At 24.7% G+C, this 72089-nt stretch overlaps 6 protein-coding genes across 6 annotated transcripts; 1 reads left to right on the plus strand and 5 right to left on the minus strand.

The window, feature by feature from the left end:
- Window positions 1-21984: 21984 nt before the first annotated feature.
- Window positions 21985-26818, plus strand: LOC129605434 (dual specificity protein kinase splA). Its single transcript, XM_055515207.1, has 4 exons — window positions 21985-23117; window positions 23200-25482; window positions 26395-26546; window positions 26645-26818. The coding sequence occupies exons 1-4, from the start codon at window positions 22145-22147 to the stop codon at window positions 26756-26758; spliced, it is 3522 nt and encodes a 1173-aa protein (XP_055371182.1). The 5' UTR covers window positions 21985-22144; the 3' UTR covers window positions 26759-26818.
- A 1767-nt stretch (window positions 26819-28585) lies between these two features.
- Window positions 28586-35204, minus strand: LOC129605221 (monocarboxylate transporter 5-like). The gene is made up of 6 exons (XM_055514839.1): window positions 35170-35204; window positions 34018-34248; window positions 33779-33905; window positions 30490-30633; window positions 29233-30426; window positions 28586-29126 (listed from the first exon to the last, which is right to left on the minus strand). Exons 2-6 carry the CDS (start codon window positions 34138-34140, stop codon window positions 28981-28983), a joined length of 1734 nt encoding a protein of 577 aa, XP_055370814.1. The 5' UTR covers window positions 34141-34248; window positions 35170-35204; the 3' UTR covers window positions 28586-28980.
- Window positions 35205-37849: 2645 nt separating this feature from the next.
- On the minus strand, window positions 37850-42273 carry LOC129605222 (monocarboxylate transporter 9-like). The gene is made up of 5 exons (XM_055514840.1): window positions 41660-42273; window positions 39861-39990; window positions 39501-39771; window positions 38241-39443; window positions 37850-38150 (listed from the first exon to the last, which is right to left on the minus strand). Exons 2-5 carry the CDS (start codon window positions 39975-39977, stop codon window positions 38014-38016), a joined length of 1728 nt encoding a protein of 575 aa, XP_055370815.1. The 5' UTR covers window positions 39978-39990; window positions 41660-42273; the 3' UTR covers window positions 37850-38013.
- A 1317-nt stretch (window positions 42274-43590) lies between these two features.
- On the minus strand, window positions 43591-60493 carry LOC129605167 (uncharacterized). Its single transcript, XM_055514751.1, has 8 exons — window positions 60120-60493; window positions 56616-56827; window positions 55529-55799; window positions 54394-55434; window positions 54133-54267; window positions 45071-45367; window positions 43992-45008; window positions 43591-43932 (listed from the first exon to the last, which is right to left on the minus strand). Exons 2-8 carry the CDS (start codon window positions 56721-56723, stop codon window positions 43718-43720), a joined length of 3084 nt encoding a protein of 1027 aa, XP_055370726.1. The 5' UTR covers window positions 56724-56827; window positions 60120-60493; the 3' UTR covers window positions 43591-43717.
- Window positions 60494-61856: 1363 nt separating this feature from the next.
- Window positions 61857-65333, minus strand: LOC129605168 (monocarboxylate transporter 12-like). The gene is made up of 5 exons (XM_055514752.1): window positions 65144-65333; window positions 64729-64999; window positions 63310-63609; window positions 62710-63114; window positions 61857-62074 (listed from the first exon to the last, which is right to left on the minus strand). The coding sequence occupies exons 1-5, from the start codon at window positions 65300-65302 to the stop codon at window positions 61881-61883; spliced, it is 1329 nt and encodes a 442-aa protein (XP_055370727.1). The 5' UTR covers window positions 65303-65333; the 3' UTR covers window positions 61857-61880.
- A 4478-nt stretch (window positions 65334-69811) lies between these two features.
- Window positions 69812-71966, minus strand: LOC129605580 (monocarboxylate transporter 13-like). Its single transcript, XM_055515439.1, has 5 exons — window positions 71736-71966; window positions 71548-71674; window positions 71114-71257; window positions 70169-71050; window positions 69812-70104 (listed from the first exon to the last, which is right to left on the minus strand). The coding sequence occupies exons 1-5, from the start codon at window positions 71844-71846 to the stop codon at window positions 69983-69985; spliced, it is 1386 nt and encodes a 461-aa protein (XP_055371414.1). The 5' UTR covers window positions 71847-71966; the 3' UTR covers window positions 69812-69982.
- Between the last annotated feature and the right edge of the window lie 123 nt (window positions 71967-72089).

Below are 72089 nucleotides of genomic sequence, written 5' to 3' on the forward strand. Positions count from 1 at the left end.
GTTTTTAAATAAATTTGTTATTTTTACATTGATACACATTATTTACTACCATTACTTTTGATTGTATAACTGATATTTTAGATTGCATAAGCCAGTACGAGTAACTACAGTGATAAAATTGTTTTCTAAACTTCGTTTATCTATACCTTTGTTTTTCAAAAAAAAAAAGCTAAAGCGATTCAAGTGTCTTCCTGAATACCAATGCGTGCGTACTCCATACATAAAAGTTGGTTTTTTGCTCTATATGCGTAGTACACACGCACGTATAACAGTATTTATACCCGTACATAGTAGATTTAACGAATTAACCTGTGTAAACTTAAAAAAAAAAATTTATACATAATTTTCATATGATTTTCCCTTTATTATTTTACTTGAATGCGAACATTTTTTTAAATTAAATTTAATGGTCATTTAAATAGACAGTGGAAAAAAGCAGAAAAAGTTTTGAATATTCAAGGTGACAAAATTGTTTTGGCGGACCAAAATTTTAAAATATAAGTTAGAGTTCAAATAAAGGTTAGACAATCAGACATTGTAAAAAAAAAAGTATTAAAGATTAACAACAGCAAGCATTTTTCACCTCCTAATGAAGTTAACATCTTTGTATTATAAATCCATATTTCTGTTCACAATTTGGTCTCGCAGAAAATATTATGTTAACATGAGAAAAAAATCCCATATGTTCTAAACTAAGTTTGGAAAACTTCGGTAAGAGGTTTGACTTTTAGAACGAGATGCTAAATCTCCATTGCCCTTTGAAAATATTGATAATGGGAATTGATTGGACGATTACACGTGGTGTATGTAAACCACCTCGTCCAAATCCGTCCTGCTTATTTTGCCTCATGTGAGTAATCTGGTCTTGCCCAGGATCTGACACTCGCGGATAGTGAAAAAGAATTTCATCTTGTCCATCTGCCGGTAGCTGCAACATGTTACATTGAAGGGCAACCACAGCCTAGTCATATGCTCCCGCAACCAGTAATTATATTACATGTTCTTGGATTTTTCGAACTGTTTCTTAACTGTCTTGAGTTTCCTTCTACTGATATTATTGTAAATAGACGGATTGTTCCTTGATCAAGGCATATTTTTTACAAATCACTACGAAAATGTGCTAAAGATATACATAGATACATTTTATTCAATGATAACTTAATTTGCAAGTGAAGAAAACGAAAGTTTTTTAATTGTGAAAAATTTCACTTTCCACAGTAAATAGAAAATTGAAACAAAAAAAAAGAAGAAGACAGAAATAGTGTGTTGAGAATGACGGAATATTTTTTTGCTTTATTTTTCAAGGGAGTTCTTTATGATTTTTCTTTTACAGTTCCCTCGCGGTTTACAATATGCACACTGTACAGTGACCATTGTTTTTGTTGTCACTTGTTTTATTTAAATTGTAATTATTCGTTTTTGTTTTTATTTTTTATAACTTTAATGGTTAATTTGATTTTAAAAGCTTTGTTTAAGTTTTTAAATAAGTATTTTTACTTTTTAATTTTCGATGGACATCTTGTGATAAAATTTTTATGATGGGATTTTGATCAATACTAGATAACGAACGTTAGAGATCGATGAACTTCTCTTTAATAAAGGCAAACATATCGTAAATTAACAAAATAACAGTAAAAAAAGAAATTAAACAAAAATTTGGTTTGATTTGAAATTTCTTTACGCTCTTAAGAAATTTAAACTTAATTAAAATTTATTTTTCTTGATATTGAGCTCACACCCCAAGTTCTTAATACTTTTTTTAGGTGTGTATTATGATTTTCTTACAAGCTATGATCCTTTAGTAAACCCTTTATATTTTTTGGTAAGAGAAAATAACTGCCTGATCCAAACATTATTGCACATCTAACACTAATTCCCTTGAATTTTATTATATAAAAATATATAATTAATAAATTTCTTATTTATTTTATGAAATATAAAAAATTAACATATAATAATATACTAGAATTAATAATTCTATCTTAATAAAATTGAACGTTACAATGTGTGCGAGTTAATAATATACGAGTTGCAACCTAGTCCGAATTTTCACATGAAATATTTCATCTATAAATATTTACTTGTCAAAAGAGTATTATTGACTTGGACAACTTTAGGATAATCAAAACGAATAGCAGAATCATCTTAATCATATAATGCCAAAATTGTCTCACAAAAAGGCTTCCTGAATGTAGAAACCGCCTATACTAGGAGTAGAGGGATTAGATAAAAGTTCGCAAGAAAAATCTTAATGGTTTTTGATCATGAAAATAATTCAACAAAGGTAACGACCTTTGTAAAATATTTTTTTTTCTCATTTCATGTAAACCTTCTATTTTTGATTTTACCAATACTGATAAATTTAGGACTTGCATATGACAATTAAGTTAATATTGAAATTTAAGTAGAAATTTTACGAATCTATTTTCCGGGTTTATATAATTGACAACTCATACTAAAATTTCTAATTAAATTAAATCTGTATTATGCCTTTAAAATCTCGTATTCTCTTCACAATATTTTCACGCCTTTCACCACAAATATCACAAACGAAATTAAAAAATTTTTATACAAACTTATTTTTTGAAGAATTTTGTGCATTCGTGTATACATCACATTATCTTCAGACTGAAGAAAAATAAATGCATGCGTTAGTCGATCGGATGTGTGATGATGTAAGCCTTGTGTTTATTTTGTTACGAATTTGTTTTTTTTTTTTCAAATGAAATAAAAATTTCTCTTTAATTCTAATTTTCCGCACAAACTCGCACTTTTTTTAATTTATTAAAAAAATATTTTTGAAGTTAAAACAAATTGTAAAACTTGTGTAAATTAATAAATATTAATAGTATGTTACTTGTAAAATGGTATTTTTAAATAATAAGGTTGAGAAAAATAGTTTTCGGATGGCAGAGGAAATATTAAATGAAGCAAATAAAAGATTTAAAAATGGGATGGGCGTGAAGATAAAAACTAAAGTACGTGTTGGAGTAGTTATGGTTTCAAACACTATGTAAAGACTTAGATATTTTCTGATGTAAAATGTCCATTATCTTTCGTGCTACAATTTTTAATATGTGTGTACTTATTAGAGATTTATAGCTTTTTATTTCACAGACCACAGTAAACTTTTCAAAGTTTGATATGTCTGAAATATGTATTTTAGATATTTATTGAAATGTCTTCATTTTAATGTATGGTAGTTTACGCAAATTCAAAGAAAATTTTATGTCGTTGAATGAATAAGTGATAATATCATGCTAATTACAAGATATGTTCAATTAATGAATGCAAATATACTTATCAAATTTAATTACATATCAAATTTCATTTGAAATTAAATTCATTTGAAATTATCTGAAAAACTATGTAATTTACTTATATCTTATTTTTTAAGAAGTAAATATTATTTACTATTTACATAACTATTGAGACACGTGCTTAATAAAACAAGTTTTCCGATTATTCTCTCAAATTAATACAATATCAGAGAATCTTTAATGCAAACACAATTTACACGAAAAATTCCCCTTTCTTATACTAATTCTCAATTTGTAAGAAATAACAAAAGAGAGTCAAGTTGCCGATTTGCCAAAATTCATTAAAAATTTTTTAATAAAAGCTAAAAACTGGAGTATAGTTGCATGATAACAGATGCTTCAATTTTATTTCGAATAGTTTGTTTATGCAGAAACAAACTATTCGTGGAATATGCAGAATGTTTTTATGTTTTTCTTAAATTTTATCCCTGTATAGATTAATATTTTTTCTGAATTATGATAATATTGCTATTAAACAATTAAAATACGTATCCACAATAATAAGAATTGTATGGAAACAATCAAGAAAACTCTTAGGATACAATCGAAAACATTTTTTATGAAAATTGTGGATTTATTTCAATATTGTTATCCGTAAAATTTTCACCACTTATCTAATTATTCCAGAACTATGACGGAGCTGCTCTCAAAAGTTCAATGGTAGTTACACAAGTCGGCGTTTCGACATCCCATTCAAAGTAAATGAAATTCTGGCATTGACTATTAAACACGATTTACAGAAATTTGGTAAGTCAGAAAAACTAGTTTCTAGTGGTCGCAAGATAATGTTTTAACCTTTTAAAAATTTCAGTACTGAGAAAATACATGCATTTTCAAAACGCGATGTTACATAGTTTTATTTTACTTTTAATGGTAATTTGACCAAGCATATAGTAAGAAAACTCTTTTTTTTTTTATTGACTTATGGCAACCTTTTTTTAATGATAAAAATTTCTTCTTTGCCTGAATATTTTTCGTGCAGTTTGATTTAATTTTTTTTCTGATTTTATTTTCATTTATTTCGGTATGAGTATAAAACTTTGGATAGAATTCAAACATCATTCATGCTGTAATGCAACGAAAAAAAATGAAAAAGAGAAATGATGAAAAATATTGTACTCTCTCAAAAAAAAAAAAAACAGACATTTATCTTATTTAACACAATACCATGCCATTACCATTTTAAATTTAACATTGTGTTTCGTTTCTTTTTCAAAAACAACTATTTTGAAAATTTTTAATCATTCGCGTTGACTACCTTTTCTGTTGTGGTCACAAATTCGGATTTTCAACGATCGTGTTTATATTTCTTATGAAGAAAAGCGAAAGTTAAAATAAGGATATTTTTGGATTTCTTCAAACACAAATCATAGAAAATTGAATTCGAAAAAAAAAATGTTGTGAATAAGAAAAACTGAGTAACTGAATTTTTAATTTTAGTTTTAAATTAAATATAATTGAAAAAAATATTAAAAATTAAGTAAAATTAAAGTAGAAGTGCTACAATTTTTTAATATTAGTGTTAAAAATTAATTAATTAATTGGTGTTTTAAATAAATTATAATAAATTTTGAAATTTTATATACAAAAATTTATATCTTTAAAGGATAATCGATAAAAAATATTACATAAAAGGATTATTACACAATTTTCATTCAATTCCATGTAGCTTTCTCAAATACATACAATTTTAAGGATTAATACCTCATATACTAAAGGATAATTTTTTTATTTTCATATGAATCTTAAAATTTTTGGATAAATTTGATAGTTATTGGTATAAAAATTATTAAAAGGTAAGATAAAAATTCGAGTTTAAGAATATATACTGTCCTTAAAGGGTAAAGATATTTTGCCAGATATTTGTTGCATACTAAATCGATTTAATTTCCAATTTTTGCAATTTCAAAGGAAGAATTTTAAAGTGAGGTTGAATAGTGAGACACTAAATTAAAAAATATCCCGGAAAATGTTAATTTTGTTGTAATCCAATTTTTTTTTTTTTGAATATTAGAAAAAATGTAACTTGTCTTTATTTATGAAAATTTTTATTCTAATTGTATGTCATGCAGTGAAGGACTTTTTAATATTACATAGAAAGTTGTAAAATTTTAAATAAAAAGAAACTCATTTTTTATTGTTGCTCAAATAATAACAAAACTATAATGTTATTTTTCCTAGAAAGGATCCTTATAAAATTAGTTCTTGCAGGTATAGAAAATTATGTATATGTATTCCAAAAATAGGATGTTTCTAGAGATAAAAGGAAGTAATGAAAATAGTTAAATAAAGGTCAAAGATGCAATAAAAAGATTGCCATTATAGTTTGTTAAAAAAATTTCACTAGGTGAACCAAATTCTTAGATGATAAGAACACAAATATTACATACGGTTTTGTTAAGAAATTTTGGATTAAATCGTTGTTAGTATTTATTTCAATTTAAAGCTGTTGGGAATAATTAGCAATATAAAATCATGGAAATGTCTAGAATTTGATTGAATTTTCGAATCCAATACGATTTTATACCATTCAACGTATAAATGGGATCCAAGAGTAAAAAATTAACAAGTTGAATATCATTAATCTACTTGTTAATTTCCTAAAAGCACATAAAGTAAAACAGGGCTTTTTAAAAGAAGTTTTCGTTAGAAAAATTATCAGTTAATCACTTCATTTATCTAGCTAATGCAATTTAAAAATCTATACCAATATCGATATCGTGGAACTAAATCGTTTTAAGTTATTAACTAACAGGAAAACATTATAAGTACTAAATAGGTACTAATAGTGCCATAACTAGCTTTTCTACTATACGTGTTACTGTACCTATTTATGCTATTATTGCATTTTATTTACTAACTCTTTTCAGTTTACTTCTCCGCAGTTCCAAAAATGATACTCCTGAATATCAATTCTAATGGATAGTAATAATTATTAGTTGCCTATTTTGCTTAATGGTTTTAAGTTTTATTTTACTAAAAAAAAATAAGGTTTTCAAATTTTATAGTTTTTAAAATTTTCATTCCTTTTTAATTTTAAATGAGATTGCAGTTTTAGTTATTAAGCTATATAACAGCAGATATTCTTCATAAATTTTTAAACTCCGATTTCACAAAATTAGAAAATTCAAGAAAATGTTCATGATGTTTCTACGTACATAGTGTTATGACAAATATAAAATCTTCTACATGTATATTAGTTTGTATTTATATACATTCATTTATATTTCATCCATCTTCGTGGTGTTAAGCATTTCTTCTGTAGATAAATTAATATATAAATTCCACTTTTACTTTTAAGATTCTTTCTTGATGTAAAAATTTCTTTTAAAAACCTGAAAAAAAATAGAAACTAAGAAAAGAAAAAACCAGTTAAAAACATTCCATCCTAGACAGGAATTATGAATTTGTCTATCATATGAATATAAGTATATACAAATATAAGCGCATCATATACAATATTATAATAATGGTAACCATAATAACCACACAATCATCAGCTTACCATTATATACAATCATATATAATTAATACTTGTTATATCCACTATTAAAAAAATAATGCATTGAAACAAAAACAAAATCGAAACTTATTTCAAATGCGCTAGCACTTATATACTCAGCGTATTAAGATGCATTTTCGAATCGAAAATTTCTTCAGTTTTCATGAGAACATTAAACAATTCAAATATAATTACTACATACTTGAAGCATCCCATATTATTATAATTTATATTTAATTAAAAAAATGTTATTGTCGGTTTTACTTACATAAACGACAAAAAAATTCCACAATGTAGAATTTAACAGAAAACAGAATAGTAACAGAAAAATATTTATCAAAAATAACAAAATTCACAGCTATTAAACATTGCCAATCAAATTTAATTATAATTCTCCAAATGAACGGGATGCAACTTATTCCAAACCATAGTTTATCGAGTCATAAACCTATACAAGTACAGCTGAATTTCCAGCGCCAACAATTATGTGCTGAGAGTAAACTTATGGGTTTAGACATATTTTTCACCACATCAAGTATATGGTGAAAAATAAAGGCTGACATTCTGTCAAATTTATATAGTCAGTTAATATGGCCGTTTTGGCTGCTTTTTACTCAAAAGGTTCTCGGAAAACTTGCAGAAAGATATACTTTTCTTCTTTTCTATGCGAATAGTCGGCTTCTCAGAGAGCCAGGTCACTTACATTGGACGAAAAGGATACAATTGAGTTAGAACTTAGGTGATGCCGTGCTAAAAAGACTATCAGGAATTCGGACGACATTCTTAAAAAAGACAAAATGGTTTATCCGATTTACAATTAAAATCAAAGTTTTTATTGTCCTGACGAAAAAATTTAACTACGAGTAGCCGTTGTTTTTGGAATTTAATCAAAATTAAGTGTACAGATCAATTAACATTAAATCGCCTGCTTAAACAAAACTGTTTTATTTTACACTTACAAAATTTCAACTTAACGTTCTCAATTCACATATTTTTACTCTAAATCCATGTGCACACGACAAGCATACACATATAAAAGTGTTGATTTGGATAAAATCAAATATTAATAGAAGAGGATTTGAAATTATTTGAAAAGGAATAAAATATAATATAGACAAAAGTATAGGTTGGTACATTTGTGTAAGACAGTGTAAGAGGAAAGGAAAACAAAATATAGTGTTAAATAAGGATAGCATTAGTAATGTGGTATTTTATCACTTTATGGTTTTTTTTTATCTTCTTGAGCCGTCTACATTTCTATATAATGTGGTATCAGTGAAAGTATAAGATGATTTTTCATTGTTACTGCAGGCATATTTCGTAAGGTTGTTTTCTTTCTTTCTCAAGAAAAAAAAAATTTTTTAAAAAATCACACTGTTTTCAAATAAAAATGAATTGGTATACAGAGACGCCTAAATTGAACTAATATCAATGAAATTGTGATTCTTATGATTAAAACAAAAGTGATTTTATAAAATCGATATTTAAAAGTTGACATAATAAAAATATAAAATTACTAAAATCAAAAGAAAGCAAAAAAAAAGCAAAGATAGAATCTTGAAGTAATACGAGTGGAAAAATGTGGTTCTCTTATAATATTATGTGAAAAATTAATTTTTTTATTCATTTTGATTTCTGCATTTTATGCGAATTCATTTAGTAAAGGTTCATATCAAATTTAAAAAATAATTTGAACTATTGTATGGGTACACGATTTGATTTGTTGCGGGAGGGTTATTGATAATACTTTGATTATGCAAGTGTAGTATGATATTTTGTAATATTTTGATTTTAAATTAAATTTTCTTTAAATATTGAATATTTTTGTTTTAATTTTGATAATTTATAATAGTTTCTAACATATTAATTTGAACTCAACTGTTTTGAAAAAGTAGGGCTTATATTAAGCTGGATATTTATATATTTGTCTGAATACACAAATTGCTTCAGCTGCGCCAACTTTGTACTCATATAGAAGTTCTCTATATATGGAATTTTATACTTTACACAACTATTGTCCCCCTCTCTAATTGTACAAAATTTGACAACTACAAAGAAAAAATCAAATTGTAGGGAACACAACCTGGCTGCAACGGCATCCTAAAACTTAAAGTTAATTTTCTAATTCAGGTGTTGCAGCCACGACAAATTTTACTAATTTTGTCAGTACGAGTATCCGTATCTCTTTTGAAAATTTCATTATTGTTTATAACACAAGTGTTGTTATTGTTGCGACCTTTTAGCTTTGTTTGAAACATTGAAGCTTAAATTGACTTCTGTTATATGAAGGTTTTTTTTCTGCGATAGCAAATTTATAATTGAAAATTAAAATCACTTGGCACTATTCTTATATAGGATGGCATATTAGATACAAATTTTCTCAAAATTTAAAAATTTTTTTTTAGAATTTTTATATAAATTTAGTGATATATTAGGATAGATAGCAAAAATATTTTAATATTATCGTGACTAAATATTGGTTGATATTTTCACATTCAGAACTTCTTCTCATATTTTTATTATCTCTCAAATATCTATATCATTTATAAATAAAATATCACATATAAATTTGAATATATTATGCACGGCTCTTACAATCTTGAGAATTGAAAATTTCTTTTCCCTTTATATAAATTCAAATTGAATGTAATAGATTTTAATTGTCACAATGCTGTCACGCTATATCGTATGCATTATAAATTCATTGCATTTTAATATAGATGAAAAATTACCATTTTCCAATTACCTATTGTGACAGAAAAATTAAGGAAAGAAGATTTTTTAAATGCTATACCTACAAACACTGTTATTTTTGTTTTTTTTTTTTGTTGTAATATTTTTCAATATGGCGGAAATTTTGTTGCACATCAATGAAAGTTTTTGCTCCATTTTGTTTTTTATTTTTCTATAATATAAAAATTGCATTTTCAATTTGTTTTTCAGTTATTAAAGTTGAGTCAAAAACAAAAAAAAAACAATAGGTGTTGCCGGCTTGTTACCTTTTTAATTACTTCAAGGTGATCAAATTTTCACTTTTCACCATGTGAAAAACTTGTTTTCCTTTTTTCCTTTTTATTGTTTTTCTTTATAATAATTATTTTTTGATCAGTAGATTTTCTCAGCTTTTTTTTTTTTTGGTTTTTACTTTTTGTTTTCGTTTTGTTTGTTTATTTTTTTTACCTTTGATTGAAGTTTCATCTGATTTAAACTGATCACATGTGAAAAATTATTCTTTAATTATTTTTATTTCGTCGATGTACATATATAAATGCACTTTAATGTATGTACTGATTTAGGTGGTGAATAATGTTATTATTAAACATGTAGTGCAATTAAATTTTTAATGAAATAATTAAATACAAATTGGGGAATGAAATTAGTTAATGACCGAAATTTTATTTTGAATGTTTTAACTATGGAATCTATGAGAGTTGACAATTGACAAGTGGTATATATAAAAAACATGTGATTAATTTTTGATTTAACTTTGAAGTATGTAGTTATATTCTTATTGTTAAATACTCTCCAAATTAAATCATATAACTGTTATACGGAGCATATCTTATAACTGTTATAATTTAGATATTTTTGAAAATTCACTACTGTATTGTGCAGATAATTCTATGCAACTTTTCGAGTTACGACACGATATGAATTTACGACATTAAAATTTTTTTTAATTTTTTATTTTGACAGATTTTCGAATGATGTTTGAAAAAAAATCTATATCGAATTTAGTTAAACCGCAAGCCTTATGAACATATTTCAATAATGAATTATTTTTTGTTAATTTAGTAATATTTTTGTTAAAAATTAGATTTTTTGATTTCGTTATTATACTCGTATTTTTTCTTGGTGTATTAAAAACTGAGAAAATATCAGAAAAGACTCTTCTGTTTTAAATGTTGCTTATGAAAATTTGTATTTTTTTAAATTTACGTTTACTCTTTTCCCCCAATTATTTCCACCACAAAACTCAAATGAATATTGATTGATTATTTAATTAAAAATATTTAAAGATTTTCTTAATAATTATGTTGGTATAATGCATTAATTACTCAAACTATATTAAGGAAGCTGAAACTAAAATATTTTATAAGTATTCAGTCGGTGTAAAGTCTAAAATATAATTTAAAATATTAAATTGTGTTTACAATGGGAACTTTTTTTGATATAAAGCTGCATAATATCATAAAATATCTTAATTCCGACAGTTTAATAAAGAAATATAATAAATAATTTTTGCAAAAATATTAAGATCAGTTTATGAAATTTAGTTTCCATTTATAATCAACCTCGAGGTTTTTAATTTTTGCAATACATTCTATACATGCATTTATTTATTAGAATCATTTACAAAAACTGGTATTTGTGTATGTAAGGCAATATATTTTCATGATTATCATATAAAATAAATTATCATTGGGTTCTAAAATTCAGTAATAGGGTTCTTACTATATATTATTTTCGAAATTCGGCAAGTTTTACTTAAGCTTAATCAGATTTAAAAGCAGTATTGCAATATGAAGTTTAGGATGTTTGATTAAAATTCACGACTACGTGAGAAAGGTCAGTAAATTACAGTTTATAACTGAAATTCAATTCTTCATAGAGGAAAATTCTAAATTGTGATATTATGGAAAAAAATTTTTAATGCACCTCTCCATAGATTCAAAATTCAGAATCTTATAGTTAAGGTTTTAAAGCAGCAAAATATATTTTTTTAGTAGCAACTTCTTTTAATTTTTCTTTGTATTTGCTTCTTGTCCAAATACAATAATTTTTAGTTAAAATGGTAAACAAGTAAAAAAAAATTCTCAAAATACAAAATTTTTTACAACAAAGAAAACTATCGTGATTGCAATGTACATTTTTACTTTTTTATATATTTAGGTGTAATTTGCAAGTACCTAAATGGTAATGTAAATACAAAATTTGTAAAGATTTGAAGTCTGAAAATTGAAAGAAAACAATGGCACTTTTTAACAAAAATATAAAAATAAAGAAAATTTTCTTATAAAAATGACATACAAAATATAAAAGAAAAAGTAAAGAAATTGTAATTGTAATTTTCTTAGATATTTTCAATGTTACTTTAAGTAGTCAAGACTGTGGGGGTGAAGATCGAACAACATTATACGTTAATTCTACACAAGTATGTATATATGTAAATATATATTGATAATAGCATAAAGAAGATGATCTCAAGTTTTAATTTCTCTTTGTTTCGCCTTTATGTTCTTTATTTTTGTAATATGAAAATTTAATTCACTAAATATTTATAACGAAATAATTATAGTATAATTTTTAGTTAAATTTAACAGTAAATGCAAGATTATTTTAGTTAAAGAAAATTATTTCAACTCTATAATTAGAGCTTAACTTAAAGAGAACATTCTTTTCCATAACAATGCAGACTTACTGTTAGGTTAAGCAACGCTATTTCAGTTGCTAAATGAAGTAAGTTTTAAATTAGAAAATTTAGCCAGCTATAACCTATATTTTACTTTATTTACCAACTAAATTTTATTGCTGAAATGGGTAAAGTTGGAAAAGCATGGGAGCCGTATCGTGTTTGTGAAATGAGTATAAAAATTCTCATATGTGCTAATAATTTTTTATTTAATTCGGATTTTAAAGATGGCATCAAAAATTCTTCGGATTTTATCAGACGGTATCGATGTCAAAACGGTATCAATAAAGGTTTTACTGTTTGTTTTTCACGTCCATATGACGTACATACATACGCACGTATACGCTCTCATACTAACTTTTCCCATTTGAAATTTAGATTTTGATAAAAAAAATATCTATTTGAATGGTCAAGTCATCAGTCGGTTGAAATCAGGAAATTATTGTTAAAGAATAAAAAAAAAAAAATACAAATAAAAATAAAAAAAAACGTGAAATGTAAACTTGAAACGCTTTAATGAAAACACCAAATCCACCAGACATTACTATAGTTGATTGTCCACCAATCCACCAATTCATTAAGTTATTAACATAGTGTGTGTACATCGTTGTACTTGATTGTTTGAGTACATTAACGTAATCTTACAATCTTACATTTAAATTTAACTGAATTATACGTGTACGAATATTGCAAAAAACTTAAATATGTACGGATGTACATAAGTATAAATTTATATGAATAAAAATTGTAATTCAAGTGTAATTAAATTGATTCATAAAATTTATGTTTCTTTATTTTTTTTTATAAAATTTAAATAAAAATCTTGGACTTTACTCATGGGTAAATTGAAATTTTAAAAATTTTCAGTGTAATGTTTTTATTAAGGGAATTTTTTTCCGGGGGAAATTCTTTTGTTTTGCATTTAATTTAATTAGATTTGAAACGTCCTATATAGCTTTTCTTCTAAAAAAAAAACTTTTCTTTTATAAAAATTATTTTTGTCATTGGAAAATTAATTTTCATTATTTCAATATCAAAGAAGATGATCTCTCTTTAAAATTGTGTATTTAAAAATAAATAAACTTTTGATTTCTTATATTGAGGGTCAGATGAGTTCAAAAAGTTAATGTACTTGTCGAAAAAATATTCGTTTAAATATTAAAATAAATGATTAACAGAGGAAAAGAAAAAAAAATAGCAAAAACAACTTTTATTTTCTATGAAATATTTAGTGAATATTGAATTTAACTTTTATAAAAAAAATAAAAAAAATTAAAAGTCGAAATATTTAACTATGATTTACCATAGCTGGGGGGAAATCGTCATATCACAATTAATACAAACACACATATTAACGTAGGACATTTCTATAATATGAAAATAAAATTTTCGTCTTTAGGGAAATTCTTTGGATTCATGATATTACGATTTATGTAAGAGAAACACTCTATTGCTATATTAAAAGCATAAGTTGCTCCTGCAACCTAACCAACAACATCATTTATATTGAAAAAAAAATTTTATTTTTTTCATATAAGACTTTTGTATATTTACATGATTTTACTGTTGTTTAGAAAATATTTGTTGTCACGATCCTATTAAAAAATTTTAAGGCTTCTAGCAAATTATACTATGAAAATCAATTATGTATTCTTTTCACTTCTTTTAATTGAATAATATCAGTTTTTCAGTAAAATAAGTAAATTAGAAGGCCTAGAACTAAAAGTATTAATATTGTACAACTTGTTTTTAAGATAAAAATTTTAAATTATTGCAAACATTCATAAAACTAACAACTTTATGGTATATGATGACAAAAATAAACTAAAACTGAAGGGTTAAATAAGAAAATTTTGAAAGAAATTCGTGAGAAATTCCGAGTTAGAATTACTTTGATTACAAAAGCTTAAGTCACACTTGCTTTAAAAAGGGCTTTAAAAAAGATACATAAAAAAAGCTTCTTAACTTAGTGGTTTTTGAAATTTTGCTTTGCTAGTAGCAAGCTTTCAAGCTGGACTAATTTGGAATAAAAGTTTAATAATTAATACTTAATTTTAATTAATAACAGAAATTATTCATAAATTCGGTTAACAGAAGTTGTTGTGGTTATTAACAGGTTTGAAAAATTTGCACAGAAATATTCTTAATTCTCCTTATCTAATCACGCAATTTATTTGGGTACATTCGCCTTAAAATTGACTATACATATATATAAACATATATTATATTTAATTCAAGTTTTATTTATAAAACGCAAAAATTTTTTGCATTACTCCAAAAGTTTCTTATTTGTATCATTTGTTCAGCAGTTGTGCGCCTCATTTATTTTATTGGCATGAAATGACAAAAAAAAACAAAGAAAAAACTTTTCATTTCATTTGCAATTATTTTACAAATATTTTTGCTTCAAGTATGGCCACTAGCAATGACATTTTTAGTTACAAAAGAAAAAATTGTTATTACTATTAATAATTACAATACTGGATTGCTAATAAAGTGAAGAAGTTGTATACAAAAAAGTAGAAATTTTTACAATTTTTTTTCCTTTTAAATAAAAATTTGAATTGCAAACAACTTGCATATTTTATTTCTCTATACTTAAAATGTGGTTTGACCACAAAAATGCAACATTTAATTGCATTTGTTGTGGTAAATTTGAGCAGCTGATATAAGAAAAAATTCCAAGCAAATTAATAAAATTATTGTTTTTACTTTGCACAATATTTTTTTTAAGTTTTTATAAATCAACAAAAAAATTTTATGAATTTAATTTTAATTTTATAATTCATTCAATATTTTTATAGGGTGTTAAGAAAAACTTTCAAGAATTCACTTGAAATGCAAAGTGCACTTTTCTCAAAGTTAATTTCAAGCAATATTAAAATCCTATTGAAATGGATAATAAAATTTTTTATTATTCTTAAAATAATATAAGGAATATGCTGTATATACGAATAGCCTATATGCCTCGGAAAGTTTCAGTAGCATTCATTACAGTAATATTACATTAACATATTAATTAAGAATATTAAGAAATCATAAAACCTTAGAGTGCGTTTCAATAATGGGCTGCCTAAATCAACTTATATTGAAGTCGCATTATCAATTAAAATAAGTTTGAACACTTTATAATATTTGAGATAGCTAAAATTAATTACCAAACGTTAATATAAATTAATAAGATTTCTGGAACATAATTGAATTTTAATTCTATTTAAACCAATCTTATTAAGGATTTAATCGAAGCTAATCGCACATTTTAAATACAATTTCAAAATTTCATACAAATTAAAATCAGTCTCCAAATTCTATTTTCATTCATCATTTTCAAGATTTTCATCATTTTCATGGTTTTTATTTCAATAATACAGCATCATGGGACACCTTGTATATATTTAACATAATAATATTATTAATGGTAGCAAAAAATTTTGTAGGTCAGGTTCATGAAGTGGACATTATATGATTAATTGAATATTAAATCATAATATTCAGATTTTACTACTATTACACTTTTATATAGGATTAAGATTATTTATGAATGAAATGAAAATGGGAAATCTTTTACATGAGCAAATTGAATTAAATTGGAAATATAGGCAAATAAAAAATGGAAATAAAAAAAAAAGAAACTTAAACTAAGTGAAAATTGAAATGAAAAGTTGAATAAAAAATTTCTTGCGCGTGGGGTAAAAATTATAATTAAAATTCCAACAGTTTTTCTCAAATTCCAACCAACTTTTAAATAAATTAGAAAAAAATTTTAATAAGTGAAAATTATCCGACACAAATTCATTAATATGACAATTTCTAATTATAATTTATTTTAATTATAATTATTAATAATAATTTATGATTTAAAATATTTTAAGAGAAAAATCTAATTTTTAAGTATAAAAGTGTTTTAAAATTTTTAATAATATATGAATTAATTATTTTAATATTATTATTTTATTATTTGAAAAATTCTTGTACATTTCTTATGACAATAATAATTAAAAAATTCTAAAAAATAATAATTTTCACTATCATTTCAAATTAAAAAGGTGGAAAATCATGAAAATTTTAGTTTGGAATTTAAGAAATATTTTTATATTGAATATTTTTAAAATACTTTTAATGTTTTACAATTTTAATAAATTGCTTAAAATTTTAAATAAACAAAATTAAATGCCCTAAAACCATTTAGCCTTAACATAAAATTAAATTTTAGCCCAAGCGGCCCGATAGTTTTATCGTCCGTATACAAAGATGTAGATATCTTTCACGTAAATTTTAATTCACAAAGTTTAAGCATAACAACTACATAGTTATTTTGACATTCTATAATTAAGTTTAAAAAGCCATGTAGAAACGAAGCCATGTAATAGATCCTAAAGGATAATAGCGAATTTTCCTCTATTTGAATAGAATTAAGGCGTTAAGATCAATGCTGCGTCAATTAATATTTTCATTTTTTCTTTTGATATTTCCAATGGATAATGCCATTTCTATTATAATGTTATTTATATGATTATCCATATATTTAACATATTGACATACTTCAACTTTATTTATAAATAAAATTCCCGATATAGGCTTTTAAAAAAAAATACTATATATTTAGATTTCAAGTCAACTGCGCAAAATAACAAAAAAAAGATAATTGAGGTGGCAATAAAATTCAAAAACGTGATCTCTCTATTAGGTATGAGCACCTTTTTATACATAAAATGTCTTTTAGGAAAATGAAAGTGTTTTAAATCAATATAGATAATAATTTATTTCTATAATATTCTTTATTAGGAATTTAGCTTTTGAAAATTATTTCACTTTAGATTTTGGTTTTTAAATATAGATATAGCGAGATAAAAATATAATAAAAAAATTCCAGTAGAAAGACATTTCTTAGGAATGCTAATAAATATTTGCAAATGTTAATAAAATTTTTACATCAATTAAATTCAATAAATTTGATACAATCATCTGAAAAATCTCATAAAATATAAGAAAGAGTTACTGGTTTCATTTTTAAAAAGATGAAACCAGTAACTCTTTCTATTATAAAATATGTTATGCTCACGTGTTACAAAATAATTTTAGAAAATTTACAAATTACAAAATAAATTTTAGATTAGCTTTGACACAATAGTCATCACTTAAGAATTCATATTTCATAAAAGAACAATAAAATATTTGAAAAATTTATAACATGGCATAATTTTAAAGAATTTTTTTTTAATTTTATTTTAAATTTCAAAATATAAGATGAATAAAATGTATTCTTCTCACATTATAACTGGTTAATAAAAAGAATGTAGCAAAAAAAAATTGCATGAATTGTTAAATTAGAACAAAAGCAAATTATTAAAATGACCGCACAAAGTGAACTACTAAAAAAAAACTTAAACCCTGCATTGTTAGTACAACTATTTCAATTTTGCGAATCTTATTGGAAGACAAGAAAAAACGATGTTGTAAACATCACAAGAAATTTCTTTTTTTTTTTAAGTACGATGAAAAAGAATTGTTTTAACTTAAGAAAATTATGAAAAATTTATATGTATGTTTTGTAAGTAACAGGAATTTTTTCATAATATTTAGTACAATATCTTAAAAATAGAATAATTTCGTTATTATTAAATTTAGCTTACTTGGAATTCTATAAAAACTGGAATTTTTGTATGGAAAATAGTTAAAACTTTATTAAACAAATAAAAATGTCTGCAATTGTGACAATTTTAGCAGAATGAAATCAATTACATATTAAGCACTTATTATGTACATGAACTCATTTTCAGCATTCTCTACTATGGTAGGGGATTGCTTCAAGAAACTTAACGAATTACTTTTGTACAACCGTGTAACATAACATTTTGTTGGACAAAATGAAATCGGATCATATATTAGTTTATGATTCGATCTGTTTATGATGAATAAATTTGGTTAAACTCATATGATGCTAATGCATTCATATAGGTATAACCAGTATTATTTCGAAAATTTTGAATTTTAAATTTCAAACTTTTTAAAAGGATAAAATAGCTGCTTTGTTCTTGTACATACTTTCATCTCTACATTCTTTTTATTGTTATTATAAGTTGCCCGAACATTATCACATGTAAAGTATACGCATAATAATAATTTTTATTTCAAAAATTCTCATATAAATCTCTAGGTTTTTATACACTTTTCTCTTTCTTTTTCCTCAATGTAGGTATTATGCTATTAATCTTAAATTACAAAATAACAAACACACAAAAATCTTAATAAAAAACAAAACAAAAAATTATAGCAATTCCATTATTTATATGTGATACTATTCGTTCATTCATTCATTTATTCAAAGTGAAGCCCTCAATGAAAGATCTTAAATACCCGTAAAAATACCGGAAATTATACTTGAGTATAAAGGCACACGTTTTTATTATTACATATAGCATCATCATTAAATCTTTTTTTTATCATTTTCATCTTATGAATATCATATGAAGCAAGTATGAATTAAAATACCTGTATAGTATAAAATAATTATAATTTTCACATTGATGATAAATGAATGATGAAGAAACAACTAAAAAATGGTATAAAAGTCGAAAATTCTATAACTTATTGTTGTAATTCAGCAAATTTTCATTAAAATGTAAACAAGTCAACGCATATTAAACATAGAGTTGAATTTTTAATTAAAATATTAAATAACAAGAAGTGCTTGCCATAATTCTATTATAATTAATGTTTTTTATGTGCACTGAATAATAACCAAAATATGAAAATAAGTAAGTATAATATGCAACTAAATACTTGAATATTCTCTTAATCATATTGATTTTGCGCTTTTTATTTTTTAGGAAATTTTAACTTTCTATGTTTAAATCTGAAATATGTTTTCTTGTCTTAAAATAGTCAAAATTTACTCTGAAATTTTAAAATTGGATTGTAACTTAAGTTACAAAAATACAAAATTTAGTTTACTTACAACTTGCTGAAATTACAATATATTTTAATTTATGTCAGAGAACAACTCAATACTTATGTTTACACGACGCATACTCTTGCATCAATGGTTGGCATACATACGTTTCATTCATCTTGATTAAAAACTTTACTGGCAAGTGAAATGTATGTTATCTCATTCATGCAAAAGTCACCGTGAGTTTTTATTTACCCATCAATAGTGTTATTATGCATATTTCACTAATCTGACTGCATAATCTGACTATTATCGTTAAATCTAAATTATCTTTTGGAGCTCATCCAATATATTTAGTTGTAACAAAATATTTTTTCTCAACACTTTAACAAAAATCAATCATAACATCAAATTAGGTAATATTGGAAAAAAATTTTTTGAACTTGACCTATACACTTTATTTTATTTAACGTTTAACCACAATTTTTACCTATTAATGGCATAGTAAAGTACAATTTTACCTCAAATTTTTACAAGAATAATTTACATACTTTCACTTTTAACTTACAAAACTGGATCACGAATTTCAACGAAGTTTTAATATACAGTCTGCATTTACAACTACATTTTAATATAAACATAACTTTACTTTGGCGCATCTTCAATACTATTTTAACCACATAATGATAATGTACAATTTAAAATATATTTTTATTCACAGCATTCATTCAAATACTGGAAGCCTCGTACAAGATTCAGAGAAAAATTTAAAATTGCAATTGCAACAAAATTACTGTATGAACTTCCCATGATTTCCTTTTAAACTTTAAAGTAATTTTCCTATTTTGTACCGTTCTTGTTGTTTTTTTTTTTAGCTACTAAAAACTTGAATACTTCTTTATTTTGTATTATCATGAAATTTAAATTTCACATAATATAAAAAAAAACAAATTGCATTCAAAAGCGACCCAGTCGCCTACATTTTAAGCGAAAAGGTAAAAGGAATAAAAACAAAATTCGATAAATAAAACGGAAAAACAAAATTTCAATAACGTGTTTTGAGAAGATGAAGATGTAGTTGTTGTTTTTTCATTAAATTATATTACTATACTCAAATTAATAACAAATAAGTAGGTAGGTAGGTACCTAACTGCATTCAACATGAATTATCAGAAACTACTCTATAATATTCGGAATAAACAGGAAGAACGCAAAAAATGAAAGACAAAATGGAAGTATAATAAAATTTGTAGTTTTCATAGTATTGTTTTTACAATAATATATAAGTATACATACTTATATACTAGAGAACTCCAAGCCAATATATAACTAGAGATCAATTAAGATCAAAATGTGCTTTTTTTAACTTTCTGTGTATATTTTTACCTTCGTTATTTCCTTAAGAATATGGGCTTTCACATTGCCCCTTCATCGAACTCAATCTTGTGGAGTTCTTTCGATTTCGGTATATTTTGCTCCGATTTACTTTAATTTTTTTAGCAATTGTTTTCTTCCAACTTTACAGTCGAATCTTCCAGTCTGCGTTTTAAAATAACTGCTCTAATTTTATCTTTAAATAGGTGTTCCTCATTTGAATGTTTGAAACTTCAGCATGTGTGTATACATAACCTAATACTAGAGTGAACTTCTAATATCCAATAGATATTTAATTTGTAGCGGTTTTTTTTTTAAATGCGTGCTTCGGTTTCCAGTATTCTCTTTTTTTTTATATAATTTGATTACGTCTCAACTCTTAAATAAATTTTCTCAAACGATTGCTTTCTTTAAATTCATTTCAGGGCCACAATATAATTATAACGATTTTTTTTTTCTTTGCGCAATAAATTACACTAAACTTGAAAAAATTAAATTTTCCTTTCGTTTATGAAAGTAGAGAACAAACGTCATTTGATGAAATTTTGATTGCAAGACCAGTGTTGGGATATTTTGCATTTTTTGTGCCAAATTTGACTTAGTGGATCTTAGTTTTGCATTGAGTTTTTTAAATATTATGCCAAGAGCTTTTTTGGCATAGTGGCATTTTTAAAGAACATTGCAAAATCTTTGAAAAAAGTGTTCTAAATTTTCCTTCAAGTTGGGAAACAAAATAATTTTGTTGTTTTTAACAACAAGGTTTTTATTGTGCGGTTTTGATTGCTACATACGTTTAATTCAACAATTGACACTGATTTGAACTTTGTCAGCTTATTATTTCTTAATTTAAATATTGAAACTCAAATAGTTTTGAGAATTGCTTTAATTTTTTCAAGATGGTTTATTTTTGCACAACTATATTTTATACATTAAATTAAATAAAAATTAGTCTTTTTATTTCAACTAGCGTTGATACGAGACCGACTAGCAAGGTATTAAAATTTGACATAAAATGGCATTGCATTTTATCTAATCTAGCACAGTTTACTCGACCAAATATCTGATAATAGCATAAAAAATCTAGTACAAAAATGAAAAGCAGTTAACAAGCTCTGTCTGTATTATTATTGAAAGAGTTGCTAGAGAGAATAAAATTAAGAAAAAAACTGATTTATTCCGTTCGTAAAATCACAAATCATAATATTGCGATTTACACATTTGACAATCGATATGTAATATCTCTTCCCCATATTCGATATAATATGTATGTATGCATAGGTATCAAAATTAATAAGTAAATTTATTTTATGTTTTAGTTCATTTTAAAAATTAAATATAATTTTTGCTATTAAAATTTATATTATGTACATATGTATGTGCGTATGTATGTATATAAAAAAAACTAATATTTATCTTTTTTACAGATGTTTAACAAATTTTTAATTCTTTCATTGGTTCTATTGCCATCTTCAACAAATTCATGTTTGGGAGATCATGAGCCAGTTGATTTTTTAGTACCTCCGCCAGCTCCACCTGGTCAACAAAACAAAAAAATTCACAGATCTGTAACACCATATCAATTTCCGCCTCCTCCAACAATTACTCCCGAAATTTATAATAGTCAAACGGACCCTCCAGGTTTAATGCAAAGGGTAGCCAGATGGTTTGGTTTTGGGGGTGGTGGCTATGTTAATACGTTAAACAATATTTCACCAGAAAGAGCGAAAGATTCTGTTATTCAACAAACTTCTATTCAGCCGCAAGTTACGCAACAGCAGCAAATACAAAATTTACAAACGGCTGAAATATCTACTATATCTCAACAAGTTCAACAACATCATCAACAACAACAACAAAAGTTGCAACACCAGGTTCAATTAAACCAAAAACAGCAAATAACACAAAACCAAAATGAACAGCAGCAGCAGGTTCCACAAGCAAGTTATTATCAACCTCAGTATAAAGAAAATCCTTTGAATTCAGCATCAGGGCCGTATCATTATAATCGACCTAAAGCAAATTGTAATCCGTGCAACAAAATTCCATGGATTCCAATGTGGCCCGGAAATATTCCTATTTTACCAGGTCATATCCATAACCGGCCTCAACTACCATCAGCTTTTCCCTCTGGAACTGTAAATCAATTTGTCACAACACCAAACCCACATACTCAAAATATACCACATTCCCTCGGCGAACCATCAAGTCCAATACCATCTAATCAAGGTCAATTATATTCACAACACTTCCAAAGAAACCCACAGCATCCATTTTCATCACAATTTGATAATCGACCTGAAAATCAATTAAGAGCTGTTAGATTTAATAATGCAATTTCGAATCTGCAATTAATACCTCCCCCACATTTGTCTATTCCCCCTATACCAGTGCCTAATTTAAGTGCTGTTCCTTTACCACCATTATATAACGCACAAAATTTTAAAGATTCTGGAATCTCTTCTCAAGAATCTAATAACGTTCCATATATTGATCATGTTGAAGAACCTTCAGAATTGCAACCTGTTACGCCAACTCAAGTCTCACCGAATAACTTCAATGGGCAGCGACAACTCAGTTCACAAATATATCAGCAGCAGCCAATAAATTTTAATAATGGTAAGTCAATTACACTTTAATTTGCAAGTCTTTTTATTTCTATTTTTTTTTTGTTTAAACTGTATTGTTAAACATATTTAAGGCCAATTTGAAATTATAAAAAGTGTTCCGGTAGCTGATTTTATTTCATCTATTGAATATCCCGTCAAGCTAACTGAGTCCAAAATTATAGATTTGTCGAAAGATAATAGACACTCACAAAGTTCTGATGGTTTCAATAAGATTAATTACAATAAAGAAAACGAAACTCCAAAATTAATAGAATTAGGAAGTATTGATAACACAAACACATATGCAACTGAAGCTACAACTAACATTCAGCATGTTTCGCAGCCATCAAATAATTTGGTTTCACAGTCACTATTACAGTCAAATAAAATTCAAAACACTGAATTTGAAAAGAACGACTCAACTAAACAATATTTCCACGAACAAAGTTTGAGAAATCAAGAAAGCCATAAAACAGGCAATCGACAGCAAAGCTCGCATCCTGAAATTTTGTCTAATTTTATTCAACCACCGGAACAATTTGATTTTGTCGGTCCAAGTACTTCTTTACTGCCACCAATAAGAACAGATCCACCGGATTTTCTGTCATCGCCGATTATTGTACATAATACACATGAACCAAACGATAATTATCCCGAAGCATCTTCTCATAATTTAACAGTAAAAAATGAGAATTTTTTGGAAAATAATTATATTCAAGGACCAACCCTATTACCGGAACTGGAATCAATATTTACAACCACGTCATCTATTCCAGTTCATTTATTTCAAGATAATCTTAGTGTTAGACCAACGGAACCTGCACCATCATTTGATATTATACCCTCTCTAGAAACAGCTTCTGAATATCCTGACTTATTCAAGGATTACATACAAAAAACTAAACAAACCACAACTCAAGCACCAGTTTTGTATAATCATAATGATGATATTTTCCCAGGAAAACCCTTTACTAAGGATAACGATGATACAAGAAATAATAATAATATAACACCTTGGTTTCTTCAACCAACCCCAACCTCAACTTATAGTTCACTAGATGCTAGTGGAAAATATGCTGGGATGTCACCTCCTTCAGAGTTTCAACCACCCTTAATAAAATTTAATGAATACACAATAGACAAACGACCTAAACAAATTCAACAGTTAATAATACCATATACTACAAAAATTAAACCAAGACCTTTCAAGTTAAGAGAACAACAAATCCAACAACAACGAATTCAACAACAACAACTTCAAGAGCAACAACAAATTCAGCAACAACAAATTCAGCAACAACAAATTCAACAACACCAAATTCACCCATTACAAGGAAATAAAAAACAAGAAGATCAGCAGTTTCCATTACAATATGAAAATTTAGATAATCGTTATTCAAATTGGTCAAGTTCCCATGAACATCAAGAAATTCATGATCAACAGGAATCAAAACTTGTTCCGGCCACTCAAACAACAGAAGAACCAACACGAAAAACTACAAAGTACTTAACTAAAATTTTGGCCTCAAATATCCGAGAGTTATTACGCAGAGAACAAGCAAAACGAAATAAAACTACTATTGATAACAACATATCGGATTCAAGCGAGGCAAACAACTTAAAACATCTTCAAAAGAATATTGATGATTGGACTGAACAAGAATACACATCTTTAAAACATAAAGCTAGTACCGTATCTATACAGAAACCTTCTAAAAATATTCCAAATGAATATCTTACAACAACTCAGTCATACAATGATATCGAAAACAAAGAAAAAATTGGTGCTACAATTCAAACACCATCAACATCCACCATGTCAATTATGAAGCCAATGAGGACATCATTGATGATGAATCCGAAAGATGATTTTATGGCACACCTAGAAGATAATAGTGTTTTTAATGTTGTTACAAATAATAAAAATCGATTAGAAGTTTATACCAAAAGTTATATGAAAAATAGAATTTCAACATCAACTATACCACCAATATCGGATAATCGCACACCATTTATATCTTCATCAACAATATCACCAACTTCAACATCAACTATGTCACCAGTAGTTACCACCAGTACAACAACATTTAGAACATCAACATCAGCAACACCATTTTATTATAGAAATGCCATGCATCCGACAAAACCTTCAAGTGAAAAGGAGCCTTGGCAAAAACTAAAAGTTTCTATATCACCACTAACAAATGAAAAAGTATATGTTGTGACACCAGTTCCAAAATTTCAAACAAAATCAACAACCCCAATTGATGGTATTGGCACATTTAAATCACCAAGATTTATTGTAAGGCCAGCACCAGTTTCAAATAATAACAGTAATAATACTAACAGCAGTATTGCCAATAATTTAGAAAGTGGTAAGAGATTACGTTTATGTAAAGACAAATGTATAATTGTACAAAGTCAAAGTGCTGGTGGTGATGGTAATAATATTTTACAAAAGAATTCTGGAGGCATAGCAAGAAGAGTCATTGATATGCTTTAAAAAATTTTATTAAACTTTTTTTTTCTGTATTGCCATATAGTGTAATGTAATACTATATTTTAATTTTAAATTCATCAAAATCATTTGTAAATTGATGCATTTTTTCATTTAAGTTAAGTCTTTAATCGATAAGTGCGTTTTTATCAGTAAATACATAGTTTTTGTAAATAATATGCTATTTTTCTTCAGCTATTTTGTAACAGGGAATCACGAAAATAAATGTTGGCATTATATAAATTGGAATGATATATTAACATAAATATCATTACACATTTATTTGCACAATAATGGAATAAAATTTTAGATTAAATAAATGGGGCACATATGTAGTTCATTTCGACCCTTTATATTCATACTAATAATAATTGAATCAAAGCATTTCACAAATTATCCTAATTTAACCTAGTCAAAAATTGTATGCTTCACAAAAGGTCATCTAGGAAATGGAAAAAATTCAGGTTGGAAAGTTGCTTTGGTTTTTTATAGCTCTAAAATTAACATATTAATAAAAATTATTCACATACACATGCTTGAAATTAATTCAAATTTTGCGAAATATTACAGAAAATTACATATTTTCGAAATAATCAAAATACATTAACATATTTAACCAAAAACAAAAAAATTATGAATTGCAATTAAGAGGAGATTGAAAATTTTATTAATTTTAAAGGCTAAAAGTAATGCAATGGGAAAATCGCTTTTCTTTTCATTTTTATTTATTTTTTCTTTTATATTTTCATTTTTTTTTTTTCCCATAAATTTAAAAATTTTTATACAAAAGCCACAGAAACCAGCAATAGCATAGATCAAATTGAACATATGAATACAGAAAAAACATTTCATAAGCCATACACACCGGAACTATTTGGTTTGATGGGAATTTCAGCATTTGTTCCCGATGAGCCAGCTGATATTCTGGATGGACATTCTAGAGTAAGCTAGAATTAAGTTATTAAAAATTTTCTCAATTTTTGGTATTTTGTTATTAACATTTTAATCTCAATATTTTTTTTTATTTGGAATGATTTAAGGTAATAACAGTAGTAACGCCAACACCTCACAATAAAAAAAGGTCAATTAAATATTTGGAATTGAAAAGAACAACAGCGGCAAGAGTTTTACCATTGTTAACAGGAAATAGTTAGGATTTTTAAAATATAGTTAATTAAATTTTTTTTTATTTTAAATATTAATTTAAATTATAAAAAGAAAAAAAAGAAGCATTTATGATTATTATTTAAAATTGTAAAAAAGGTTAACAGAAAAATATTTTTATATAATTTTGTATATAAAAGAATGAATGGGTCTTATATGATTTTTTTAATTTAAAAATTTCACATAAATTTAGGAGAATCGTAAATTTATTACTTTGGAAACTTTAGAAATTATTCTGATTTTTTTTCATGTTAAATTTTATAAGAATATATAACGCCGAAACATATGCAATTTAATTCAGAGTAAAGGTACATAATTATGTTGTATCTCACTATTGCTCTTAAGCAAAGACTTTAAAAATACAATTAATTAAATACAATTGGTAACTACAATGTCCTTGGCTTAAATTATTCAAGACGTTCAATTGTTTTAATTTAATCAAACTTTATACATAAATTGTTTTATATTTAAGCCTTTCATATACAAGACACCTAAACGAACGGACAATAAAATCATTTAAAGTGCAATTTTAGAATAACTTATATATTAAATTGTGAAAAAAAATTATAAAAGTTAACCTTATAGTAAAAAAATATATAATTATGTTATTTATACTATATTATTTAGTTAGTAAAATAAATTATATTAAATGTAAATTATTATATTTACACTTATAATTTTTTTCACCTGAATGTTGTATTCTAAAAGATATTATCAATTAACATAGATAGAAATTAACATAGAAAACTCATTCATATAAGAATTTTTCAAGTTTAATATGATTTTGGCCCTATTAAACTGGCCACTTTTACTATTTCCTTTGATTTTATTTTTTAACTTTTTTGTTACTATAACTTATTAATGTTCTTGATTCTTGGTGCAACAGGAAATTTACAAATTTTTTGATTTCAAAACAATTGATTAATGAAAATGGCAAAAAATTGTTGGTGCAATAGGGTTTTGTTCATGAATTTTATTCTTATATATGTACAACTTTATTGTCATTAAATTTTAAATTCAAATGAAAACTTAAATACATACTTTTTTATACACTTTCTAAAAATTTGTAATTGATATAACCTATATACATAAATTCAGAAAATTCCAACATTTCCCAGTATTTTTCTCTTATGTAAAAGTCAGAAGGAAATTATTATTTTAAAATCAATATTCAGGTTGGAAAAATTGTTTATTAAAAAATTTTATATGCTTAAGAAATTAGAAATTTAAGCAATGTAAATGAATGAGAGAATATTTTATATATAGTTTGTGTGTCTGTGTATAATATACAATTATAAAATTTTATTTTGATTTAAAATGCTCTAGTTATTTGTGATTTGCTATTCAAATACATAAAATCAAATTTTTTAGCTATTATTTATAATTATATTTTATATTTAAATTTGGATTTCCTTTTCTTAGACAAGTTAGAGCAAAATAATATTGCATTTTAAAAATACATTCGTATATAATATTATATTTTTAGTTTAAAATATGTTTACATAATTTAAAATTATAAAAAAAAATTTTATTGTAAATTATCAATTAAAAAGAAATAATGTAAAAAATTTTAAATAAATTAAAACTTTTGTAAATATTAAAAATTTAAATTAAATTGAATATCGTTCGTCTTTTTCTTTATTATAACAATATTAATTTAAATGACAACGGCAACACTTTTAAAAATTTTGAAATTTTTAAAACTTTAATATAGGTTAACATAGAGTAATCGTTTCTACTCATTATATTGAAGAGTAATTAACGTAAATTATAATAAACGCTACTTAAAAATTTAACTAATTTAGAAACATCGTTTTGAAAACTACATATGTATATAATTAGAAATGAATATCGTTAAATGTAAATTTGCATGTAATTAAACTATAAAATCTTAGTAGGCAATAATTATAAAAGTGCATGGCGTAATAGTATACAAGCATGCAAGCCCAATAAATATACAAGTGATAGCACTGCCTTTATTTTACATTTATTATGTATAAGCATTATAACAATAAATTTTTGGGATAATCAATAAAACTAAATCTCATATTTTTGGTAACCTATTATGTATTGTTAATTTTATTAATTAAATTCTATTTATCATAAATTTATTTTCATCTACACAATTGGAATATTATTTATAAATTTTCTAATTAAATTTATATCTAACAAAATACTATTTGTAATTTTTCTAAAATGCAATATAAAATTTCTAAACCTTATTCTCTATTGATGAATGTGCTTTGGTTCGATATTTTCTGTATAACATTTCTAAAATCCATGACATCATTGGTACTATTGAAATTATATTCAAAATATATATTGTTACTGTATAGTTAGTTGCATCTCTTACTAAACCTAAAATTAAAAAAAAAAATTTGTACCAAAAATTCATACATAACATAATAAAAATTCATTTACATATTAAAATATTATAAAAAAATTAATATTATTTTACACATACCTACAATTGGACCGCATGCAAGTGCAAAAATACCTTGTGTCATTAATTGTAAACCTTGTGCAGCTGGTAATCTATTCAATTCAATATGGCTTGCAATTACTAAATTTAAAAATATTGTTCTCCATGATTTACCAGCTCCCATTATTATAAACATTAATAATACAATATTAAAACTTGGTGCTAAAGCTATTATAGAACGAGCAAATACCATTGTTAAAACACCACATATATAAAACATTGGACCGGACCATGTTAATTTACTTGAAATATATGATGTTGATAAACGTACAATTAAATCAGTTACACCTAAACTTGACATAATTATTGTTATTTCTTTTAATGTAAAACCAAAATCTGATAAAAAGAATGGTGTAAGTAAAGCTATATTAACTTCAGAGAAAGCAGTTAATGTTAAACCAATCATAAAATTAATATATGTGAAATCTTTAAATAAATCTAAATCAAAATATTTAATTAATTTCTTAGTCCATGGAATTTTCGGTGAAAATTTTTTTTCATTGAATTTTTCTACATCTAATACAGGATCCCGTGATTTACGAAAATTTAATTGTACTATATTTTCAGTTGAAACGAAAAAACTTTTAACTGATTGATTATCGTCCTTAATAGTTGATCCATTCGTTATATTTGCCAACTTATTATCCTTATATTGTGTTGTTACAATATCATCATTTAATAAAGGTGTTATATTGTCAGTTTTTTCATTTTCATTATCACTATTATCATCAATATTTTTATTTTCATTTGTATTATCAATATTATTGTTATTATTATTATTATTATTATTATTATCATTGTTACTACTATTATTATTATTATTATTAATATTCTTAATATCACAGTCATTTTTATTATTATTGAGTGGTATTTTTAATTTGATTTCATCTTCTTCCTTATTTAAAATAAATTGTTGTGATGGAATTTTTTTTACATGCCATAATACTGGTTGATATACTAAAGCGCTTGGTAAATTATGTAATGTAAATAATGTAAATAATAACATTGTTCCAGTATAACCATATAATGGTAGTATTACAGCAATAACCATTGGTAAACATACTGGACCTAAACCAGCAATTGCCCATGCTATACTAGAAGCAACAGGTCTTTTTATTTTAAAATATGTATTTAATGCTATTGTTGCAGCTGATATGACAAATCCCATACCAAATCCTACGAAAATTTTAATTAATTAATTTATATTTATAGTATTTATTTTAGTTTTGCATTACGTACCAAATAATATAGAATAAGGAACAAAAAATGAAATGAATGATGATGCAAATGATGTTAAAAAAATTCCAGTTGTTGACAGAACAGATCCCATTATTCCGATTTGTCGATATGTGAATCTTCTAAAAAGCGGTCCATTAAACAATCCTAAAATTAGAATTCAATTTTGAAATTCAATGTATTATATTGGAAATATATTATGAATTTAGTTAAGAAATTCGAAATTCTGCTAAAAATTCATCATTTTTTAAAGAAAATTCATAAATTTTCCCGCAATTCTATAATAAATTCTTAAATTTTCTAAAAATAAATACAAGCAAATAATGTGCATGTGTAAGAAGTGTACAATTTTAAAAAAAAGCAGAATCAAAGAAAAACGTGACTCTTAACGTCATTCTTATTATAATTATGATAAGTATTTAAACAACTATGTAGTTACATATTATAAGTAGCTGCATAATAATTAAAAATTTAATTGTATTACATTATTTTATCAAGGTTTTTAAATTTTCAGATCAATCTATAATAATAATAATAATAATAGAATTATGATTTCGCATATAGAATATTTACACAAAAGATAATTAAGAATTAAGATCCAAGATAATAATGACCTCAATAAAAACAAAACAAATCCAATTTTATTCTAATTGATTACAAAAGGAAAGTAATTCAATTTATCATACATTTGCTAGGTGACCATTTGTTTTTAGTGTTTTAAAAGTACAAATAAACTAATCACAATTAAATTAAATTTTAGGAATATGGAGGGTCAATTTCTTAAAACAACTGTAGAAGAGATAAATTCTTTGAACACGAAAACGAGTGCAATAACAAATCGAGAAAAAAAAACAAAATATGTATATGTATGTATAGAACGTATGTATTTACATAAAAATTACAAATTCTGTTTATTCCACTCAGATTTGTTATCTATATATTGAAGAAATTGAAGCATTATTTTATTGATAAGGAAAATTTTATTTGTATTTAAATTAAAAAATTTTTAAGTGGACCACTTGAATAAGTAGCACTTGAAAAAAAACATATTTGTGTACATACATACATCTAATTATCCCCTAAATTCTAAGAGAATTTTCATAAACAACTATTTTAATTAAGCACATTAGGAACTGCTTAATATTTTTTCATTTAATTCAAAAATGATCTTTGAATATTCCATATAATACTTTGAATATGGTGTATGTTCCCTGGTATGAGCGAAATAGTGACATGGGCATTTAAGTGTCTCCGAAGTAAGTGATAAAATTAGGAACTGTGAACATTGGTCGCATTTGGAGCAGAATATAAAATTCCTTTACGGAATATAGACACTAAAACAGGATGTTGGGTTAAATTCTCTTACTATTGATCGATCTCACGACAATATGAGTATGCCTGTATTTAGTATGTATTTAACCACCTGTATAAAGCAAAATGGCCTGTCACACAAATTTGCATGGTGCCTACATATGTCTTCGGTAAAATTCATCAAACAGAGCTCATTTAGTAAAATAAAAGTGATCTACCTTATCGACAATTAGAATGATTGCCTTATCTACACAGTTTATTTTTAATTAAAACCCGGTAATTTAATTTGAAAATTTTAATATCTTATCAAATTTATATTCATTCAGATCAAACATATCTTTCTATCACACATTTAAGATTTATCATTTGATGTGAGTTTACAATATGTCTGTTCAATTGAGCATTTATGATGAATTCGTTATCATTTTAATATTATAAAGATCTAAAAAGTTGTCGACATAATCATGACTATTCGAAATCAGTTATGACATTATACAAAATACACATACCTACATACATATGTGTATGAAATGAATCAAAGTATTTATTACACACTGAGCTACATTTTTAATCTTTAAGTTAATATTGTGTCGTAAACATTGTAAAGTTCGTCGAATTTTTTGTTATTGTATATATTATATAGCACCATATGTACATATTTTGTTGTTGTCTTTAATTTTAATTATTATCATTAAAGTATGAAATAAAAATGTACTTTTTTTGTTTGGTTTCATACAAACTAAAAGCCATTTAAGCATTCATTGAAGCTTTTGTATTATTTTTTTTTCAGTTCGTTTAACCTTTGCAAGGTTTGATTAAATTTAATCAAATCAAATAAAATAAGGTAGAAAAAATTCTATTAAAAAATTAATGTTAATATTGACTGCATTTTTTTTTTTTGAAAATATGGAATTCAAATATTGAGCAAGGTCGCCTTCATTATACGAACTTCTTCTTTGCTATGGTGAAAAAAGTAGACTATTATAATAGTGTTCTCTTAACACTTTAGTTCTCTTATAGAAAACTGTCATGTTAAATGTTATACGGAATGCACGTAACAGAATTAATCCAGTTATTATAGATATTAGAAAATTAAGAAATTTTAATTGCAACTTAACATTTTTCAAACCCTAGTTATGAAAGTCCTAATTTCTAAAATATTTTAATAATCCAAAAAAATTTTTAATATTTTTTGCGAATTATTAATTTTAATTGACCTTCAATTAATTATTATCAATTCATATCGAATATTTCTTATCAAATTCAAATTAATATTTTCAAATCTATTATATAATTTGAAGATAATTACTTAATATTTCGAGCTTTAAAATGACAATGAAAAAAATCGCTCTTTTTGATTTTAATTTTTCAATAAATTTTTGTATGGTTTAATTCAGGAAATATAAACATAATCTGAAATATTTCTGACGTAAATTTATTATTGTTATAAATATTTTTAATGTAATTTATTCATTAAATTCAAGTTAAAATTATAAATTTATGGTAAAAATAAAATTATATTCAATATTACATAATTTACATAGTAGATTAATAATAATATGCGGTTCGAGAACGGAAAGCACTCCTTTCAAATTCTTTTTATCGCTACTAAAAAATTCTGATAGCCGCGAACTGAAAATTTTATGAATAAATGATTTCTACCATCCTTTCTTCCATTTCTTAGTTATTTAACATGTAAAGTTAAACCATTTCCTCCAAAGCAATTAAGAGATTATTGAGACTCAAAATTTTAGAAATTTTTTATTAAAAATAAATAAACCTAATCTAATTTTGGTGTTTAAGCATATACAAGTAGAAAGAATTTACAATTTAACACAATTTATTTCAAAATTTATCAAATATTTCTATATTAAAACTTGTAAACCAATAATAATATTCCTAATTTTAACTGCTTACTCGCATACAATTCAAATAATTTTCTTTATCTATAATACATACAATTTATTAATTAAATATTTACCTATACAAGATGATAATGCAACTTGTGTATTTCCAATTGCTGTAATTTGTGAATTTTCTAAACCAATTTCTTGCATACGATCACGAAATAATAAACCAAAAATTTGTACAAATCCAATAACGGTAACCTTTAAAACAAATATTTAAAATTTAAATTTCGTTATACAAGCACTTTTTATAACTGCACATGCTTATAAATTCAAATAAGTATGTATGTATAGGTATTAAAAAAAAATTTACATATGCAATTCCAGCTGCAATCGAAACTAACCAACCCCAACCACCATCTGGTGCTATAAAATCATCACCATAATCACTTTTATTACGACGTTTTTTCTTTTCCATATTTTTTGATTTTAACATTAATTTCAATGAATTTGAATTTTTTAATTATTTTTTTTTAAAACTTATTTCTATTCTTTTTCGAAATTACACTTAATTTCTTGTTAAAAATAAATGTAAAAAATGCACCTAATTTTTGTATTTCATTAAAATTTGCTATGACACTAACATAATTTCATATTTATTTAAAATCACAGCAATATTTTCCGATAGCGATAACATTAAAAATAAATCGGCTACAATTTATGATATTGTAGATGATAGGACAAAAGTTTCGTTATTACTAAATTCTTATTCCATTCCAGTAGACAACGACGACGACAACAAATTTGAAGCTTACGATTAAAGCTATCAAAAAAAAAAAACAAAAAGAAATAGCACACAAAAACCTAAAAAAACAAAAACAAAGTGTGTGTATTATCACCGAGTTATTAAAGAAATGGTTAGAGGTCACTTTCTCGAATGACTTATAATAGAAACTCAACATTTAGAAAAAATATTTTGACTACTTGAATGAAATTAGAAGAAATTATTTATTTAATGTTATTTTAAGGAATTACAGAAAAACATCTAAAAACTTTTATTGCATTTAAAATAAAGATTTTGAAATTGAAATACTTTGGAACCCAATTTTGTTCCATGCTGAAAAATTTTAATACAAGTCAAATAGCTACTATTCAAAATTAAATTGTTCATGTGGCAAGATCTGAATTTTTTAAAATTTATACAAGTTTGTTGAATTTATTTTTTTCAAAAAATTGTTTACGATTTTTAAATTGCTTTCTATATTGAAATTGTGCCAAATTGTGATATGATTTTCTAACATAATTTTACTGGAACTTTACCTCAATATAATATCAACATAAACAACAAAATGCAATACAATATATTATGTATAATGTGCCAAATAAACACGAGACAAATCACAGTTTCCTAAAAATATTTATTTTTAAAATTAATAATGCTTTAGTTACTGCTCGCGTATACAGAAATATAACAATATCATTTAATAAAAAAAAATTTTGTTATGTTTACTTAAATATTTATTACCGTGCAGACAGATTATCAAAATTTTATTTAAAAAATTAATTATTTTAAAATTATGAACGCATACGCTAACATTGAAGTAAAACTCGAATAGTGAACTAAATATTTCGAATCAATCTTAATGTCGCTTAATAGTTAAATACTAATAAAATTATTTAATATATACAAAGTCATTTTTTATAGGTGCAAAAATGAAATTTCTAATGAGCGTTATGAAACAATTAAGTTTTAGAAAAAAGCTTTATGCTTAAGAAAAAATTAAGAAAATTTACAATTTTTATAGCATTTAAAATAGCAATTATAACAAAATTATCGCATAAATTTCAATTATGCGATATTAGGTTTTAAACAAGTCTTACGTACCTACAATCTATATAAGTAAATATACTTAATTAGTAAAATAAAATTTTATTATCAACTTATGCTTATGCTCATATACGTGTTCAAAATAACAGGCGAGGCGCAATTGTCGGTAACCAATAAAGCCAATATAACATATACATTCAATTTTAATTCAATAATTAAGTAATTAAGCCTGACAATTATTTTTTATTTAACACTTTTGCCTAATTGCATAAAATGCATATTGCATGCTTGTCAAAAATATCAATCAAAATAAGTAATGTATTTTCCTATCTTTTTATAACTATGTGTAATAATTTTGCAATAAATAAAGTTCCCTCTATTTTTAATGAATAAAAAGCACAATAAATAAAATAAAATTATTTATAATTATCACTCTCGTGTATATTGTAAATAAAATTTATAAATTAATTGTGATCCAATTAATTCAGTATTCCTATTTGGTACAAAAATCTAGAGTAGGTATGAAATAAAATGCTGAAAAACAATTATTATTGTAATTCATTTGATATAAAATACAAATAGTGTTAAGTGCAATATTTTAATAATTAAATTATTATTCAAGTTTTATTATTGCAAATTGTTTCGAATAAATCAGTTGTGTTAAATTTTGATTCAGTTAGTTATTTATGGTCTTAAAGGGAGTTTATATGCGCTTAAATTCCCAGTACCAATTAATTGAACTGTTTCTGACAGTAATCAATATAGTTGCGAAAATGAAAAAGAGCCTTCAGAAAAGATTGTTTCAGTCAAGATAAAAATTCTTAAATATCTATCACTGATTTTTCTTTTAGTGAAAGCTACTTTTTATCTTTCACTTTATTTTCTTTCATTTTTTGTGACAGTGATGATAGGAGATATAGTTTCTAATTATTATTTAAGATTTTAAAATTTTTTAAAAATTCTCTAATTTAATTTGACCATAACTAAATTGATCAATATAATATTAAAAAAGAAAACATTTATTTCAAATGCGGAAAAAAACAAAAATTAGAACATAAATATTTTTAATTAGAAATTCTTCTCTATCAACATACAAACATAAAATTATTCCCGATTATTTTTGGAACATTTCAAAATCTATTTTTTATTGTAGTTCTCAATTTAAACTTTGTTGATAAACAGTACATTGACTTATTAAAGCTTTTGTTTTTATTTTTATTTCATACATAAAGTATATAATTGAGGTTAAAAGTTGTTGCATAATTTTAATATCATGTTTATTAAACTACTTAATTGGATCATATTTAAAAATTTCTCGACTATATATTCAAAATATTAAAAATTTGTTATAACATTATTTGAACTAATTCCAATTAGAATGTACAAAATACGTGCCGGCAAAAATTTCTCATTACCTAAAGCTTCTTTATTTAAATTAATTTGTAAAAGGTACTACAAAGCTTTAAAACAATTTCTACATAAAATTTTTTGCTAAATTATTTTGAAAGCCTCTACCTACAAAGCTAGATTTCATTATTTTAAATAAAATTTAAAAATCTCAAAATTATTCTAGGCTATTTTTCATTTAAATAATTATACCCGTACGAACGTATGTTCGAAGGGTATACTAAATTTGCCTTACCGTTTGTAACGCTAAGAAATAACGGTGTTAGATATAGACTCAAGTGTATGTTTTTGATCAGCGTCAAATTCTGAGTTGATTTAGCTTTGTCTGTCCGTCCGTCCGTCCGTCCGTCCGTCCGTCCGTCCGAACGATAACTCAAAAACTAATTGAGCTAAGTTCACCAAAATTACACAAATGATTTATTGTAGTAAGTGCCAGAACCCTATTTAAATTGGACGTGATCGGGGTACCGGTTCGGGTAGCTGCCATACAACTTCAAAATTTATTTGGCTATATCTCAGAAACTATAAAAGTTGTGGTATTTAAATTTCACACAAATGAATATATTAGTAGGGCCAATGTGTCTCATAAAAATTGTTGAAATTACTTGGCTCATTCTGGTACCTGCTATACAACTTCAAAAGTTATTTGGCTATATCTCAGAAACTATAAAAGCTGTGATATTGAGATTTCACACAAGTGAATATATTAGTAGGGCCGATGCTCTTGATAAAATTTGCTAAAAATTTCTTGGCTCTTTCTAGTAGCTGCCATACAACTTCAATAGTAGTTTGGCACATCCAGTATTTTGAAAAATACATAGTACTGAAATTTATGGTAATACGGCAACTTAAAGTTATAGTCTGCCCCATAGTTAGTTATGGCACATTAGTTATTCGCACATAGGATAACGAATTCGTACGGGTATCACAGAGTTGACAAGGTCAACTCTATTTTTTTTTCTCGTTTTATTTAAAGTTTAATAAATTATATATCATCTTCATGTAAATAATAATATTCTTTTAATATCATTATCGCAGTATATAAATTATTCTATTTAGAACACAATAAAAAATATTCCTTAACAATATTACAAACAGTCAATTTTAAATCACATTGTACAAATTTTTAATACTTTACAAAGCTGCTACAACATGTCGCTTTTTCCGTCGTATAAAAATTATTTCAAATGTCCAACTTATTATTGTAATCATTGTTAAAAAATTTAAAAATTGCACTGTGACTGCGTAATCTGATCTGTCACGAATAATTCCTAAAATTAAAGAAAGAATTTATCTTTAACTCTTTAATATCAATATTATAAACTCATTATAATATTGTGAGTATACAAATTTTCAATTACCTACAAGTGGTCCACATATCATAGGGAATATACCACCAAATAAACGATTAATACCCAAAGCTCCTGGTAATTTTTTCAATGGAACATAATCTGGTATAATTATATTCCAAAATATTGTTCTAAAAGCTTTACCAATTCCTAAAAAGAAGAATGCTATACACAAAATATTGTATGAAGGACGTAATCCAATAATAAATCGACAAATTGCCATTCCAGAAATTCCAAATAAGTAATAAGTTCGACTACCCCATTTTACTTTTTTTACAAGGAATTGAATTAAAAAACGAAATGCTAGATCCGGAATAGCTGGCATTGACATTAAAAATGCAACTTGATTATTTTCCAGACCAAAATCACTTAAAATGAATGGTGTTAAAATTGAAAAATTTACTTCAGCAAAAAATGCAATTGTTAATCCAATAACAATATTTAAAAAGACGTAATCTTTAAGTAAATCTAACTCAAAATTAATTATAAATTTTTGGAGAAGTGTAAGTTTAGTTTTATTCTTTGTCAAACCAGAATTACCGCTTTCTTCATCATTTCTTTGTGGTAATTTATTTGAAGTTGCATTTTTACATTTACATATATTTAAATCTTGTTTAGGGTTATTGTCACGAGAAATTATTGAAAATTTTCTTTCTAAAGCTTTTGAAACACTATAAATGGAAAGTTGCCTTGTGTATTTTCTTGCTAAATTTTCTTTTGATTTATAAATATTATCTCTTGTATGCATCATTGGTATTTCAGGATCTTGAGCCAGAACTTGAATATCTGCAGCTGAACCATTATCATTTTCTTCATTTTCATTACAATTTTCTTCATTATCTGTTGACGTTTCTTCATCATCTTCTTCAATTAAACAATTACAAATTTTACAAATATCTTCCGACTCTAACTTATCATCTTCATTCTTTAATGGTTCGGATTCTTCAATTGATGTATTTTTCTTTTTCTTAACATGCCATAATACTGGTTGATAAGTCAGTGCACATACTAAACCATGTGCTGCTATTCCTGTTACAATTAATAAAGTACCTTGTGTTCCATAAACATCCATTAAATATGTTATAATATATGGAAATATTACTGGTCCAATACCAGTTATTGTCCATGTCCAACTTGAGGCTTTTGATCTTTTTTCTTTAAAATAAACATTGAAAACTAATGAGTTCGCTGATATAACAATACCGAAACCAAAAGCTAAAAATAAATTTAACATGTTAATAAATTTAAATGCTAACAATAAAATATTCTTACCTAATAAAAGTCCAAATGAAAATAAAAATGCTTCAAATGAATTTGATACAGAAGTTAAAAATATTGCTAACGTAGAAATTATTGAACCAACAATACCAACTTGTCTATATGAAAATCTTCGGAACATAGGACCGTTTAAAAATCCACATAATGATGAAACAGCTGAATTTATATTAATTATTGATGTTATTGCTGAATGTGATAAACCTATGTTTAATAATTTATCACGATATATTAGACCGAATTGTTGAAATACTGGTAAAACTGATAGCTAAAATTATATTTTTATAACTAAATTTTATTTATATAAAAAAAAATATAAAACAAATTCTTGATGTAAGTTTCAAATGTAATACTTACGTTGGATAAACCTGATGTGATACAAATGATCCAAGCATAACCTCCATCTGGTGGAATAAAATCATCGCCATAATCGGATTTATTACGATTTTTCTTCTTCTTTTTTTCTTTTGCCATACTTTACTGTCGTCTAATATAAAATCATTTATAGATTAATTATATAATTCAATTTAAAGAAAGAAAACAATTTAAAATTCTCTGAAATTTGTTACAGCTCGATAAGCAGAAGTAAAAACTTTCAACTATGACATAATTTAAATAATTTTTGTAATGTCGTCACAAATAAAAATGAATAGAAAATATTTGTGTAAAGTTCCAGAGACCTTAAATACGTATTTGGTTTTCAATTTTGGCACTTAATGTGTCAGTAATGCCCAAAAAATTTAAAAAATTCTCAAACATTGAGAAATTAATTTACTTTACTTGTATGTATTTAAAAATTTATAAATCCTGTCATTATAATTTTGTATAGCGTGTGACTTTTTATTTGTAAACATAAAATAAAAAATAATTAATTGTCATTCCAATATTTTAATTGTTACGTTTCAATTGCGTTCGATAAGATTTTTTTTTGGTAAAATAAACAATAACATTACTCGAGATAAGATTCGATTGTTATTCAATTATAACATGTGCTTTACTAGAACTTACTAGTTTAGTAATTAAGCATATTTGTTTACATTGTGATGTTTACTGATTTTTCCGATATGATTTGCAAAAATCTAATCAAATATTGAATTTAAATTTAAATGATATAAAATAAGCCAAAACATTTTTTGCAAGAGCTGTAACCTACTATGTACACATATATACTATGAAGTGCAAGAATGTAGAATAAAAATTTTAGTTTTGATTTTCTAATTAAAACTATTTATGAAATTAATATTTATATTTGATAACTCAAACATATTACAGGAACCAGTGTTGCATTTCAGAAACCAATTTTTATAGTCAAAAACATTATGTTAACAGAAGTCAAGAAATTTATGTTCATAATTGCATAAAAATATAAAATTCTATGCCCTATGGCTTAAAAATAAAACAGACAAAGTTGGAATATCTTAATGTTTGAATCCCGTAGATGCATACAAAAACGTTATCCAAAAAAATTTGGTTTAATTAACGCATAAAAACTGCAGCAAAAAAGGTTATTGAAAGTTGATTCGGCAATGCAAAAATTAAACAAAAGTACCCTATTAAACTTAGATTTAGCAAACTTGGCTTTGAAGAAACAGTTTGAAAAATTCTTATTACCCTTTGTTCAATATTTTAATTTTAATGAGCTATTAATATTATTTATTTGCTTTTTATCTAATATTTTCACTATATCGCATAAGTACTCCATTATATACTCATTTTTAATAATATCTAAAATATATATAACAAATGATAATAATAATTATTAGAAAATATTTTCATACTGATATATTATTTTATATATTACTATACACTTATATATGTACATATATATATTTTGTTAAAGTAAAGTAATAATTTTTGACGCCACCAATGTGCTTTTGTCATAAATCACAATACTACAAAAAACTGCTTAAAAATAAAAAATTATTATAAATTTTTTATAATATATTTAAATTTTGGTGAATCATCTTATGAAATGTCTTATATAACCTTCATAAATTTTAATTAAGAGTGTATGAATTATTTAAGTGTTTCATTTAATTATTTATATATTAACTAGGTTATGCAGATTTAAACATTACTTTATATTTCCTTGAGCCAAAATTCTACAGTTCGATTTTAAAATATTCTACTATGTAATTTAAAAATGAATTATATACCTTTTTTACAATGTTTTACTTTAAATTCAATAACCGTTCCCGAACTAGTTTCATTTATAGCTCTTAATTGATCCGGTGCCGATTCTTAACTGACATATTAAAATAATATTTAAAATTGATAATATTCTTTATCTTCATATATAATACGAAAACGTTAGTTTATCAAAGACAATAACATAATTAGATTGATAGCTTATCATTATAAAAGTTTTACTATTAAAAAATTTACGTAATTTATAATAATCTTTGATTATAGTAAAATTTAATGTACTCATATAACACGCATAGAACGTGTATATAAGTATTTTGAAGCTATCATTCAAATAAATTTCTAAATTATACTCAGTTTAGAGAAAATTATTTTGTATATTTTGATATGCGTACACGGCCCACACACGAACAGCTTTCCGAAAAAAATTTATGTATTAAATTTGGAGTAATATTAAAAATTTTATGTATATTGTAAATTAGCCTATGAGTGGATTACTCAAATATTTGCCTAACTAATATTATCTGTAAATATTTTAATGTTGATATAGTTAGTATTTTATCTTAAGTGTTTTAAGAAAATTTATTCTAATTGTGAATTTTATCTGTGAAAGTTCTATAATTGATTTTTATTGATTGGGAAGAATTCTCAAAACTTTGTATTTTTATACATATTACCTTATATATATATTTTTACCGACCGTATTGTGTAAACAATAGGTAGGTTATGTGATGGCAACAAATTTTGCATATCGAGTTTTCGGTGGGAACGTACTTCTCCATAGTAGGGAAGTGTAAATAAACTATTTTTAGCAACCTGTCGGTCTGTCGGTCTGTCGGTCTGTCGGTCTGTCGGTCTGTCGGTCTGTCGGTCTGTCGGTCTGTGTGTGCACGCGTGTAACTCAAGTTCGGCTGAACCGATTTTGATGAAATTTTATATGTAAGTTTGTTTCCACCATGGCACGGATCGATCAACTTTTGGTATATATCAGGCCTCGGGAACTGCACTTTTTAGCGGGCCTGTTTTACATTTTTGAACATTTTGAAGAAAGTATTCAACCGATTTACTTGAAATTTTATATATAAGCTCAGCTCGACCGTCCGCAAAAATTCGTATGTTTTGCAAGAAATCAGGCATCGGCAACTAGACGTTTACTACGGGCCAAATATACATTTTTGTGTATATAAAGAGAAATAATCAACCGATTTCATTGAAATTTAATATATGAACTCCTCGTGTTAAAACAATGAACATATAAATTTTTTGGAAAGATCAGGGCTCGAAAACGGATTTGCGGGCCGATTTTACATTTTTCACCATATCCACAGAAAACATTGCTGGAATTTCTTGAAATTTGATATTTGAGTTCTGGTTGTTACCGAAACTAACTAGCGAGCATTTCAGGGAATTCGGGTAGCATAAAGCGAAACTCTACTAAGAGCCAAATTTACATTTTCCTAAGTATGTTAACTACAAGCTTACTAATGTCCTAAAAATTGGAAAGAAGTATTTAACAGACATTTTTATAATATTCTGTAACACTTTCATTTAACTAGACAATACACAATGCGGTCGGTTATGTGCTGACCACATCAGATTTTTTTCTTATCTATTACAAAATCGTTTATTTTAAATTTTCTCTATAATATTCGCTAATTCTTTAAAAAAAATACAAATCTTTATTAAAATAATAAAATTATTTCATAATTGCTAATTTTGATTTGGCCACAATTTAAGAATACTTTACAAATACTCGTACTTTACTAAAAGTTTGAGAAAATGTTGTTAAATTTAAGCTCGTTACAATCGAATCCTAACCTAGTTCTAGTTATTTAGTATTGCCTACTAATCACATTGTCTATTTTGTTAACAGCTAACATACTGTGAATTTATAACTACATTTCAGTATATCTTAATATTATTAACAATGATATTTTGTAAATCACAGCAAATTTTTTATTTATTATAAGTAAATATTTTTTAATTATAAATACAGGTATTTGAATTATCATAAAATACAAAATTATTATCGAAACTTGATGTTCCAACGACAAATATAATTTTGTACATTAATTTGTTGTCTTTGGTAACATTGGTCCTCTCTCATCTCTTTCAACTGCTCCATTATTATTGCTTGTTGTATCGTTTTGTGTTGCAGTATTAATTGCAGGTTTCGATGTCTTCTTATAATAATATTCGATTGACCATAATGTAATAGGAATCATTGAAATAAAATTCAAGAATACTAAGGCCATTTGAAAATTAGATTTATCTCTTATCAGTCCTAAAATTCATATAAAATAAAAACAAATTAAATCGAATAAATATTTACTAAAATCATACCAATAATTGGTCCAAGTGATAACATTATTATACCACCCAACATTCGATTTAAACCTAATGCAGCTGGCATTCTTTTTAATGGTACATGATCTGGTATTAACATACCAGAAAATATCATTTTTGCTCCACGAAATATTCCACCAAAAAACATTAATGTCACAATCCATGAATAGCTTGGATTTCGTGCAATTAACATTTCAGAAACTGTCATTGCCATAACACATATAAGCCAAAATGTACGATTCTCCCATTTAATGTTTTGTACAACATATGGTGTTATAATACGTGATATTAAATCTGGTATTCTTGTAACTGACATTGCAATCGTTATCTGTTGATATGAATAACCAAAATCACTTAAAAAAAATGGGGCTAATGTCGTAAAATTTTGCTCAACAAATTGGGTACAAGTTATACCAAGGCAAATATTTATAAATGTTTTATCCTTAAATAAATCTAAATCTAATAATAAAATTATTTTTTCCCGAATTGTTAATTTTTCTTTTATATAGTCTTTATCTAATTTTTTTCCATCATTTCCATGTTTTTCTATTTCATTAATATCAGTTTCTTCTTTAATGCTGACTGCGGTACTATTTAAAGAAAGCGTTTTAATTTCTGAACAATTACAAAATTTTTCATCTGGATCATATAAGAAATATGTGTCCAATGAACTTTTACGATTTATTTGTCTTAATTGATTTTCATTTCGTAGACCACAGAATATACAAACAGCTGCCGATGTATTTCGTTCTAAAACTTCTTTTTTTTTAACATGCCATTGAACTGGTTGATAAATCAATGAAGCAGCAAATGAATGCATTGCAATACCACAAAATATTAATAAAGTTCCTTTAATACCATATTGAAACATTAGAAATGCTACTAAATGTGGCATGACAATTTGACCAATAGCTGGTAAAGTAACAATAATACTTAAAGCTCTTCTTCGATTCTTTTTAAAATATGTTAAAAAAGCTACTTGCTTAGCTGATATAACAAAACCTTTCCCAATACCTAAAATTTATAAAATTTTTGATATATTTTAGTAGAATACTATTTCAGTCATGCAGTCTTACCCAAATATAGAGCGTAAATCAACATGAACATCCAGAATGTTTCAACGTATATCATAAAATAAATTCCAGATATGAGACCGAGTGATGCTAATAAAGCGACTCCTCTATAAGAAAATTCTCGAAAAATGTAACCATTAAAGAATCCTGATAACGATGAAACTGCAAAATGTGTATTAACTATTGATGTAATTTCTTTATTCGTTATTCCAAGTCCAAATAGTTTATCCCGAAAAATTAGTCCGAATTGTTGAAAGATTGGAAACATACAGATCTGCATCATAATCATAAAATAAAACAAGAAATAATTTTATATTTAATTTAAAATTTCTTGAAATAAGCACAATTTATAAAGCTGTAATTTAAATAATAAAATAAATAAAACTTGCACTCGTAAATCCGCTTGCAAAACAAACTATCCAACCCCATCCGCCATCTGGTGGTACAAAATCTTCTCCATAATCTGATTTATTTTTCCGTTTTGTTTTTTCCATTAGACATTGAAGTTGAAATTTTTAAAAATTTCAAATAGACTACAAAGATATTCAAATTAAATTAAAATATTAAAATCAATTTTCACAATTTACAATAATTAATTGTTAAAAAAATTGTAAAAAAAATTAAATAAATTTGTGTATTTTTTCTTTATATTAAAATTAAATAATCTATAATGATAGTGCAAAAAAAGCAGAAAATAATTGAGTTTATTATTTTAATTGAACCGATTAAAAAAAATTAATTTGTCTTTTCTACAACACCAAGCTACTGTTGTACCAAAAACATAACCCGTAATTTATAGTTCAAATCAAAATATAAATTAAAAAAAAATGTAATTCCTGCCGAACAAACCAACTAGCTCACCAATCGACTAACCGATTTGATGGATGAAAAACCTGTAAATTAAAATTTGATTAAAGTCAATTACTAACAGCGTTGTTTTTGCTGTTGGGCATGCTTTATTTATTAACAAATTTTACATTTTCTCTGTTTGTATTTTTTTTGCTTTTGTAATAATGTTGTTTTAGTATAATTTGAATACCATGCCAGCCAGGACGGTATGTCTGTCAACTTTTATTTTTATTCTTTCATCCACATTATCATAAAATGTCAATATTTTATTGTTTATTTTTTTTTCGAAAGTTATTGCAAAATTCTTGAAAGTGGTCTTTATGTGTTAATTAATATTGATTATCATTTCTGAATTTTGTATTACAAATATTTGCAATCAATATTTTTAATATTTAAATGAATTAAAAGGGTACTGATCTAGTATAGTTGCATAAGTGGAACTTGAAATAGATTGTCTTTTGCTATTATACATGTTAAGTGTGTATGTATGTATGCATAAATTGATTTGCGAACTAGATTTTGAAGCAAAACAAGCTAATTTCATTCTTATATTCCGTTTTTCCGACTTAGATTTAAAAGGGGTGAACTGCTACTTGTGGAGTCGTAACTCTAAGTGATTTTAAGTTTAAATTGAAAAGTTAAGTAATAAAATGAACAAATAATAATAATACAACGATTCCTGCTCTCACACCGCTTTCATTCTCTTAATCTTTTTAAATCAGAATATTTCAAATTTAATTCTGATTGAATATTTGACTAAATAAACTTCAATGTTAAAAAATTTTCTTTCTTATACCATAAGGCATAGACAATAAAATTTGACACTTCTTATTACGAAAAATTTTTATTCTCTGCAACTTGTCGCGTTTCAAATTATAGCTTTTAAACGATTAAAACACGTTTTTCATGAATTATTTGTTTAACAAACAAAGATAAAACCGATTCTCAACCAGATCAATACTAATTTATTTTAAAAGGGAAATTTATGCAAAATTAACATTAATATGTAAATAATTAGAAAAAACAACAAAATATTTTAGAAATATGTAGCCGACTTTATTTTGTAAACAAATTTTTTAATGTGTGTGATTAAACTTTGAATAATTATTATTAAAAATTTTAATGAGCCGTATAACAAATGACATAGGAAGCTATTATGTATAACAATATTTTTTTCGGTAATCCCCTTTTTAAAGCCGCTGGTAATAATTTATTGAAAAAATATTCACTTATTTTGCATTCTATTAGATTTAATAGAGGGTAGTCAGCTAATTAAGTTATCACAGTTATTGTTTATTGTTTGTTTTTACCACAATTATTATTTACCTTCAAACATATCACAGTAAATTACGTTATGAAAATGATAAATGAATTGACTACCGCACATTTTATGTAAATCAATAATTAGAACATTTTTAAAATTCTGTACATATACATATTTTTACTTTAATTTATATACTTACATAATATATGTAAGCATATATAGACCATTGTGGATAAGATTTTGTATTTATTCTATTGTTTCATGTAAATTTGCTAATTAGTATAAAAAAACTTTACTGCCTTCCTGCTTGTAATGCCGAAAAGTTTAAAAAATTGTAAACGATTTTTGTTTACTTGTACAAATATTCAATCAGGCATGACTTACACAGTCTGTATGTGCTCGACGTCTTATCTCAGTAACCACTTGTATAATATTGTATTTATTATGCGACTGTCTTCAAAATTTCTTGATATTAACTAGTCGAATGTTTAGAAGATTTGCAATATCAAAAAATTTATTTAAAATAACTCACATACAGCTTACAAAACGAAATGAAATTTCTTTTTGTTAAGTCGAATTTTGCGTAAATTACTGTCACGACAACTGCTATCATGCAAATCAAACTAGAAAGACACTATTAAAGTAAATTTCCAAGTTTGAAATATCTCACTCCTTAACATAAAATTTGTATTATCATAATTACTGTTATAAATGTGTATAAAACATAGAACAGATAATAATTGAAGATAATTAGATTTCACAATGATTTGAAAGATTTTCAGTGGCAGGTGACTATTATAATGTGCTAAAATAATTAACATATGATACGAGATTTTAAAATTAGAAAACAACAGAGTAGTGAACTAGTCATTACATATGGCAAAATTTATATCAATTATTTTAATTATAATTAGTATAATAGTTATTTACTAATCATTTGCTTGCTCAGAAACTTGCACCTACGAGTACTAAATTTAGTTTAAAACCGCACATCACCTGGTACAAAATGTTATTATGTATAAAAAAATTCCCCGAATAATTATAAATTGTATTTTTAGATTTTAATAAAAACTTATAAATCTGTGATTCGTAAAATTACCTTTAATTATATTTAAATGAAAAAAAGCACTAAGCCGACTGACTTAAGCAACTATAGCTCAACAGAAATAATAACATATTCTAATTTTTTAGCAATCTTAAATAAATAATTTTATATTATTTGAAGAATAATTGTCAGTCAATTACAATTAAGTACTTATATTATTTAAAGATCTTAAAGATACTCGTATTAAAGATATTTCGTTTATGATGTTTTATATTTAATATATTTCAACTGAAAATTATTACTAACAATATTTTTTGTTTTGTACTTTTATTACCGTCATGTATAACATGACAAAAGCTTTGACCTCTCAGAAATGACGTGAAAACTGTTATTTTTTTTATTTGTGAAATTTTATTATCCAACAATTATTATTTAATTAAAAATTATTGGAAAGTTTAAAATGTAAGCAAAGAAATAAAATTCCGAAAAAAAAATCTATTTTTGAATTAATAGAAAAATCGTACTGGTCAAATGTTAAATTAAAAAATAAAAACCCGTAAATTGACATCACTCCAACATCAATGAAATTCTGAAATTTTATTACGTAGGTATACATAACTTTAGTTATGTATACATAACATAGGTACGTATACATAACTTTAGGTATGTCCATCGCAATTGCAAAACCTGACATCGCAATTGCTTTAATACTGATCACACTGCTCAATTCAACAATTATTAGTAAATAAAAATTGAATTTAGAAGAGAAAAACTTCAAATTTATGTACAAATGGAGATGTATTATAACCGAAAATAAATACAAAATATTTTTACTTAAAAAGACCTAATTATTTTCTCCAAAATATTTAATGACAAACCACAGATGTGAAATACTTACTAACATGACTTCAGTATTGTACTCATATCATTTCCCTTTATTACAACAATGTACAAAAATCAATTAACTTTAATTATAAGTTCAATTAGCCACATATTGTTTTTATTTAAATGTAATCAATGTTTAACATGTAAAATTCCCACCAAAAAATTCAAATAACTATTATTCGCACTTTATGTAATTCAGGTAAATATTTTTAAACTACTTTTTGAATTTCGTGTATACATATACATAAATATGATTTTAGCGTGTACTAGTAATATTTACAAATTTAAAATTTATTTATAAATTGACACTAATGTCCCAAACTCAATGGAATAACACCTAAAACAGCAAAATTCGATAAATTTAAAAGCTTCTAAGTCATAAAATGAAATTCTATGCAATGAGACTGCAATAACCGTAACTTCAAAATTAGTTTATTTTCTACTTTTGAAGTAATTGCTGCCTTTTATATTTCACTAATTTTGATTTGATAGTCTAATTTATTATAATATTTTTTTCGAAAATTTTGTTTTTGCAGCAACATACTAAATTGAAACTTTTACATGTTTTTTTTACGTGAGAGCGGGACTCTATGACACTTCTTATATCGACGTCGCTGAAGCACCACAGTGTTAAGCGCCCCACAACCTCACATTGGCTCACCAAATGCACTACCATCTCATCGTGTTTCAAGTAGAGACGACCCAGTCACTCTCTTTCTTTACCCTTTCTTTTCAGATGAACCATGAAGACATAATACCCAGAGAGTATTTCAACCACCAGCCTCAAATCTGGACAACTCTATAAGATCAGTTTCGTCCCTCAGTAAAAAATTTTTTTGTTTATTGAAAATGTTTAGCACATTTTTTAAAAGGAACATTCTAGAAAATTTAAGAAGTATACATTGCATTAATAATTGTGTAGTTTTTGCATTATAAGTATAGCAAAGAGCATACTAATATTATAATACTGAAAAAGTAGGTTTAATTATGTCTTTAGGTATTTTACAAGTGGCATCAAATATAAATTCATTTCCATTATTTTCATTCAATTAATAAAATATACAACTTCAATTTTACTTAATTATTTTGTTTTGTTTTCATCGGAATGCAGTGACTTAAATTGCCTTCTAATTAAAAACAAATATTGGTTTACATTCAAAATAATGTTTTCAAAAATATTTAATCAAAATAATTGTTAAATAATAAAAATATTATAGATACACTATCGATATAGTGTCGGTAAAAAAGTTCTTATTAAAATTATTTTAGTAATAGAAACCCACAATAAAATTTAAAATAAATGAAGGCTAGGCTTTTGAAAAAAAAATATGTTAATTTGAACTAGAATTATTTTATTCAATAAAAATTCTAATAATGTAAAATTTCCAAAATTGTATTTAAAATAAATTAATATTTTCAAAGAACAAAATTAAAAAATTCTCAAATATTTGCATAATAACTATAATTTATAATAGGGAAAAATATGTTAGTTTTAGAATTTCCAGAAAATTTGCAATATTCATTTTATACAAATATGTGATTACAGATTTTGTATTTAAGCAAATTTGTGATATTAAGAAAATTTCATATACAATATTTATACACCAATATTCTGTTAGGCACTTCCCTTAAAAAATTAATGTATTTTTCGAGAGTATCCTATCAACTTAAGTGATGCGACTAACAGAATATGAATGAAAGTTTCAGAATGCAAATTCATCTTCGCTGGAAAATTAATTACAAATTTAATTTTATTTTTCATACATATTGTTATTCATCCTATTGTAGCTGTAAAGTGCATATCAGGATTAAAATTAATTTAATATTATGCACTGATAAGAAATTAAAATTTTTTTATTCGTACTACTTTACTTATACGAATAACATTCGAAATGCAATAACTATATTTTACTTCTACAAACCTTGAAATAATTTTAAAGAAACTAAAAATATTTTTTAATACATACTCACTTACATGCTTTTATATTCACACTTTTATATTGCACTCATACGTTATATGTATAAATCGTGTAAGTGCAATATTAGTGACGGTATTTTTATACTACAATTATTATTACTTGGATTAAATTCAATTGAGAAAACAAACTATTTTTAATATAAGTATAATGCACAATATATAATGTAAAATTTTCTACCTTAGTAATTTGATTAACACCTTTGAATATTTGTTTTTACGCTATCAATCCGTCAATTATTTTATGAAAATTTATAAAATATATTCCTTAACATTATAAAATTAGTTATCATTACTTTCCTACATCATATTGTACATTCAAATTCATTATTGAAATGTTTAGATTTGAAAATTCATTACCAATTTATATAATCATCATTGCCTTAATTATCACAAAACACAACACTATTAAATAAATAAAATAAAAATTTTCAATTTGTAATCCAATAGCTCGCTCCAATATATGACTCGATGCCCACTTAAAATATATAAATTATAAAAATTTTCTTCGCCCCCTAATCCATCCACTATATTATATTTTAGATTAATTAAATTGTTAAGTAATTTTTATTAAATTATTTTTATTAATAACACACAAAATTATCACCGTAATATTATTAGAATTCGAGCATGAAATTATATTAAATTAGAAATAAATATATAATTGCAATACAAAAAAAAAACGTGAATATGAAAATTTAGAAGTTAACAACAGCTTGTATCACAAAAACAAAAACTGTTTTTAATCGAATGATTTTAGACTCATCGTTAATTTTATTTTAAAAAAATTTAGAAAAAAAAAATAAAATTTCAATTTTTTCTAATTTAGAACCGTAGGGAATGCCAGATACATTCCAACTAAAATAAAATAAAAACAAACAAAGTACACTTGTTTTTTTAGTTTTGTTTTTTGTTTTAATTGTTTTGTTTTCTTTTCTTGTTTCACGTCTAAATAAATAGAAGAAGCTTTTATTGAAAAAAAAAACTAAAAACGCGAATTTATATTTCCAATTATTGCAAAATAATAAATAAAAGTATTTAATTCAACAAGTTAGTATGAATGGGGCGATTGCATTTTGAACTTGGCGAAGCATAACATTGGGTATTTTTGAAAATCCAGTTCTTAAAGTTAGAACTACAAAACTTACTTTTTTTTTGTGCATGAAGCTCTAAAAGCTTTGCAGTTTTAATCTTCAGAACTGAAATTTTAATTGATTTTGAATGCTGATATTTTTAATATCGACAATCCGAAATCTATAAAATCTGTAAAACTATACATAATTATTTATTGAGTTTCGGACATTATATTAATAATAATCTATAAAATCTATAAAACTTTAGGAAGGCTCTTTGCAAGAAATTTTTCATCATTTTCATTTTCAACATTATTTTTATGGATCCGTATGGTAAAGCAAATTTTGGTAGCTTTCTCTGATTCCTTTCCCCTATTTTACACAAATTCCACCTAGTAAGTAAAAAAAAAAAGAATCAAAATTGTAATTTAAAATAACATAAGAACTAATCAGGGGGATTTCCGATAATTTAGATATGCATTAAAAATTCTAAATTAAATATAAAAAGTTTTTTTAAACAATATAATTACAAATCAGCAGAAACTGAATATTTTACTTTTGCAGATTTATAATATATTCGGGTAATTTTTCTAATATATTCTTCTTTAATTTATAATATTTTTGCATTAGTTATAAAAAAAATTAAAAAATCCATTAGAACTTTAAACACAACTTTCACTGTCGAATATGCTATATTTGCAGATTTTGCAGTTTATCGAACTATTAAGAAAATAAGCTTTCTGTATTACTTAAAATATCAAAATGCATATATGTATACAAATTACAAAGAAATAAAATCGCATTTTTGATACACTATTTTTGTTCAAAGAAGATCACCCCCTTAACAACAATATGAAACAATATATTCAAACTTATTTATTGACTTCCTTTATTTATAAACAAAATATGATATATTGAATTCTCATATTATATATTTTGCGTACGTTTATATTTACATACGTATATTTTAGAAATGTACCCATAAATTATCAACCTTATATATGTACGTATACTAATTCAAATAAATACTATATAATATATGTGCATTACATTAAGCACACAAATATAAAATGTATTTTCAGTTGTATAATAGAAATATGTACATAAGCGAATAGAAATCTCAAAAAAGCTTTTCAATGAATGAATATTGTCAAGCAGTGAGCGAAACGATGAAAAATTTTTTTTATTGTTTTGAAATTCTTTCTTGTACACGTGGTTTTTTATTTACTTTTTTTGTTTATTATAAATAAAATTTACATAATAATATAATATACATTGTTATTTTGATTAGGCGGGAATTCTTTTATTTACCGGCGATATTTATAATATAAATGTAAATGAACATCATATAGTTTTTAAATATTTTCATTCTTATCTTTACAAACATATGTTTTATTTTGTTAAAATGAAATAGTATAGTGATTTGAATTCATTAATAATATAGTGTTATAGAATAAGTCTTAATTTGAGATTGTAAAAGTCTCAATTTGCAATTGTTAATTTTATTTTATATTAACATTTCAATGGAAGTAAATACTAAATGAAAAATGATTTCCTAAATTTATAATTTTGCAAAAAAAATTAGAAATTATTAATAATCTCTTTGATATAAAACAAAAAATAAAAAAAAATATATCGCCTAAATATATGCAAAAATGTAAAACTTAAAATATATAAACTTTTGCAAAATGCTTATTCTTATAAAAATCTTTTAAGATTTTAACACGCTAAATGTGTATAACTAAATTGAATAAAAAATATAAAATTAAATAAAATAGAGTTCTCTGTTTTATCGTTGCTACTGAGACTAAAAAATCTATTACTTATCAGTAGAATTATTACAAAAAATTTATAGCTTCAAAGTTCGTTATATATTACATATAAATCATGATGTATAAAAATAATAAAGCTCTTTCAGTTCATAAACCTAACCTAATTAATAAACTATTTACATATCTTAAATTTAATATGCTTATTCACTATTATGTGGCACATAAGATTTGGATCTAAAAACATATCTTTCAATAGTCCACAATCCAATTGATAGCAATGAAATAAAATTTAAAAGTAATAGAGCCATAGTATAATCTGAGATCTTTCGAATCCAGCCTACAATTAAAAAATAAAAAAAAATATATAAGTTTAAATACTATGAAATATATATTGATTTAAATACTTTAAATATATTTTAATTTTAAAAATATACGAATTCATATTTTATATATTTATAATTACCAATCAAAAAACCCATCGCAATCATAAATATTCCACTAATGAAACGATTAATACCAAATGCGGCTGGCATTTTTTTTAAAATAACATGATCTGGAATTAACATACCAGTGAATATTGATTTAGCACCTGAAAAAATTCCTTCAACGAACATAAAAACGACGATAGTATAATATGATGGATTCTGGGCTATAATAATTTCACCAATCATCATACCAGCTATACAAAATATCCATAAAGTACGATTTTTCCATTTAACTTTTAAACACTCCAGAATATGTGGTATTAATATTTTACTTGCTAAATCTGGAATTTGACCAATTGATAAAGCAAATGCTATTTCAGTATCTGAATAACCAAAATCTTTTAAGAAGAATGGTGCTAAAATTTTAAAATTTTGTTCGACAAGCATCGAACAACTTAATCCAAAGCATATATTTAAAAAACGAATATCCTTTACTAAATCCATGTCAAAGAAATCAAATATTTTATGTAACCATGTTATTTTTCGATCACTACATTCTGTTGCAATGTTACAATTTGTTTCGGTTTTTAATAAATTTTCCGATTGTTCCAACGTTTTTGATTTTTCATCACATTTTTTGATAACACTTTTTGTACTTTCTAAACTATTCTGTTCATTTTTATTTATGTTAGAAGATGAAATTTCTTTCATTTCATTACCTTCGTTCAATAAGTGATTAGTTTCAATTTTTTCCTTGATTTCAATATTATTTAATTTTTCAACAGTATTATTTTGATTTGATTCTATATTTTCAATTGTTTGTGTGTTTCTCTTAACATGCCATTTTACGGGTTGGTAAGTTAATGAAGCAACAAGAACATTTCCAGCCAGAGCGCATAATATTAATAACGTTCCAGAGCTTGTGTATAAGTACATTAAATAGGTTATAAAGCCTGGCATTGCTATATTTGTTAAACTTGGTATACCTGCCACAATACTTAAAGCTTTCCTTCTTTTCACTTTAAAATAAGTGTTAAACGCCATTTGCTTTGCCGTTATGATTAGTTCCTTGCCAACAGCTAAAATATGGCAAAAATAATTCTTTTTAAGTAAAAGATGTTAAAAAAGGATCATTTGAATAAAAAACTTTTAAGTACAAGAAAAAGTGCTTACCTAAATAGAATACATAAGTTAATAAAAATAATGCAAAAGATTCAGCTAGCGATAAAAAGTATATTCCAGAAATTAATTGAATCGATCCAAAAATGGCAACTTTTCGATATGTAAATGTTCTAAATATTGGTCCGTAAAAAAATCCTGATAAAGCCGCAAATCCCATTTGAGAATTAATCATTATGGCTACTTGTTGATTTGTAATTCCATTTTCCTTGAATTTTTCACGAAATATTAAGCCGAAAAATTGAAATACTGGAAACATGAATGTCTAAAAATAAAATAAAAAAGAAAAATAAACATTTTATTTTTATATTTTTAATTTAATATTGAAATTGAAATATGTACATTTTTCAAAAAAAGTTTTACTATTATTTTTCCATAAATGCTTTCGGTTTCTTAAACAAAATTCTCTATAATTATACTTTGGAAATTTAACTGTTACTAAAACTGTTGGGGACTACTTTATACATTAGAGTTCAAATAGAAAAATTGACTTGATTATTGATTTTATTCACTAATATATGTATTACATTTTAAAAATGCGCTCTTATTGGCAATATTAAAACAAGTTGAAATAGCTTTTAAACAAATTGGTTTTTCATTTTTTAAGCTTCTTTATATATATTTATATATATATATATATATATATGTATCTGAAAGTATAATATCTATATAATATAATTCCCGTATATATCAACTAAATAAAATCTAAATATTATATCAACTAATAATTTTTTCTTAACCAGAAAAAATATTGAAATACATGTGGTAACATTGCTCAAACTAATTTTACTTAATAATAATAGGGGATGCCCCTTATATTTATGTAAAAGTTTAAATTCAATGGAAATTTTTTAAGAACTCGATATTAAACAATAAAATAATAAAGATTTAACATTTTACTCCTCAGAATCCCCAGAATTTAACTTAGCTGTTTTTTTTAAATTTATTACAAAAAATCTTTAAAAATTTTAAATATCTGAAAATAATATTCACAAAATTTAATATTCAAAATAAAATTATAAAAATTATAAAATTTTACTATTGGCAATTTAATTGTAAAAATTTTTTAAAACACACTTACATTCGTAATTCCACTTGCAATACAAACAATCCAACCCCAACCACCATCTGGTGGAATAAAATTATCTCCATGATCAGCTTTGTTCTTTCTCTTGATTTTTTCCACCATTCTCTTATAGGGATTTTTTAATAATACTAAATTTAAAAAAGGATTTCGTTTTTGATTTGCTTTAGTTTTCTACGTTTCGATGAATTAGTTGAATTACTGTATTCCTAGAAAATAAAATTGAATTAAAATACTGAAGCGTTGAACTGAATTTTTGTTTTGTGCAATAAAATACGTACAACTATTTCTTTTTCAATTTACTTAACAACTAATTTTTATAACAATCAGTCACAGCGTTTTATAATATCGTATTAAAAATTTAGAGCTTTCGTTTTGTCAATTTACTTATTAATATTGTTATAAAAGAGTGAAGGCATGTTAAGAGAATTTTACTCTGACTAGTGTAATGAGAATATAGATTGAATACTATATGTATTATGAAATTATTGCGATTTTTTACTTTTATCAAAGGGGAGAAATTAATCAACTGTAATCTTAAATGAGTCAAATTTCATTCTTTTTTTTTTATAAAAGGAATTTGTCTCACATTTATATTTTTTTTTTCATTGTTTATGTTTACACTTACTGGTCAAGTTCTTAAGAGTTTATATGTGCAGAGTAATTATTTGTAAAAGCGGGTATAAGTAGAAATTCATTTGCTATTATTTTAATTTAAAATTTTCACAATCTTTATAAATAAAGTATATATAGAGTTTTTCCCTAAATTAAATGTTCATCAAGTAAAAATTCGCAAATGAATAAAAATCAAAGAATAGGTTAATTTTTTTATTTGTCAAAATTTTATGGAGTTAACTTGATTGATAACATATTTGATATTACCGTAATAATTCAATTTTCTTGAAAATAAATTACGGTAATAATATTACGGTAATAGAACCAAAACTTTAACTATTTTAAGAATTGAACTTGTATTAAGATTATCGAAACACTACGCTTTCAGAGAATCTATTATATCTGCCAATTACGCAGAAAGTCAACCCTGATCCGATCAGCCGAGCTAATTTCCAAGTATAAAAAGAGAAGCAAAAATTTCACTATGTTCAGAATTCAGACGAATTCTGAGGTCTAATAACTTTTTTGTGTTTGTCTGATACTATGCCACTTAGTCTAGATGGTGCTTTAGGAGTACTATCCACTCGCAGTCAATGTGTTCATATCATGACAATTGCATTTTGTGACTTATGGATTAATTGCTGTGCCAAACAAATTTTGAAATTTTTGTCGTAAATTTGTTATATTTTATTACAAATATATTTAAACATAACATATTTTATAACTAAAATAATTTTATAAAAATTTTATTTTAAGTAAAATCATATAATTTATTCGGCAATATCAATTTGAAAATTTAGTATCGGCGCTTAAAAATTTAATTTTTATTTTATTTTTTTCAAAATTTTTGTTTTGTTTTTTTTTATTTTGGCATCTTATCAAATTTAAAGTTTTTTTTAATAACAAAAAGTTTACTTTATTGGAAAATTTTACAATAATACACGGACGATTGTTGTCAACTTTATAATTTTCTGCAAAATTTAGTACAGTTTCTTATTAAATTAACAATATATTTTTTAGTATATGTACTAGGTATAAATAAATAAATTCGTACTTATGTCAGTTCTTAAATATGAAATGCAAAATGTTCAAATTATGACAACTATTTTAATTCATATTATTTGCTCTATCATGCCGTATAATGTAGGTAAGCCAAGTTTTGCAGTTACTCTTTTTATAATTTACTTATATTAAAAGATTTTAACAGCTTTCACAAAAACCACGCGTTCAACTCAGCGTGTTCATTGAATTTATGGGAATACCCGTGAGATGCAATTCATTATAAATATTTCTTATAATTAGATTTCCTCGGCGAGTGGGGTGCGAAATACCCGCAGTAGGAATGCTTGTGGTAAGGGTCCATGAAAATCCAGTACAAATCCAGAAGCGTCTGATCCAGAATGGACGGCTGTCTGGTCTACGACTGATCCCTGAGGAACGCCAGAAATTGGTAGTGCTGCCTTGCACGAGGTATTTATTGCCAAAGGTTAGGAGAAGTTAGATATACTAAAATATAATTCCTTAAGTGCATACTAACATTCAAATTAAAAGCAAAACAAAGTGTTCCTTTGAATCTCATAACAAATAAACTAGTATTCTAACAAGTTGTTCCTACTAACAACTAGGCCATTGCAAAACTAATAATATTTTTAATTGCCCTTAAAGTTTAAATATGTAAATATTTCTCATGAGCCGTGCTAAAATTATTAAAAAATGTGTGAAAAAAAAATAAAATAAACATAAAATGAAATTTAAAACACGATGACTAATTTTCAATAAGTTTAAAAGTGATTAAAATATTTTTCTGTTTTTTATTACATTTTGATTAAATATAAAAATTGTATATAATTAATAACATCTATACATATATGTATCTTATAATGACAATTTAAAGTACAAACAAAAATAACAATATTTATAACAATGTGTATAGGTTTGCATATTGCACACAGATAGCAAATAGAGTATTTTTGTGATTTAAATAACAGTACTTCATGTGGTAAATATCACAATTTCAATATCATTTTACTTTTACTTTAAGAATTGAGTGTATACTCAAGTAATTAAGAAGAGAATGTGTCAAAACAAATTCGCCACCGGTAAAATGGGCTTCTTTTAGGCTTTTTTCTTGCTGTTGATTAAATTCGCAGCGGTAGTTTTGTTTAATTCTGACCAGTCCCATTTATAAATGTATGTGTATTTGCTCTTGTTCTGTTCTCAACTTAATACAGCATTATATGCAATTAAACGAAGGCATTCATTAAGAGAATCTATCAAAAAATTTTTTAATAATTCTACATATTTTTGCAAAAATTTACATTTTTTTTTAAATTTAACGTGAAAAACACCTTGAAAAGAGTACGTCCACACTTGAAATTTCGTGATCTGTATGTAAGAATGTTCTGGTAATATTAGCGAAGTTAAATTCAATATTGAAAAATCAAATTTGTATATAAAATATTTATTAAATTTCGCCAGTTCTACTTATTTTCCGTATATAGAATAGATTTTTTGGTATTTACGTATGTACTTACTTATTTATTTTTATACATGTACAAATATTTATGGTGTTCATATTTGTTGTAAGGTGATTTGTGTTTGTTTACTAAACATAATCTTTGTTATTTTTTTATCGTGTTTCTTAGAATTTAAAGCTCTAAAAATAAATATTTTTATATTAAATATAAAGTAATTTCTATATGTATGTACATAAAGTAAATAGAAAGCACTTATAATAAAGATATAGATCTGTTCTATCGAAAGAAGTTGTAGTAAAAATACAGACTATATAATTATACATATTATACGTATGTATGTTTCTACTTTAGAAATTTTTGCACAAAACAAACTTCCAGAGGATCAATTTCCGTATATATATGCACATACCTATATCATATGCATACACATGTGTGTAAGTATTATTGCTAAAATATTTTTGTGATTTACGACCATACGATTTATGCATACAAATTGTACTATTTTTGTACTTATTATTATTTACATTACTTTTCTTCTTTGCAAGTTATTGTTATTAAACCAAATACATATGTAATTACATACATAATACGAGTATACATATAATGTATATGAATTTATCGTTTGGTAAACAACGGTAGACAATATCCATTAAACTTCACTTTTTATATTAGTAATTTGTTAATAATTTAAAATCTCAAATAATTGAAATTATTTTGATTTTATTGAAACAATATTTAAAACAGATTTCACACGCGCACCTTAATTCTAATCGAAACACCACTACTAAACTACTAGTAATTACTGCACGTTAAAAAGGAAAACTGAATGACATTGACTGAATGAATTCTCAAATTCTAAAATGAGAAAAATAAATGAAAATGAAAGAGAGTAAAAAATTATTATTTTATTATATGTTTATGCATGAATATTTTAAGGAGTAAATTAAGTAAAAGTATAGAGTAAATTCAAATGTCTGATAACGTTTAGAATGGTAGTAAAAGTCAGATCGAAGCGTAACATAATCATTTGAATATTATTTTCCAATCGATTAAACATATTTTCTTTCTCTTATTGCAAGATTTTACAATTTGCAGTTTTGAGCAGTTATGAAAACCCTTTCTTAATTATTCTTGCTTCGTTACCTTTTAAGTCTACAAAAGGTTTTGACACAATTTATTATTATTCATCATATGAAATTTTCCAAAAATGGAGTTATTTTATAAAATTTTCACAGAATTTAAAATTGTACCCATTATTGAACATCATGCTCATATATTGGAACCATAAAATAATGATAGATTTTGTAACATGCCAAATAATAATTGAAATTGATTTACTATAAAATTCTCATTGAGTACAATATTTTAATAATTTTTAAATTTCTTTAATTTTTTTCCACACTGAATATGAAAATACAGAACCAGAGTTTCTTCTTATTCTCATATCACACATTCAATAATTCAACTCGTGTAGAAAAATTTTGTTCTCCTTATTATAGCATTCTTTTTAAAATTTTATAAAAAATCTCTTCTTATTTAAATTCTCCTAATTATACAGGTATTAATTTTATATAGCTTATAAAGTTTACTTATACGAGTATATTACAATATTATGGAGCAGTTGTACTTGTAGCATTCAGCAGATGTTTTGAACTACTATTTTCTTTATTATTTTTTTGCACTTCTCAGAATCTCTAACAATCATTAATCTCTCAATGTAATGTTATCCTAAATGTATGCAAGAAAAAACTTTAACTTAAATTCTTTCTTAGTAATTTTAACGTGTAGTACCTATAATTTATCCATCTTTACTACATAATTATGCATTTACCTACATTTATGTATATTTTAAGAGTTGTTAGGAAGTTATTTATTGTATATACTAAATAAAAATCTCTATTAAAAAAATGTGATTTCTCGAATTTACTTAAAAATACAATAGAAATCAGAATTAAATTACATAATTAAAATAAGAAAAATATATAATTACCAAATGACAGAAAATATTGAATTTCTCCCGAGTTTGGCACAATTAGTACTGTTATATTATATTTTATATTCAACAATTTCTAATTTTTTTTTAAAACTATATTTAAATATATATAAATAAATTAACAAATCAAATATCTGAGGTATTGGCTATTCATTTCTATATTATAATGATTATTTTTTAAATCACATTTTGAGCTGAATCACATTCGGCTTCCTCTTGTTCTTGTTGTTCTTTACTATTTTGTTTCTCATTCTTGTTTGTTTTGTATAGAAGAATTAAATCAATTGTCCATGCGATAAATGTTATTATTGAAAGACAATTTAAAAATAATACTGCTGTTGAATAATTATTGCTGGCATCACGAATCATTCCTGAAAAAAAATTAGAAAATTAAATTTAATTGTAAAAAAAAAAGATAAAGTATCAATACACAAAGATTTTCCAATTGGACATGAATTCGAAAAGACATTAAGTGTACAAGTATCACCATATTTTCCTAGTCGTCTTACCAAATTAATTCATTTTTCCAAAAAAAAATGCAAAATTAAGGAAAAAATCTAAATATTAAACATTTTTTTTTTCATCACTCTGCTTTTAAACAAATTTCTTCAAAATAAGAAAGTTTACAAATTTTTTATTATTTTTCCGCATTTTAATCAAATCGTTCTGGCAAACAAGTTAAGGTCAAAGAAAAAAGTTCAGAAAGTCACCATATTTTCATCAAAGAAGACTTTGATTGTAAACGGTACAAAGTTCTATGCGGTTCTTAAAATTAAATAGGCAATATAAGATAAGATGATATGAAACTTTAAGATGCAAACATAACTGACATTATCAGTATAAAAGACAATTCTTTTTATCGTTCAACAAAATTTTTGGGTACACATTGTTTTTCTTAACGCGAAATCTTTTAAAATTTCGGTTATTAAAATGTCATAATAAGGAAATTCTTTAACAAAGATTAGTTTTTTTTCTTAAATTTATGATTTAGTAATAAATTTCTTACCTATAACTGGTCCACATGCTAACATAAACATTCCAGAAATAATTTTATGAAGACCACATGCTCCAGGTAATTGTTTTAATGGAACATAATCTGGTATAATAATTGAATTGAAAATCATACGTAATCCACGAAATATTCCTAACCATATAAAGCAAGCAAACATCAATTCATATGATGGATTCTGTGATATAAGAATTTCAGCTGAAGTCATAGCACCCAATGATATCAAAAAATAAACACGATTATCCCAATTAATTCGTTCAACAATAAATGGTGATAGGAAACGACTTAAAATATCTGGTATTCTTGAAATTGACATTATTAATGCTATTGTTGAATAAGAATATCCAAAATCACTTAATATAAATGGTGTTAAAATATTAAAATTTGATTCAACAAATTGGGCTAATGTTAAACCAAAAATAATATTACAATATCGCCAATCTTTTAATAATTTAAGATCAAAATAATTAACAAGTTTCTTATGTGCTGGTGTTTTATTTTTAATACTTTTTGAAATTATTTTTTCATTATCCTTATTTGAATTCATTTCAATATTTATTGTATTAATTTCATATTCATGATGTGATGTAACTTCACTGGTATTATTATTATTATTATTATTAGAATTATTTGTAGTTGATTTATCATCTTGTGATTGAATTTTAATTGGTTTATATATCCATGAAAATGCTATTGAACTCATAGCAAAAATTGCTAATATTATAATTGTTCCACTTAAACCAAAATTATCTAATAAAAATAATACTAAATATGGCATAAAAAGTGGTCCAATAGCTGAGATAACAACAATTATACTATTACCACGTTTTCTATTCTTTTTAAAATAAACACTAAATGCAATATGTTTTGCTGCTGTATTGATTCCTCTACCAAAACCTATGTAAACAAAATTTTGAATTAATTACAGTTTTAATAATAAAAATTATAATTATATAATAGTTAATAATAAATATATATTCACTAAATCTATTATATTCAAAATTAATAATACGAAGATTGTGAACTAAGAGTTAAGATTAATTTTAATAAAAACTTAATTGATCTGATAATTAATTGAACACTTTGCTATATTTATTTTTGCAGTTTACAATGTTCCTACATATTTAACTCATTTAATTCAAAACATTTTTAAATTACATACACAATTAAGATCTAAATTTATATAAAACTTAAATATATAGAATGATAATTTCTTAATGTAAACTTGATTAGACTGATAATTTCATTATTATCAAAAGTTTACATATGTCAACGCTATATTATTGTTTTAATTTAAATATAAAGTCAGAATATTAAAATAAATTAAGTAAGAGATAAATTAATCAAAAAAACAAGCAAATTCTGTGCTAAGCGCATTTAAGGAATCGCAATACCTTATCCATTTGAATAGCGCCAAACTTTATTAACAATGAAATTATCGTTAAAATTCAGCTCATTCTATGTAATAATTATATAATAAGAGTACTTTAATTAACAAATATTTTTAATATAATTTTAATAATATAAGTAGCTCTAATTATACGAGTACTTATATTATTATTAAAAATAATAAATGCCGTATTTTAAAAAAATTAGTAAAATTAGTAGAATTAACCGAAATACAAAATTAACTTTTCCAATTAGTAAATTAATTTTGTCAACCTTGAACCGGATCGGCATACTCATTATCATATTCATAATACTGGGTACGCCGGGATCATAATTCAATATTTATAAATTCCTGGATTTAATAATGTCATCCAAAACAATTATAAATAATTTAAATGGTAGTAATAGTATTTCAATATTATTAACTAACCTCAAATTGCATATTTTAAATAAATTTTAATTATAAATTTTCCTTCAAAATTATATAATTAAAAATTTCTATATTCCGAACAAGTCTCTAATCGATTATATGTATAGGTATACAATATTTAGATTATCTGGTAAATAATTACATATACATTTAAATTAACAAAATATGTAATTAATAACTATAAAAACAAAACTTACCAAAAATAATTGAATAAATTAATAAAAATGTTAAAAATGTCGTTGCATGATTTGTTAAATAAGTTCCTAATGTAATTAATAATGCACCGGCTATAGCAATTTGACGATATGAAAACCATCTAAAGAATGGTGCAATTAAAAATTCTGTTAAAGCTGCCATTGCATGATAGGTATTTGTAATTGTTGTAATTTCTGAATTTTTAATATTATTTTCTTGGAAAAAATCACGAAATAATAAACCAAATTGTTGTACAATTGGCATAGTGCACATCTGTTATACATATATAAAAAAAAAAATATAATTTAATTAATATGAAAAACTCATTTTTTTAAGCATTTTTTTTTTTTAATTTTTTGTTGAATAATAAAATTAATTGTAACACAATATTTGAAATTAAAAAATTGAAATAATTACATTAGTTAAACCACTTGCTACACAAACACACCAACCCCATCCGCCATCTGGTGGCTTAAAATCATCACCATAATCAATTTTATTTTTACGTTTTGTAATATTTGATTTCTCATTTGAAGATTTTATTGATTTTATTTGATCATTAATAGGTAAAACCATTTTTTATTTTTGAAAAATTTCTAATGTTAAATTTGATAATTAAATTAAAATTCTCGATTATTAAAATTATAGCACGTAATTATCTTCTATATTATTATTAATTGATGAGAAATAATTTGAGCGAAAAAAAATTATTCTTATTAACGGAATTGCTCAGTACCGAATGAATTTTATTCTGTGCGAGTAGATGAGTTTTATTCTCAATTATAAAGTGATTTCTATATGAATTGTTGTTGTTTTTTTTAATCACTTTAATCATTTGTTATGTATATACCTGAATTTGTTTTTTTTTTCTTCCCATATTGTTTAGTTTCAACTGAAATAATTGAATAGGATTTAATAGAATGTTTTATTTACATTAACATTATATTTTGTGTCACCTGGGTAGCAAATTTAGTTTTTATTTAAATTTTAATCTTTGACTGAATAAGAAATTTTTAAATTTTATTGAATTTTAAATTGAATCATCAGCTCGGATTTGATATTAATTATGAATTTCTATTACATGAGTAGCGATATAGGAGATTAGAAATCTCTTGGAACATTGAATTTTAGTTTAAAATAATCAAGGTAAGGTTGCGATGGCAAGTTTAATATTGAATTACAAAGTTGAATATATGTCTATTTTCTCCATATTCTATGTGATTTACAATGTCCAGATTCTATGATATCTGAGTTCTACTGTATATTAAATAAAATTCAACATAATACATTTTAATTAAAAATTTAAAATCATTTAAATTTCATGAATTTAACACATTTTATTTTGTTATTTTAAAACATATTTTTGTTTTACTACAATTAAAAATTTTTCATAAAAAGGTTTTTCCCGCAACAATGTATTTAATTAAAAAATTAGAATAATTTTTACGGATAATTTAATTCAAATATTTTTGTAGCTTTTAATTTTTATTGTTTTTTTTTTAATTTTTAGAATCATTTGAAAATGAATGATCAAATTTTTAACAAATCGCAATTGTCAAAACTAATTTTGAATTTTCGTTGCTGTTGTAAAATCTTTGTGGACTTCTTTGTCAGCTATAACCGTACATGTACGTTACAATGAATGCCATTAAAGAGTTATGGTAATGAAATGGCAACTCCCAATTTCATTTTCAACTTCTTATAATAGTGTGTTCAACAAATTCACTGTCAAGATATTTCCGAGTTAAGACTTACACAACTGCTTAACTGACAATACTTTTATTATAGTCAGTTTTAAAAATATTTTTTTAATTGGCATCTTAAATTTTCTGTTTCAATTTCCATTTAAGAAAGTTGAAAATTAACAATAATAATTATTAATAATGATGTTTGTGTTTATATTAAACGTAAATAAGTGTTTTTTTTACAATTACCAAAACCTTTTATGTAGAATTGATTTGAAACAAACGCACAATTAAAAATTGTTCAAATATTTTTAATTTTCAACACAATCAGCCCTAATCAAATTCGCTATATTTTGATTTTTTATATTTAAATTAATTTCCACAAGTATTGACATTGTGAATTGTACGTAAAAAGTATTATAAATTTGCCATTCCGTTTCTTTTACTTCCATGTCAAATATGAAGGTTTCATTTACGAACGTCGGGGTCACAATTAATATGTTTATTTTATTCTTTATTCATTGATAGTTTTCTCAATACTAATGTAATTAATATTAACAATGTACAATATATACTAAAGTGTATTGAGAAAAATGATGCTTGAGAAATGTGTTGAATAAGGGGTCGTACCGTTAGGTAACAAAGGAATTTTCATATTAATTCTTTCGGTAAATTACGTTGAGTTCTTCTGTTATCTTACCGATTGCATCGCTGCTTATTGTATTGTGGTACTTAGAATCAATTTGGACAGTAGCCAATTATTGGTCTATGTTCTTCATAGCTCTTAAATTATTTTAAGTGGCAGTACTGAATGTATGTCGTAGGTGTGACTTAACCTTAAACAAAATTAACTATACTATGCATAAGATTTTCAAACTAGCAACTATAACTTTTGTACGTATAAAATCATTAACTCTATGTATTAATTAAAATCAATATGAATTTCAAAATTTTTTCTACAAAATTCTAATTGGGATGATGCTTTTTATCTTATTTCCTGTGACTTCATCATGCTATCTTTATAAAAATATTTAAATAATGATATGACTGCCATCAAATTAAGTACATATACTTATGTATTCATAATGCTAGACAAAATATTTACTGTTGAATGGTACCTTTATGTAGCTAGATGAATAAGTTTAACTGTTATGATCGGATGACAACTACAGTGATTTGTTTTGATTACAAATATTGTATCCTATATAAAGAAAGTATAGAAATATTTGAATAAACAAATAATAAAGATTCGTACGTGTGTCATATAAAGTTTATCAAAATTTAAATATTCACTTCCTTGCCTATATGGGATATTATGTAAATATATTTGTATGTATATGAATGAACAGTGATAAATCATCATACATATGTATTTCAAAATATAATTTATAATTCTTCGTGATCTACTTTAAATGAATCATACTTGATGGAATTTATTGAAGAATGTCTTGAAAGTGAAAACAAATGCTTAATTATTATATTAATAGTTTTACGGTTGCGATCATATAATAACAATTCACACTATTGTGAACGATACTATTATTTTATTGATTTTTTATAATTACTTGAGTTAGAAATTGTATTTTGATATACTAGAACCGCAAAGAAGTAGATTTTTGTTTCAAAAAAAGTGATAGAAATACAAAATTAGTGCACAGTAGTCTAAAATTTAATTTATAATGACTGCTGTAAACATAAAATAAAAGTCAATTTACTTATATTTGAGAAAGATTTACAGCATTATTGTAAATTTTTGAAATGGATGAAAAGATGACTATTAAATATATACGTGCTTATAGTAATCTAATGAATGTAATTGCAAAATGAAAGAATTGAGTAACTATATTTCGTTTCCTTAAGAAAAAATAGATTTTTATTTCTATTATTTAGTATCCTTATTACATTAGGCGAACGGCTTTATACATATTGAAAAACGGAATCTTATGAAAGATGCATGATGTCTGTAAAAGACTGATAGGAGAATCAACCAATTTTTGCAATTGTGACATAACTCCTACTTATTCTCGCTTGTTTGTTTAGTTCATAAAACACTCAACTGTTTGCTATCAGTGACCAATCTTGAGATAATTTGTCCTCATCATTTTATGCAATCATTAGTACAATATTGCCGAAAATTTTCTAATTCCAGACTCATAATAAGTGTGACTCATGTTTAAAGTGGGTATCTTAAAAAAAACTTTCCTTTTTCTCATAAATATTCTTTATGTACCTAATAGCAAATATTAAACTTAGTAAAAACTTTCCATCAAATAAGTTTTCTGAAAGTTTGAACAAAAAAAAAAAAATAGAAAAATTCCAAAGAAATCTTAGAAATCCACATAAATAAAATAAAATTTATAATAACAACAATAACTCAGTTGGTCCTTAATGCATTTACAAATATTTTCTTATAAAATTTCTACGTAATCATAATCAGTAGGTAGATCTTAATTATGAATACACTGATATATAAAACACAGTTAACATACACAAATAACGGATTTGTTTGATTCAATTTGTTATAAAACTAAAGAAAAATGTGATGGTTTTCTAAAACTGATAAGATAACAAGCATTTAGATTGGATTCACGTTTTTTTTGGAAATTAATATTTAAGTAATTTAAATACTACCTACCTTTTTAATAAAATACAATATTAAACTAACATAAAGTCTAAAATATAAGTGAAACGGTAATTGCATATATTTAGGAGAAGAATTTATTTCATTTATTGCATAGCTACATTTTTGTGATTTTAATTTGAAATTTTGCAAAACAAGAATAATGTTGATTTTTTCTATTAATTTCTCATTGTGGGTATTCTACACCTTTACAGTATGTAAACCCAAAATTTAAATGATGATTTTCAAAATTTTCAAAAATACATTCACTAAGATATGAATATGGATTTTATCAAACTTACTATTACTTTACGTGATAATAATCACCTTCAACTTTATCATCATAATTATTTTAAATAGATAATATAATTGACACTTTATCATTGGTACCTACATTGAACAAGACTTATCTCTTTATTCATACATACGTGAGACATTAATATGACTCCTTAAGGTTTATAAGGTTTTTGATGAAAAAACTTATTCATAAGTACAACAAAATGTTGACGTTGTTCCATCAAAATGAAAAAATTTTTATACAGAAATTCTTGCGAGCCTAAGCATTGTGAATTACATTACATTTGTCCGCTTACTTTGATGGCAGTTGGAGCTAAGATTTTATAAAATATAACTAGACTAATTTATAAGATTGTTCGTTACAGAATTTACAATCTTAGTATTACAATCTAATTACATACATACATATTTAATTTTTAAAAGGAAATTTACAAAATTCAAAAAAAAAAACGGACTTAAATACGAATTTTTCGAAATTATTTTTAAAGTGAATTATTTATTTATCTGAAAACAAAAATAACTCATTAAAAAAAATATTTTTAACTCGCTGAAGGATTACATTCGCACAACAAATACATGGAGCCGCAAAAAATTATGATTTTTACTATTTTTGTTTTTTTGTAAATTAATTTCCATATTGCAGAATTTTTTCTTTTAATTTCTAGACTTTAAATATTTATATGCGAATTCAATTACCCAACTGATGATTGGTATAAAAAGCAAGACTCCCAAAAAATAAAGCAACCAAACATAATTCATTTCATCTTTTATAACACCTAAAAATATATAATATTCTAAATTCATATTACTCTTCTACATATTCAACTCAAAATATTATACCTATTTGTGATCCAATGGTTAACGCAAAAAATCCAGTCAATAAATTATTTAATCCATTTGCACCAGACAATCTATCTAACGGCACAAATTCTGGTAAAATTAATTGCATATACACTGTTTTTAACCCTCTAAATAATCCAAAAATCACATATGATATTATAATTAGTTTACAATAACCGATATTTTGGCCAAATATTGCTACCATTAAAATTGAAATCAATTGTCCAAATATTCCAAGTAAATAAAAAAATCTTGATTCAATTTTTGTTTTTACAAGAATCAATGGCAATATCAATCTACCAGCAATATCAGATATTGTTGATAGAGTCATTATAATTACAATTTGATCTTGTTCAAATCCAAATTCATTTAAGAATATTGGTGTTAAAATTCCAAAATTTAATTCAGCTAAATATGGAAATATCATACCAATTTCAATATTAACAAATGTTGGATTTCGCAAAAAATCTAAATCAAAATATATGACAACTTTGTGCCATAATGTTTCTTCGCTTAATTTACAATAATCTAAAACACCATTTTGTTTTTCATTAGATTCTTGAATGGTCATTAATCCATCATCATTGTCAATTAATTGACTTTCAAGTTTAAGTGTATCTTGTTCTTTTAATTTATTTACATGCCATAAAACTGGTTGATAAAGTAAATTACAAGCAAACATGTGAAAACATAAAGCGCTAATAATTTTCGATGTTTCAATTTCATTAAATTCAATTAAAAGCCATATAATTAAAGTTGGCATAAATATTTGCCCAAATCCTGTAATAGCCCATGAAATAGTGTGAGCGATTCTTCGTTTCTTCTTAAAATATGTATTGATTGCAAGTGCACTAGATGGGAAGCATAGACCAGCTCCAGAACCTAAAATGATTTTTTTTTCAATAAATACATTAAATTAGTTTAAAACAAATAAGACAAACGTACCCACAAAAAATCCATATGATATCAAACATGTTATAAAAGAGTTAGCATATGACATCAAAAATACACCAAGTGAAAAACATAATGATCCGAATAATCCAATTTGTCTATATGTAAATCGTTTTAAAAGTGGACCCGTAAGAAAACCTGTTAAATTTTAGTCTTTATTTTTAAGGTATATACAAATTATTTAAGATATATTTCGTATAAATTTTTCTTAAATAACACGGCTGTAAAACAACAACATTATCCAAGCATTAATTTCATATTTCAAATTAAATTGGCACTTAACATGACCTATCCCTAATTTTTTTTACATTGCGTAAAATAAAGTTGATCTAAATTAAATATTTACATTGAAATTTTTTATAAACATACAATAGTACTTATATTTTATAGCGGGTCTAAACATTCATTTGTAATACAAGTGAACTAACCAACAAAATATGCAATTGCAGTTTGAGTATTTGGAATCGCTGTAATTTCTGCGTTAGTTAAATCTAATTTCATAAACTTTTCTTGATAAATCAAACCAAAATTTTGAAAAATACAAAACATCCACATCTACAATATTTAAACAAATTATTAATTCAAATTTGATTGTAAAACCTCAAAGAATACTTACATTTGATATACCAGAAGCACAACATATTAACCATCCAAATCCACCATCTGGAGGAATAAAATTCGATCCATAGTCATTTTTATTTTTAATTTTTATATTTTTAATTTTCATAGAAACAGAAATTTCCAAGTGAATAATGTAACGAGCAAAATGTGAATAAAAATAAAAACCAATTTAAATTTATGATAATCTTGTCTCACTATAAATGCATTAGTACTCAAATTAACTATTATCTTTATATAATTTACTTTCGCAAATATATATTGTACTTACTTTAAGATAAGATTCAACAGTAATAATAATTTAAAAAAAAAAGGTTTCCAACTTTACAACTCACTGCTGATCAATAAATTT

This window comes from Condylostylus longicornis, unplaced genomic scaffold, assembly GCF_029603195.1.
Source record: "Condylostylus longicornis isolate FDR11 unplaced genomic scaffold, ASM2960319v2 ptg000013l, whole genome shotgun sequence".
NCBI lineage: Eukaryota > Metazoa > Arthropoda > Insecta > Diptera > Dolichopodidae > Condylostylus > Condylostylus longicornis.

Coding starts and splice junctions, on each gene's coding strand:
- LOC129605221 (XM_055514839.1), bottom strand. CDS start 34,140: ATGTTAAAATCAAAAAATATGGAAAAGAAAAAACGTCGTAATAAAAGT. Junction 30,634..33,778: donor TGCATTATCATCTTGTATAG/GTAAATATTTAA, acceptor TTCTAATTTTAG/GATTGTTTAATGGACCGCTT. Junction 29,127..29,232: donor TGCATGCGGTCCAATTGTAG/GTATGTGTAAAA, acceptor TTTTAATTTTAG/GTTTAGTAAGAGATGCAACT.
- LOC129605222 (XM_055514840.1), bottom strand. CDS start 39,977: ATGGCAAAAGAAAAAAAGAAGAAGAAAAATCGTAATAAATCCGATTAT. Junction 39,444..39,500: donor TTCATTTGGACTTTTATTAG/GTAAGAATATTT, acceptor ATTTATTTTTAG/CTTTTGGTTTCGGTATTGTT. Junction 38,151..38,240: donor GATATGTGGACCACTTGTAG/GTAATTGAAAAT, acceptor CTTTAATTTTAG/GAATTATTCGTGACAGATCA.
- LOC129605580 (XM_055515439.1), bottom strand. CDS start 71,846: ATGAAAATTAAAAATATAAAAATTAAAAATAAAAATGACTATGGATCG. Junction 71,675..71,735: donor GTGCTTCTGGTATATCAAAT/GTAAGTATTCTT, acceptor TAAATATTGTAG/ATGTGGATGTTTTGTATTTT. Junction 71,051..71,113: donor ATCATATGGATTTTTTGTGG/GTACGTTTGTCT, acceptor AAATCATTTTAG/GTTCTGGAGCTGGTCTATGC.
- LOC129605434 (XM_055515207.1), top strand. CDS start 22,145: ATGCAAAGGGTAGCCAGATGGTTTGGTTTTGGGGGTGGTGGCTATGTT. Junction 25,483..26,394: donor TGCCAATAATTTAGAAAGTG/GTAAGAGATTAC, acceptor TTTATACAAAAG/CCACAGAAACCAGCAATAGC. Junction 26,547..26,644: donor TTCTGGATGGACATTCTAGA/GTAAGCTAGAAT, acceptor GAATGATTTAAG/GTAATAACAGTAGTAACGCC.
- LOC129605168 (XM_055514752.1), bottom strand. CDS start 65,302: ATGGTTTTACCTATTAATGATCAAATAAAATCAATAAAATCTTCAAAT. Junction 65,000..65,143: donor TAGCAAGTGGTTTAACTAAT/GTAATTATTTCA, acceptor TATGTATAACAG/ATGTGCACTATGCCAATTGT. Junction 63,115..63,309: donor TAATAATAATAATAATACCA/GTGAAGTTACAT, acceptor GTTTAACATTAG/CCCAATTTGTTGAATCAAAT.
- LOC129605167 (XM_055514751.1), bottom strand. CDS start 56,723: ATGGTGGAAAAAATCAAGAGAAAGAACAAAGCTGATCATGGAGATAAT. Junction 54,268..54,393: donor TGCGATGGGTTTTTTGATTG/GTAATTATAAAT, acceptor TTTTAATTGTAG/GCTGGATTCGAAAGATCTCA. Junction 45,368..54,132: donor TGTGCCACATAATAGTGAAT/AAGCATATTAAA, acceptor AAAATTATTTCT/TGTTTTATTTTATGATTATG.